Below are 72,089 nucleotides of genomic sequence, written 5' to 3' on the forward strand. Positions count from 1 at the left end.
TTCACAGGAATCAGTGTTGCTTGTTACTGGATCAACCAGCCTGCGGGTGATGCCTTTATTTTGGGTCAGTTATGCCCCGATGCATTTCCGTAAATGGCCACCTCTTCAGCCAAATCCAAAGCTCTTTCATTAATTAGAGACTCTAATCGAGTCCTGTACCCATTGTGTAAGCCGCCATTGTACTCCTTATGTGGAGCCCATTCACCGCGTCATCGTTGCAGAGTCTATATCGACATCAGCCTGGCGACAGATGTGTTGTCATGTGTCTTAGAAATTTCGTACCGTAGAAAGATGCATGCTGGCGGCACTTCTTCCAATGGGCCACGTGGGTGCTGACGCGGTGCCAAGCGTCGACTGTGCCTTATTCTCAGAAAAAATTCAAACGGAGCCTATGCATCCTTTCATCGCCCTCGAGAACAACATGTACGGCAACACTTGAGATCGACAGTAGGGTTACGAGAAAAAAAAACCTAAAACAATTTTCTTATAATGAATGTTCTGCAAAAAGCTGCAGCAGTTTTCTGGCTAATTGTTGTGGACTTTCTATACATGGTATAGCCACTCGACCTACCACATATAAATGCATCCATATTCTATTTGAGCACCCAAATGTTTGCAGATCGTACTGCACTTTGATTTTAGGGAACTATTGCTAAATTTGCAATTCAAGTTTTTAGTTCATATTATTAAAGCTTCGACTATTGTTTGTGCGGGCAAAGTGTTTGTCTCCTACAATGAGTGATAACGTGCCTATGAAAGGAATTGCTACACTGAAATAAGTGTCACAGGATCACGACGTACAAGGTAAATGTAATTAACACGATGCTTCTATTGAATCCGAAAAATATCCGGAAAATTAGGCAGATCTATAGAACGTCTCGTTCTATCTATAGATCTCGATCGTTACGTAAAAGTCTTCCTTTTCTGTACATACATATTTGGATATTAGTGTACATTTATATAAAAAGAAAAATAGGGAAAAATCCGCTAAAGATGATCTGAGAACCGAAACTAACTCCGCGAGGCTGTGGTTAAGGCCTAGGGCAGAAATTGTCATAAACTATATCTTTTTTTGCATTTCTTCTATATATTTTCTCTAACAAAAATTAAGAAGGACGGCTGCATAATTAACATTTAACTAAAATGTTTTAGCATAAACGTGACATTTTTTAATGGACCATCTACTTAAAGAACTGCAACCTGTTTGCTTAAGTTTTTTGTAAAGCTTACGCTAATACTTGCATTAAGCATAGAGTTGCCTAGAATGTATGCATGTATTATAAGAAATCACCCAATTGTATAAAGATTAGAAAACTTTGTGCCGCTCTCGATAGGGTCGGGTAAACCTCTGAGTGCTTTAAAAAGAATAGGCGCTTGCTGAAAAGTCTCCGAACCCTTCCTATGCTGTCCCGATAGCAATGTACAGCTGAGTTACTTATTCCTTACGGTTGTAATTTACCTTTATTTAAAAAAAAAAATAATTTAAAAGATTTACCTACTCTTATACCACTAATACACTTAGCCATAGCTTATCGCCATTTGAACAGGCGTGCGAAAATTTCGAAGCTCTTTATTTATGTCGTAGTATATTTGTTTTAGCTTACCAGCTGGTGAAAGTCTTCGTTACCAGGTAAAAAAAGTTAGCTAATATAGGTTATTAAAGAAAATTATGTCCTTCGATCAGAGTATATAAATTAAACGAAGAAATAGCGCCCGTGCTGTCTACAAACTTTTTGCAATTTTCAGTTTCACAACTTCTACAACACGCTTTCGAAGTGGCAAATCTTCACGCTGTTCGCCTACCTTTTACTGTTGCCGCCGGCAATCTGCATGGATTCGCATGTACCAAAAACTATGTCTTCTTTGCCATCCGAGCCACACTTGCTAAGTGTGGTGTTGCGTAGTAACGTCTTCTAAGCTTATGCAGCTATACAGGCGTCTTAAACCTGTTTGTTTTAGCCAAATAAGGTTATTGGTAATTGTTTTGTTCTGGGAAGGCAAAATCCAATTTCGAAATGAAGTTCAAATTGGCATGAACAAGAAACTGATATGGCATTAAAAATAAATTAACTTGTTTTTGTATAACGTTATTTTTAACAATTCCTATTATGAATTGTTAAAAAAAATGTATATATATATATATATATATAATAATAAATAGATAAATCATTTATATATATAAATATATATCTTTTCAAAACAAGTCGACGATTAATATTCTTCACGGGCGATAATGTATGACGACTGTCTTTTTATTTACGAAAAGCTCAACAAAAACTCTCATACCTATTGTTCACTTGTACAATAATGTTAGAGGCGTTAAATAGCAGTACGCAATCTAAAGTATACTGTGAATTGATATCCAGTGAGGTGGATTTGAACGTATTATCCTGCAAGCGTTGGCTCAACGTGGCTGCCATGACTCTACAGGGTAATTAGAGCGTTAAGCAAATATATGAGAAATTCGAGAAAGTACGATTTAGAGTGTATGAAATAATGCTATGCCAGATTTGCTGAGTAATCAGAAATTGTCTGACTTCTCCCGTCACATCTGTGGCTTATAATAAGTATTTCTTTGAAGATTAGATATCGCATCCATATGTTCTTCCCTGCATTGTAGAATCTTGACGTTGTCTCAAATTCTTCATGTATAGGAGAAACGGAAAGGCAGTTGCTCTAATCCGCGAATAAATACTGTTTATACAACAGAGCTCGGCTTAACTGTGAAGCTGTTAATTACGGCGGTTTAGGAAAGGAAGGCAGACTATTGTCTTCATCGCGGGGTCGCCTCCTGTGTACATGAAAAGTCTTCCTTACCTTCAGGCTACTCCTCTATTTCAGCAGCAGAAACCTTCTGTCACAAAGTGGTGAAAAACGCCAATGGTAAAGATGTCTCCCATCTGAAATCCCCTGAAAATTTTCTCAGTCTGCATGGTTCTCCGTCTATTCGACCTTAGAATATTCCCAGCGACTGCTTATGGCATAGAGATCATATGGGAAAACTTCCTTTGTGCTAACTTAGAGTTTTTTATTGCAAAGAACTTGTTCTTAAATGTTACGGCACTAAATCGACTAATTATTCAACGATATGTTGCAGCTAGGTACGCGACGTGTGCCTCTACTGTAGAATATGTGCCATTTCAAAATGAAAAAAATATCAGATGCGAGGAACAATGTAACAGATTCACACGCCTCTCAGTGTGGCTCTGTTTTGACTACCTGCAGGAAACGTTGTTGTTGTTGATTTTTCCAGAGTTGTCTACAAGAACATGCTCGTATGAAAAATTGTTGCTTTGCGACCATACCATCTAGTTCTTGCTATCAACAAACATTTCGAGCTAATGGCAGCTCATTTTCGTCGCAATCGTTTTTTAAATTTGGTTTAACACGATGTTGTACATTGGTCAAGGGCCAAGCCTTTCAGGCATTAAAATTTTTTTCTGGGAAATTTATTATTATTGTTATTTTTTATAAGTTCATTTCATGCCCGAAACGCCAAGTAGCCTGGTAATAGCTTCAATATACATCGTACAATATAATCACTTATGTTACGCGTATTTAAGAGAGGTATAGATTCTTTTAAATTATGGTGAAAACATATGATCGTACCGCGATCGATGTTTTTGTGTGGAAACGTTCGTTTGATTGAACCGAAATATGCCTTTGAGACACCCGAAGATCTCCAACCGACATCCGCCCAAGGATACACCGATGGAGTTCATTCCCCCTAGAAATGACCGCCAGCATGCGCTAGAACACGTCAATACGTTTTTCGCGCTCTCTTGCTTAACCGAACTTCTTTTCCCTTCATAAGTGAATACACGCATTTTTACTGGTGCCCACTTATTTCCTGCCTTGCTCTCCCTGATCGCTTTTCCTTATATGAAACACTTGGAGGCGAGTAGGAAAACAGAGGAGACGGTGGTCATCATTAGTGACGGTCGATTAACAATGCATTGACAATGCTACCGCCAATTCATTCGACTGACTGACTGACTGACTGTGCTTTTCCTAGGCTTTTTATAGAGGGCCGAATTTCGTAACTTGCATACATCAGCGATAAGAACTAAAGTTATTACAGATTAATGTAGACGAAGCCATATCCGCAGGAAAGTTCGACACGTCGAAAGAAAGGCACCATTTGAATATCTTTGGGATCACTGTGTGTACCTAGCAAAACATAGGCTCTTCTAGATACAGTTGGCGTGCACTTGATCAGAAAAGCGCACAAGAATCTGATCGCATTTCAGACGGATAGGAAAATGTTCAAATCAGTCAGGGATCAGTGCATTACCATCGGCGCTGGCTGGTATTATCATGAATTGCGCAGAACACTATCTGCCAAGTTTGGTTAAAGGCTATGGCTATACAATTCTGATCTATTAACACGGACCGTCCATTCGGACTGCCTGACTATTCACCAGCATATACTTGGACAAGCGGGCATAATTGAAGCAAATGGCTACCGCGTTGTTACTACCCTCCGAAGTCAGCACGGTATATGTACGCATACATATATATATATATTTTCTCGTCTACTCCCATGTGGTCGATGCCAACACTCGAAGGGAATCCAGGAATGTAGTTCGACTTGTCTGAAATTCTGGTGATACAAGTTCAGATTAATATGACCAGTGATCCAGAAGCCGTTTCGAGATGACTTTGGGCTTCTTTTTGTACCTATTACCCGGACCGAGCATATAGAGAGTTCTCTCATCATCAGGCTACTTGACAATTTCTCACCACCAATTATCCTGCAATAGTGCGTACGGTTATTTTGAAGCCGATATTTAAATATCACTTGCCAGATTCAAGGATCAGTCTGTCGTGCGTTCTTTCTTATGCTCCTCTTTACCCCTTTAGAAATTTTAGCATTTTCATTTGTTTCAGGTACCTTTCTCTGTGAATAAGCAGACATTTTCAGGACTCTATAATATAACACTAAAACGAGCAAAACACACGTATACGCAAGTGCGCGTATGCGGACACCGAAACAAAGCAGAAATTTAAGAGGCAGCCAAAGACAACCTGTTGTACAACAGAAAAACGATTGATATCAGACGTCCGTGCAGACAGCTGATGCTATGTCTATATAGCTAGTAGATCTAACTCAAAACGGAGCATAATCATACGGGCGAAGATAGTAGTTCACTGAGCACTTTTTACAGAGACTCCAACTGCAATCGATAGCGGCCGCTATTTATATCAAGTATCCATAGCGCTAGTAAAGCCGAAGCAAATCGCGTTGACGAGCGCCAGGGTCAGAGATACACGAAGCGTATAGCAGGTAACTGCCGAGATGCATGGAGCGTACCGAGGCAAGCACAGCCAACAATGATTACCGCAAAATGATCATATCATTCAGTTTACTTGTAACCAGATTATACTGTCAACGCCAAACTAAAATGATGTTGTAGCCCACGCTGTTTCGTCAGTTGATGAATGGCCATCTTGGCCTGCGCACCGATCCAAGTTCCAGTGTTATTTAGCGATATGGTCGACATTACAAATATCATAATGCTTGTCAAGCCTTATGCTCTATATCGTATATACGAGAAGATTAAGGTCCGCGCGGTCCCCCGGGCCGGTCGTATCTTATCTTAAGTTCGTTATTCAAGTCTCCCGTAATATATAAAGAGATACAGTAGATACGAGGGCGTAAACGCCGGTCATGTGTTAGACAACGAACAGTTAGAGAACTGCTCATGAATATATATATATATATATATATATATATATATATATATATACATATATATAGAAAGGTACAAATAGTATGAATGATTATAAAGTCAGTCTTTGTTCACATGAAATTCGTATTTAAATTGCAACAGAATCCGTACAAAATATCTAACTTTTCCGTCTACCAGATTATTAGTACTTTGGTCAATACACTGATGATAACACAGAATACTCAATTCACCTACTTCAGCCAATACTTTATTTTTTTTGTGGAGCATTCATCCTCAATCGAGGTTTTTAAACCTTTCGATATCGTTAGTATTCTGGCACAGAACTTATCTTTAAGGTATAAACATAAGAAAAAATCCGTTGGCTTAAGGTTTACGTAACGGGCTGCATATTCTAGAAAATCTTTTGTTCAACTTACCGTTTTGAAAAGATATGCCTTTAAATCACGAGGATAATGTCCAAATAGCCTGTCCTGTTGAAAACAGAATTTACTATCTTCACTGCACGAAGGCCCTGCTAAGTTCCTGCATAGCAGTGCAGTTATGTCTTTTAACTGCGATTTTTATTTGAACGTAGCTTCATCATTTTAGAAAAGCCTACCCAAAAAACTGTGTATTCTTCCAAGTACGATTCTGTAAATGTGTTTACTTGGTACGGACCATTTTCATTGGTGGCATGTAGTGCTATTGACGTAAAATCTACTTATGTTTATAACGTCTTAAAACGTATTGGATACTTGATCTGCCGATGATAGGTTCACAAGTCGATGATCTTATAGATTTTTAGGATGTTTCTTTCCAGTGCTGTCTATTGGCTTGAAGATCGTTAACGTCCTTGGTCGTTCGGGGTGCTGTCCAAACAACCCCACCCGTTTCCAACTTATTATCCGACTGCATACCTTTGTGACATTTTAACACAGCCAACAGTATCTTAATGTATATATATTTAATCGAGCATTAATGACCTTCACAGAAATGTGTTCGCCAAGTGTTATTTGAACACTCTTATTATGTTACAGTGTTCCTTAGGCCTTTTTTTTTATCAACCGGTTTGTATCGTAGACCACAGCGAACATTTACCTACAGTGACTCCAATTTTAATCATCTAATGGCTCAGTGAAAATTTAGTAGATGTAAAAACATAAGCAAGCTAATAACCTTGAGGTATTTCAATGCTGGTTTGTTCAATCTGTTTTTGAATACGTGTTGGAGTTAAGATAGCTATTGCTTGACATCTAACTGTGTGAAGGACTTTGTGCTCCCTTATAGGAACTAGTCCAGCAAGACGTTCTTCGTCAAGGACTATCTTCGAAAGTAGTCGCCACACCCGTTATTTCCAATGCACTTCTGTGCACGTATATATATAGAAAAGCTAGCAATACCCTAATTCTTGCACTTTAATTATAGGCGAAATAGCAAGAGCTTTGCCTGTTCTGTTTGAGCCGTCAAAACGAAAAACAGCAAATGCATGACAACGACCAACGATGAACTCCATAAATTACGATGAAAAATACACGGAGTATGACATCCAAAAAACTTTCTTATTCAAGAATGATAAATAATAGAAACGTACCTGAAAGTAGCCATGTAGGAACAATCCATCTCATCGTAGAGTATAGTGTCATTATTATTAGAGCACTGTAGAACAATCATGTCGCATATAAGGCAAAGTTTACCTTGTTTTGTATTAAAATGCCGAGGTGATTTTATCTAGGTAATTTATACAACGAGTGTCGGTAAACATTCATGATAACAGCTTAACGGTATACATGGAACGAATGTCTTCTCAGCATGATTTAGGTGTCTTTGGCTTTTTACTCAGCCGGACTTCTTAACTGCCTCGTAAAGGTCATACGAGCAATGAGTAGCTGTTACCGAGTAGAAATAATGAATAACAAAATCTAAGAGGCACACACATTCTGTCGACACGGGTCGGGAGTCTGCAGGAATTTGCGGGAGAATTCTGTAGAAGGAACCAACAAAGATGTCAGCACCGTTCGAAACGGATGCTGATAGTTGCATCGAGGACATTAGCTCGTTCCAGAGGTGATGGCTATAGCAAACAATTCGTCAGCTGTGTCAAGTACGTTTTGGAGGATCAAGTACCTTCTTCCACTAGAAGAAAGAGCTTTTACCGATACGGATAGGCAGTATCCTTGGAGGTCTCAATAGACTCGATCGGCTATTACGAAGCTGGCGCAGCCGTTTTAAAAAACACAAGTAAACATTTCTTTTGTCCGTCCTAAAATACACCGAAAAACGAATACGATTTGCTGAGTCACGATCAAATTGATCAAACGTCAAGTATTCCGTAAATATTAGTATTCATTGTAATATTTCTGTTATATGGGAATTGTTCTCTGTCAATTAGGACTCCGATTACTGTCTGTGTTACGTTTTTCAAAACACGCCGATACTATGCAGCCGTGTTGATATTTAGCTCCGAGATATCTCTCTATGTAATCCAGCCTTAAAGCACGTTAAATTAGAATGTAATTAAAAGAACAGACACCTTCCAGCTGATTGGCGTGCGTCACGTGTTCGCATGTTTTTTCCCGTCCATTTGTTTTCCCATCGAGTGCGTTTCGCCTCGAAGCTTTCGGCGCTCATGTTCAACGACATCAAGAAGAAGAAAGTTTCCTAATGCCACTCAAGCATTGCACAGTAAGTGCTATGACGATATTTTGGCGGGGGCACGGCTGGTGTGGAAAGGGAGGGGACATATAGCAGAAGCAGAAAAGCGAGACAAGGAGAAGAGAATGAATGCGCTGCTACTTTAATATACTGCAGCATAGCAACACTTCCAACAGTTGATCAGAGCATAGCCTGTTGCACCTTCTATGGACGCTGCAGGACACAACCTAATGCAGCTAAAATTACCCTTACAAACAGTTGATGTATGTGAGAACCGTCAGCTATAGCAGCCATTATAGGGTTGGTTCCGGATACGTCCAGCTTCACCCCTATAGTGTACACACTAGGCGGGAATCGTCGGCGCTCCGAGACGCATTGTTACTGCCGTAGCCTGTGCCAAATCTGATTTTAATTGTGCCGCCTCAAGATGCAAGCTATTGTCGCGTCGGTAAGTTGATTGGAGTCTTACTCTGCATGGGACATTTCATTGTGACAAAGAATAGATAAAATGTCGCTACCTGAATGGAGGATATTTTGCTTAGATAAACGCTTGCGTCCATTTTTGCGCAACGGGGTTCTGCTTGTTTCCGAAAGTGTCGAAGTCGGGTTTTATTTCCCGTATGTTCGCTATGTGTATTAGAATATAGCACGCATCGGTCGATTCTACGGATCTTATTTAGATGTGAAGGCTTCAATTTGCCTGTCAGCTAATTTGGGACACGCGTAATGTTTTTGCTGAGATAGGTAACCCTACCTTAGTTATGTGTGCAGGCGGCAGCTGTCAGAAGCAATATTTAACAGCAATAAAAGTTGACCTAAAACTTTTAACGAATACCTTGTTGTAGGTATCTTCGTCTGTTTCCAGAGAGAACGTTAAGGTGCGCTCCGGCGTTGTCCCCTAAACTCCTCAACGGAAGCAAAGTGGACGTCTTTGCCCCAAAATACAAAATTCTATTACAAGTAATGGAAATATGTGATACAGTCTGGAAGCCGGAGTTTCCTGTATAACAATAGTAATACGACGAGGTCGATTAGAGGCAAGGCATTTTTTGCTAAAATTTCAGACATTTAAAAGGCCGTAGAGGTTTGTGCGACATGATAAGTACGTTGCCAGAAGCTAATTATACAAGTATTTAATTGTGTGTCCGGGAAACATTAACACACATTTTTGCGAGCTCAAGAAATTATGTCAGGAGACCAATACGTTGGCCGTCCATGGCAGAGTTTTCTGGGCTGCTACATATATATATCTATACACACACGCCTATATAAGAACATTTTAAATAACGGCTATCTGAATTTGATCTTCACTCGGAGGTTGAATCTTGAATAGACGCTGACACGACCTCGAATCTTGAACGAGTCAGTTTTTTTTTACCATCCAGAACCCGCCCTCTGGCGCCATTATTCGGGTTCTGTAAAAAGTGTTGTGTACATAAAACAGGATGGGGTATGTGGAAATAGACCGTCCATGAAATGTGTTAAAGTAGCCTTCAAGAGCTCGCTTATATTAACATTAGCACACATCTAAAGGGCTCCTCGTTTATGTAGCCTAGCCCTAGCTCTAAATTTGATTTATTATACGGTAGGAGAACTAGACGGATCACTGGGCACCCTTTTTCAAAACAATGTGCTTTTACGAGCGAATCATCACAGCTTCTCCCATAGCTACAATGTCCATCTTATGGAGTGTCGATATGTAAACATTTATGATCGATGTACCACATTGCGCATCCCATATAATTGGAGTTACGAGAAAATTATACATTTACTTTTACGTTTCGATGATGAAATGTAACATTTCATAATGAAACTAAATTTACAGATTTGTCGACGAAGGTGCTAGGGCCGGCTCCTTTGATATTTGTTATTGTTGTTCTACATCTAGCTAGCGCCTGTGGATTAATCGTGAGGCTAAAAGTCACAAGTGACATTGAAAATAGTTACCTATTAGAGGATCCGTAAGTTAAGTGAGATCTGTTTAGATACTGTTTCAATTAACCGGGACGACTTCACTGACGGGAGATCTGTAGGTCTTTAACATTCAAGAATATTTTAATCGTATAAGTGCATATACTCGAAACAAATTAGGATTAATATTAACTAACCAGTAGCGCCTACTACAATCCGAATCACGATCAGCTAAATCTCAATCGAGAAGACCTCTAACAATAGTATTAGGTGAACTGCGTCACAACGTCATCGTGTCCCTCTCTCTGGCCCTTCATCTTCCTTAACTGATCACAGCGTTACAGCTGCTCCAAACGCTCTAGGTACTCTAATTATTGACATCACATAATCGCACATTACTATCCACACCGATATATTATTGTATAGACACCCGTCCGTCCCAATCTTCAATTAAGTTGATCTGTGTCAGACCATTTCTGCTAACCTGTTACTCGACGGTTGGTATTCATCCGTTGTCTAAAGCGGTTCGAAGGTCAGCGCCTTCCGATAACGATAGCCAATACCTTTGTTCTAGTCGAATTCGCGTGTCTGAATTTTTCCAGAGCAAATTTTGAATGTTGCTGATCTGTCTCGGTTAGATAGTGTCTCAACAACTAGGATTGACGATGGCGTACGTACATCGTTCAATTCAGTCATTGTTCATTGGTGATGGGTAATTTTTGCTCTGTACACATCTAATGGACAATCGACTTTGGCGGGGACGTCGTCACTATCATTTGTTACTGGAAATTGTTGTTGTTGTTGTTGATGATCTTCTGCTACTTGTCGTTCTCTGTTCGTCTTCTTTTAATGGATCTCATCTCTGTTTAAAATTGTTGTAAATCTGTTTCAAGTCACGTTCGTTCGTACCTTTTGACCTACTACGACAGGTGCTGCCGTTGCCGATGTGCACGCGTTCTGTTTACGATATTGTAAATATGTACAAATAATCGTCTTACGACACTAGCGCTCTAATGATCAGCGGGAGCCGTCAGTTGACAACAGACGAGCAAAGACATGCGGCGCGTACTTTCTTACAATTAAATGACGATCACTGTAATTTTACAAACGGATTATTGTGGTACCGTCAGTGCTGAGGGATCGTCAAGATCAGCGGACGATTATCACAGATGCTACTTGAATTGGGGTAGAGCAAGTTACGATAATTAGCGGCATTATGTTGATCGTACGATTTTTCCACTGACTGAGCTACATAGAGATTTATGGGAAGAGGAATATTTACTGCCAATACAGGCCTCGTCCGGACTAGAGTAATGAGACTGGTCGATATGCGTCTATCATTTAATGTATACACTTGTATGAGCGCAACTAACTATACGCCGCAGTATAGTCGCCGGCGTCCCTATAGTCGACGTCCACCGGTAGCCGGTACCTGTAACTTTGTCTGGATTTACGTAAATGCCGTTTTATTGCTGATTCTCGGGGGTGGTCATTGTTCATACTGGATGTGAAACGACGTTTGTGGGGAGAGCTCAGAATCCCGAAGAGGAGACAAACGTCGGGGCGTTATTTTCATTTGGCCTGCCGCCGCCGCCGCCGCCACCGCCGCCGCGGCTGCCTGTCATAGTTGCATCTGTTGTTACTGCCGCTGCAAAGATCTCGTGTAGTTCTGCTGTGTATTAAATATGAACGTCTGTTTGGTTGTGTGTCAAAATCCTCCTCATTCGTCGTGGCGTCTTTAATCGGCTCGCAGTTCGCTTGTGTATCTTTTCGCCTCTGTGTGAAGCACGGCGTCGCCCTGTCCGTGTGTTGTAGTTGCCGTTGCTGCGTATGGTGGTAGATCCGGCGAGCACCGGACAAGTGCAAACAACGCGAAACCGACTACGGCCGCAGTACGTGGGCCGCCCCAGGGTTGACGGTTGTAGAGCGAAGAGGCCGCTATAATAATCATTTTTATCGCCATGAGAACGACCCGCGCGCGCCGTGCTTACTATGATACAGCCAATGTACAAATCAAACGTATGGCATGTGCACAATACAGCACATCGTAGTACTACTATGTGTGAGCCCATACGAACATTTCTATAATATTAATCATGATACTAAGACAGGGGAAGCATAGTCTTTCTTCACATCCTGTCTCTTACCAAATATCCCCTTTCTGTTTTCTCACCCCTCTGCTTCCGTGCCATCCTATCCTGCTCCACGTACAGGGGGCAGTAATCATGCACGGCACATAAGGCGTTCGCTTACTCACTCGCAGCTTCGTTGCTCTGCGAGTAGAACACAAACCCATACAAACGGACCTTTTAGGATTCACGCTTGCCACTACAAACACATATACGGACACACTGCAAATGCGTATACAGACAGCCACTTAGATAACGACACGAGCGGTGATACACACGCTCGCTGCTTGCGGGCGAAATCCGTCGGCCGCTTCGGAAACGTGAACAAGGCGGATCGGATCGGTGGTAACAGAAGTTCGCCAAAAATATTAACGGCAGTCAGCAACGCGACAGAACTTGGATAGATACCAAACTGAAGACTGACAAAGGCCCGTCGATCGATCCCCAAAGGCGGACATAACGTAACAACAATAGCGTAGACAATGGTTGTGTACCAACTCGTGTCTAGCGACGATAAAGAATTAGAAAAAAAAGAAGAGCACAAAACGGTATAGACAGACAGAGAAACAGAAATGGCGAGGATACGGAACGAACGAAAACGGATGGACTGAAACCAATCAAAGCTTGTTAAACCTCGACCGCAGGTAGAGAGTAGACCGTCGTGCGGAGTGATATGCGCTGCGACAGCGAAGCTTTTTCTTCTAGTGTTTGTCTCTCAGGAGGTAACGATAATAATAGTTGTAATCACCACCTGAGAATCATTAGCTTGAGCTAGAGAGAGCTTACAGGCTCGGAAAAATTATTTGGATTTCGATGAACAAGGATAGTCATTCTTCGCTTTAGTGCTTGGAAATGGTGAACGACAGTCGCTATTACGTTGGTACGGTGGCGCAACAGTTCACGTGGTCGTATGAGGTGCATTGTTAGCTCACAACTTTTAAGTTGAAGAAAACGAATAGAAAAAAGCAAAAATTAATCAAGTGCTAGGCAACTTTCGCTTCGTCCTTTGCTGTCGAGGCGCTTTTTGAGGGTCGATTTCTGCCGTGCCACGATGAGATCAGCAACGTGATTGATGTTAACTCTCGACAGAGCTTTTCCGGTTGTCCACGAATGGAAGCTATAGTGGCCTTACTCACGCACACGGAGACTGTTTGATATGCTCTAGTGACGACGAAGGGATACTCGTAGCAGTGAAAAGCTTCCTCGTAAGCAGTTGCCTCACCGTATCTTATCGTGTTGATGGTAGAAGTGAAGGAGGTGGTATCCAGTTGTGCACCGAAGTGAAGTGATGGACAACCCGTCGCTTGCCGATTTACAATATATTATCAACAATGCGGATTACACACAAACTCTGGCCACTGGTTCGTTTTCATGTAATCGCTAGGCTTTACTATTAGGCGCGTGTGCTAAGTGTTCCTTATGCGATAAAACCATCACAAACATTAAAGATAAGCACATATGAAAGACATATGTATTTTTCTAGTTTGGCTACAACAGAAAGCAATTTTTGTTACACTATACGACAACATTACAGATCTCACGTCAAAGAAGCTTATTATGTTTCATGTTATTGGGTTCAGCATCGCCGTCAGGCGTTCCATCAGACTGCTGATTGACTCCCAACCATCACACACTGAGTCGATCCGAACGTGTCCGTGAGATTAGCAGGCACTGAGCTATCACGGAGACACATCGAAGAAGCTAAATTCCTGTAAACGGTGATTCTATACAAAATAACAAGATACCAAAAAACAGGCGGTTATGATTCATAATGATCACAATGGGAATAGACACATAAAGAGGCATCGCATGTATTCTCCCCATCGTGCCGTCCATTGCGGCACATCGGAGACAGAAGATGGCAGTTCCCATAGAAAAAAAAAACAAAAAAGGCATCGAAACATGATCTGAAATGGAAAAAAAAACAATAAAAAGCGAACGATGTTGTTGAGCTAGTGACCTTCGCGAATACCCAGATAAACAGTTTCAAGAAATGACTTTACTAATAATATAATATTCCATCTGTTGAGCGCCCATTGGCAATGTTTTGACCAGAACTTCAATTATTATGAAATCTATTGACATTCTGGTTGATTTTCCGCTCGAGCATATTCTACGAGTACGTGTCCTAATTTGAGGCTCGGTTTTATAGATGTCTGCATTTTCGTAGCATATCACGGGAAGCATTTGCTTGACTGACCTCTACAAATCTGAGCGTTACGAATTACAATAGATGTGATATCTTTTTGAGTAAAACAAGTACTTTGCCACGTCACCAACACCACAAAGCTTGAAATCTCATTGATCTTCCTGAAAGACTGAGGGGTCCCCGCAGATACGGACACGATTGCATATACATGCATGCACGTATAACTATAGTCGATCAGCGGGACACCAACTACCATACGCGTAACAATGGCCGTCGTCGTCGTCGTCGTCATCATTACTTTACGCTGCTGCGGTTGCTGTTGCTTTTGCTGTTCCTATTTGTAATGATCGTTGTCACCGAGAAACGGTCATTGCTTAGTTCATTGTTGACCGTTGAGGCCTTTGGGGAAGCTGCGGATGACTCGGAGTCGAGTAGCAACAGGATTAGCAGTGCTATCGAAGCGCCGACGGCTGCCAGTCTTTAGAAGCAGTGTATGAAACCAACATAACGTCGGAAAGCTTTTTGACGATTGTGTCTCGGAGTGAGCAGCATCAAGCAAACTTCACGTCGGCTATCGCCGGGCAGTGACTGAAGGTTGGACGTTTATGAATTCGTTGACCTTTACGTGACGTGTTCCGATCGTCACAACGGCTAACTAGCGTGGTTACATTAGCAGTCTGATCAAATAAATCGGCCCTTCAGATCATTCGAACGCGATATTTGATTCAACTCCACAATCCGTATCGGTACTGTAAACGAATGACGTTTTACAATTAAATAAAAATTTACGATTCATTAACGTACACATGCGTCCATCAGACGGCCATCTGTGATTGTAGTAATAGCCTGTCAGCATGTGAGCGTCACGATCTGTTGATCAAGGGTAGTCAGTTATTAAAAAATGCATTTGTTTGCGCTTTCATAATTTGGAACCGAGCTACTTTATGATGAAGTGACCACACTGGGAAAAGCAGCTAACGATAAATTCGATCAAGTCTGGAAAATAGACTGATCTGGCTTGTCTCGAACAGCATGACCATATTGCCTTGACTCACCGGGTTGCGATTACCCCGGACTGTTTTCATCCCATCATCTGTGGGGGATGTCCGCCCGTATGGTAGCAAGGTCGACGCAGAATTTTCCGCTATCGCTAGCTCCACCACCACCACCATCAGTAGTGGCTGTACGACGTGTTATTATGCCGCGTTATATACGTGGGATGTTCTTGTTGAATCGAGGTCCCAGAAACCGAACAAGACAACAATCCGCGTGGTGACTCATTTCGATTCTTTGATGTGTTCGATCAGTTAAATGAGCGTTTTTTCACGTCTAGATTAGATCATACTAGTACGTGCGAGTTAGAGAATATGTTTGCTGGAAAATAAAATAAGAAAAGGAATCTCTAGGAGAAACAAAGTGAGTCCGACGTTTTTACTACGTTTTTTTTTTTTTACTACTACACGTTTATCTTATTTCGTAAAAAGTACGTGATGTAATGCTAATCGGTATGATGTGTTCATAGTGCACTGATCAAGTCTATACATGCGAAGTAACCACTATGAAAGAGCGTTCGCTGATCATACCAAGTGGACGTGTTGTCACAGACCATCATTTTACAGAACGGTAGAATAGGTTAAATGTACTTTATACTATACAACTTCGATGGTTTGTGTACCCTGCGAAGCGACAGGGTAAATAGTAGTAACACACGCTCGTTATTATAATTTACGTTGTAAACATTACGTTGGTCCGAAGATTCGCAGCAGTCACAGTGATTTGTAAAGCGTCAGCTTGGTCGGCAGGCCATGCAAACTGCACTTTGTTTTTGTTGAATAACGCTCACTTTCGTAGCGACTATGTGTGTCGTGTTATGTATTGTCAGCGCATCGTTACTCGATTCCTTTCCCCTATAGTATAATATACATATAAAATCATAAAGCTGTACTAAACCGCTTCAGTTTAGCCGCGCTATATAAGATTCTGCCGATTCAGAAGGCTCTGTTTGAGAACAGTGCGGCACCTCTTTCAGCATCCTCTTAAGGTAATGGAAGTTTTTTTTGGCGGTCGTATTCCCTCCAAATGCCGTACCTCCTGCCACTCGTGGCCTTTTTTTGCTGACTCTTAAAAATCTCTGCCGATTGATACGACTCGTTAGCTTACGATACGCGTCGTATATTCCAGTCGCCCACTCCATGACGTGCGCCTTTAGCCTGCCGCTGTTAACTTCCTTCGTCGAATACACATCAGCAGAGCGTAACCGCTACACTGATAACACTTGCGCTTAACTCGCGTGCTATAGTACTTAGGCAGCAAACCAACCAGGCGTCTATGAAGAATTCGTATCACTTCTACGATTGGTTTTACCTCAGAACGGAGGGCTAAGATATACGCGAAGCGGGGAACGCGCAAATAACGTATTGGATCAAACAGAAGTGGGAAATCCATTCGAGAATCAGGGAGCGACTCAGACGAACAAACAGCGGAAACGAAGAGCGGCCAGAGCATCAGACCACTTACTCAAATTTGTTACATAGAGCGGCGACTGTTATGCGTGATTCACTTCATTGGAGGCCTCCACTTCATGTGGAAATCGTCTTTATCTTCTTGGGGCTTTTGCACTAGCTTCGGCCAGCGCAACAGAAGCTAGCTAGCTAGCTAGCTAGCTAGATGGGTCATTCTGATTAGAAGACACTAGAGCTAAGCTCTGCTGGCTAAGCGGGAAGTGTTACATATTGTGACAAAGGCCATTAGGCAGCCTTATTTTTATAAATCGATATTCCAGAGCTATGTTAGACGAACTGATGGGTTAGATCTATATATATATATATATATATATATATATATATATATGTTGCGTATACCGGATATACATAGAACTATACCTCATTATGTAGGGTGCGTGTTTTGCGCATATTTGTAGAACCTCAATCGTCATGAACTCATGCATCGGACCGTGAATACCAAAAACGTGATATCATACATTCACAAATCAAAAAGCATCGATTGGTTTACTCCAGTAAATTAAACTAAATAATTGCTAATGAAGAGTGGAAACAAGCTTCCACTAAAGTCTAAGAAAAAAATTTAAACTATTTTAATTCGTCAAGATCTAGGTGTCTTAGGCGTCGCATAGGTGTATTTCTATGGTATTGTCAAGGATACCTATTCATAGGGAAACTGATGGAAGAAGCTTAAATTGCGGTTTCGACAGTTGTTCCGGTATGGCAAGATATCGTTAAGCCAGTTTCAAGTTTTTCGGATACGATGATTCGACTAACGTACCTGAATTCAAAGCGGGGCGTACATACATTGCGTTTCATGTCGGTATAGAACAATACTCGGCAGCATTACTGCTAGCTCTTCTTAACGTTCAATAACAGTGGCCATATTCAGAAGACAGCCGTCAGGAACAAAATATGAATATAAACATAATGATTACTACTTAACGTCGTGTGAATTAATGGTGACACATTTATACACTAAATTGGCTGGTTTAAATGGCAATTTTTCTTTTCATAATTTTCGACTAAATGGAGCCTGTTTGCTAAGGATCCGGACGTGTTGACGTGCGTTACGGACCAGAATTCGGTAGTCATTAGAGTGTCACCATGATACATAGTACCTTATGTCTTGTGACAAACTCGTATAGAGAACAGTTGTCGCCAATTCTACCGAATCGGCCTCAGACCAGCTGTTATTATTAGAGCGCTGCAAAGAAACCTCTACTGTAACCGGTCAGTGAGAATGAGCCCGTCTCCTGCCAGAACAAATCCACCGGAATATATTCACGACAAAAGAACAGTTGCACGGTGAGTACTAGCGGCAACGTAAAAGCAGCTCAAGCGCCTGTGCAGAAATCAATAAAAGACGATACTGTGTATACATGTACATATACATGTAACGAACAAACGGATCGATTACACAGTGCGGAACCAACCTTTGATGGCTGGCGTAGTTATAATTACAAAGAGGAACTAATAGAATGCGAGAGTTCTCTCTAAGGAATACTGTGTTTATAGACAACGAATACAGACTTCGCTAAACGGTTAGAACTGAAAAGCTACAAAGGCTGTCGGACGGGGCTTATTTTAGTGTCTAGATATCATCTCTGCGATATTATTAAGTGTCATTAAAGACCATCAGGAGAAAGTTACTGGTCCGTCGTCGATTCGCCAGCGGCCGATGTTGTTGACATGACGATTGTTTGATAAAAAAAAAACGTCTGGCGAAGGGGATGGATGACAGCCGTTGCATGACCGAAAAAAGAAGCGAAGAAAATAACTCTACAGATTGAATTTGTGGTACTTGCATGTCAACAGTTTATATAGTCGATAGATGCAGTAGATAGATGATGACGAAATTCATGATAGACGAAAATTGAAGAAAGACTCGATCTAGCTGAACGAAGAGATGACACTTGCACAACAAGACTTCTATATGTAAATTCGGCTACTGACACCAGAAGATGCATTTGGTAGTGGTTTACGGGCTTTAATTATACTTGTAATAGGCCATAGAAGGGCAAAAACGAGCTTCAGCAAATCGGTGGTGTGATCTTTTTGATCATTTACAGAAAGCTTAGCTAAACTTTCCCACGTTACCTTCTACAACGGCTGTTAGGAACGTTGTACTTGGCCGCTCTGGCCTTTTACTTCTCACCCGCCACCCCCCTCCCCCCTTCCAGATACAAAAAGGGGAAAAAATTTGAAATGGGAAGCTATAAGGCCGACAGACGATTAGGTGTGCCGATTACAAAAGGCTAAGCCAATCACACCTTCAGCGGCTTTTCTTTGAATATGTTATGAAAATGTGAAAGAAAAAATCATAGATAGTATACCTTCATTAGGGCAAATCCATTTCATCGCTATTAGTGAGTATGACACAGAGTGCGCTAGCGGCAAGCGTCATTTGTATCATATTTACTTCGGCTTCACCAAAACGCTGCATTTTTCAACCTATGACTACTATAAAAAATATATAGCCCCGAAAATCACAATAAAACTCACACGATAAAATTATTCGGTTACGTAGCCCCCTGACTGATGAAACAATCCTGTGTAAAAACAAGACACCTTACTACAGTTAATGATTAGCTTGCGGAAGTCCTACGGACTTTCTTCTACCTAATTCTAGTGCTTACGCCTTAGATATTATACCATATGGAACCTGCAGCGCGTTTATGGGAAAGGTTGTTTACACGTCAACGTTACCGTTTGATACTACTACAATTGTTATTTTAGGGAATTACACGACCTATGTAAAGAATTTAGCCTATTCACCAATCCTCTATTAGATTAGAGACTTTGCCCCCATCAAAGAAGCCTAGAGAATCCGTTGTGCTGAAGGCCCATGAACAGCCCATAAATTTGAGTCAATTCGTTGCCAGTAATAATCGTAATGGCTGGATTACGATTACAGCTGTTGGTATCTCTGCTTGAAGACTTTGCTGAAGAAAATGGTAGTTCTATGAATAGTTACCAATCAATGTGTTTCATTGACACCTTTCACTATCGACTCTGATTGTCTATCGCTCATTACAGACCTGAGAACAAAAGATGCCACTCGATCCCCTTCAGGGAATCAAACTCGTACTCGATTAATCGATCATTTCTCGAACTCCATGGCCAGTCTGGCCGTGTATTTAATTGTTTGAATTGTTTAAAACGGTTGCATTGGATGTCCTTTATAAATACATAGGATACTACCTAGTTATAATAGGCTGGAATAAAATTGATCTATTAAATTATCACAGCCACCCTGTAATGATTACGCCATTAGACGAGTATTTTCCCTGTATATGAGTTCGATACCCGAAGTTCGCGTGAACATTTTTAATATGGCCGAGCGTGTCGAATGAAGTATCTTGACGTTGCTTGGCCTTGAAACAGACGCTACGCCAGACGTAAATTTAATAAGTAAGTGCCTTATGTGTCGAGAAGGACTGTAAAACAACCGCAAGCACTGCGTAGGATCGTTTGGGGGTGGAGAGATTTTGATACAGAAATAAAATGTCTTGAAATGAAACGAAGTAACGCAGATGTCTGCTTTTGTCTCGTTAAGGAATATTTGAAGTTGCAAACATAATTGGGAAACATACTTGGTGATCTAACTAAGAGTTTTATACTTGACTGGACAGCCTTTACACAGCCATGGCAGCTAGATTTGTTGACATATATGCCAAAATATGCAATCAATTTTACTTCTAACTTTGACGGGATCAAGCCATTAACTACACAGTTAGTAAGCTCATAGAGATAGGCGATGAACGATACGAAAATTGCAACACTGCTGTGCCATTGATACGCAGAGACGTTACATCGAACATTCTAATGATCTGGTCCAGTAACCCTCTAATGGCTATACACTGCGCAGGAAAAAGTAATTTGACATCCGCCTACCAAGTCAGTATCTTGTACCAAGCATTCTACCATATTAAAGCTAACGAGCTCTCGTATAGGAAGCGTCTTGGCAAAAAATACCTATTTAGGTTGATTATTAGTTATTACACGATCTGCTCACTACTCCTCGTCGTTTTTTGACCACATCAAACATCAACGGTCATAGCACACCGACCACGAAAGCTTTTGCCACTGCACGGACTGACCGACTGAAGGGCCTTTCTCAGTCCGATGTAAAGGCTGAAGATGAGCACGATATTGTTTTGTCTCTCTGTGGTAAAAACTGTTTCTATATATAATGCATTAGAATCGCGTCTATAGATGTATATAGTGTTTATGTTTAGTACGCCGGCCGCCTTATCGTTATTGCCCTTTTATGATAGCCGCCTACATATGTAGAAGACGTTAAACAGGACTGACGACCACTGCTGGAGCCCTAATAATGACGTAGATACAATATGTTGTTGTCTACTGATTAGTCGGTTAACATACTTTGCATAGTAACAGCGTTACCTCAATATTTTAAGTTTTACGTCACGTATCACTGTTAGGCATCCCATTGGACTATTGGCTCCCAGCACGAAACAAGGTCTCTGTCTATGCCCGAGTTCGAATTTGTGTGCCTCTAAAATTAGGGGACAAATACGTTATCCACAAAGCTATCATGGAGATGACATAGTAACCCAGCGCACAGCTTTCCCAAGTTATATATATAATTATATAAATCAAATTACGAAATGTTAGTTTCTCAGACGTAGTGCATGTATCATACGTATACAAATAATAGCTATCATGCTAGGACGCAACAAGTTCCTGCGTAGAAAATAACACTGTACGATTATGTGCCATGTACATAGGGCGATCAGTGGCATAGCAGAGCAGTCACTAAAGGCAGCTTCAGCCTGACAGTGCAGTTCCCAATGCGGGATTCTGCAGAAGGACAGGCCGAATGAACGGCGTCATAGGCGGCAATTCCTACCGCGATCGCCTCTGTTACCCTCAGTATTTCCACTATCATCATCAGTGCTACTGATGCTAAATCTCGAAGGGCGTTTCGTGGACGTAAACGGTAGATTTGCGGCCAAAAGGTTGGCAGGCTCAACCGCCGCTGTTGCATGACGAAACGCAGTATTATGAATTGAGGGCGGCGTACTGCACCGAACGCATGAAACAGTCGACGGCCGTGGCAGAATGCAGGAAGACAATTAAAGACAAAGCACAAACTACGAAATATTCGAAACGCAGAAATTCGTTCAGGTGTTTTTTGGTGTCTGGCGGAGGTGCGCCATTGCCGCATCATTTCGGATAAAATTTACTGTTTACATGCGTAGTAGCCAGAAGTGTGTGAGTAAACGTATCGAACATCTGTTGCTTCTGCTTCTGCTGGATAAGACTCTGAAATACCGCTAACGACCTCAAAGTTTCCTTCGATTGCGAATTGCATTGGAACTATTACCGCCGTTTATATAGTTACTAGGCCATCAGGCCTTGTTTGTAGAACGAGACCAACAAAAACAATAATATGCATATGTAAATTATTACTACAGTACTAATCGTTTCTGTAAAACGAAATTGTATAGGGTGCCTGTGGAGCATTTTGCGTCGTGCTTACGATATACTAGAATTCTATTAACAGCAAACATTTTTTTTACGTGCATATAACGCTAGAACGCTATTGAAGGATATTTTGCATTATGACAGACACTCAGCTGAATTAATACCAAGCGGTCTCGCTTTGAAACGTAGACTAGTTAGTTTCCGTCGCCCCAGGTCGATGTCATGGGCGGCATGACGATCACTGCCAAACCGCTTCTCGTTATAGAGCGTGCATATTTGTTGATAGATCTATACGTTTAAGTGAAATGACTGAATAACTTGCTTATAACGCACCAAGAGAACCTAAATTATGTACCACGCTGATCTTCGAGTATATTGGGGAAAGACACCCTTTTAGTAATGACCACCCTCGAAACATATTCGCAATGATAGCGTGCGTTCCTAACTCATGCACGCGCGTGCCCGTGCTGTTCCAGTCTATCTTTTTACGGAAGTGTTTAATAGACGTTAGCAGGGGGCACAATATTATAAGATCCTTAATAATAGAGTAGCAATTAGAGAGGCTTTTAATCTTCTTGCTACATCTATAGCTTTTTCCCTCTGGATTGTCTTCGCGATTGTCGACTAAGCTGAACATTATAAACACGTATATTTATCATTTATAGTTCTCTGTATGTACATGATGATAATTTCCTACGCATGCAATAAGTAGCAGCTTAAACAGCAATTGAAACTACGCTTTGTAACTGTATTTCGAAAAATTCCGACAAGGACGGCCTGTGATGTCCTTTATCATTTACTTCACGAAGTGCTGTATTTGGAAATTCGGAAAAAAACTGTTGATTTTTTACGTATTCGGTTCTGACGACAATCCCAAACATCCAATGTTTTCAAGCCAAAAAATTAATGAATGGATCGATCTGAGACCCCATGCACGCAAGAATCTGTGATCGCCATCTAGCATCAGCAATAATAGTGATACTGTTCTTTTTTTATTTCAGCTCTCGGCAGCAGTGAGCGGCCCAAGAGAAAACAGGTGATCCAGCTGCTGTCCGCACTTTGCGTCTACAACAAAGAAAAAGGCTACCGACGAGTACTCGAGACCCTCGACCACTTTAAGGTTCCCACATTAATATGGATCAATATGAAAACCATATGCAGCACACCAGTGCGGTTTTGTATGTCACAATAAATTTATGGATGGCGCTCGTCCTATATATTTTTTTCTATTCTTTAGCTTTTATGATAATTCTGTATTTATATATAATGAAAATAGGGAACTGCTCAGTCTCTACCGAGGTCAGCGAGAATCATACACGTATAGCGGAGGAACTTTGCAGGAACTAAATAAGTATACGCGTCGACTCATTGTTGCTAAACACAATATTCGTTCTTTGAGTCTCAGTCCATAGCTTGTTACTACCGTTACTATGCATTGCTTTTTATATGAATGTGCACATCCTAGAATTTAGAATTTAAGACTTGTCAATTTAGCCCGGTATTCATTCAGTGATGATTTACAATGGGAACGTGGGAAACCTTTCGTGCCAGTCTATTTAGTTAAACAACCTAATAGGATATAGATATACTGTTCTGTAGTCTTAGGGAGACAGGGATAACGATACTTACCAGTGTACTAGGGAGAAAAGACACGGTGGATTGTGTTATCCGGTTTAACCTGATAAACGGGTTTATAAAGTGAGTGTTTGTTGAATAAATTTCAGACTAATCAGGGCGCCCGCTACCGGCTCGCCTTTATTGTTGAGGAGCTTCGAGATTGTTCGATACAGGTGAGCAAACTTCATTTGTCCCTTAAGAGTAAAAGTACACACCCCCTGTTTAATCAACATCTGGTAGATGTCCTATAAGCCAGCGACATTTTTTTCGGGCGTAAGGATAGCAATTGAGGCAGTTTCTGATCTCGACTTCGTCTTCCCCACTTTCAGACGAGCGATGGATTCCGTTCGGAATACTCAGCAACGCTGCTGGCACTTGTTAACTGTCTTCTCGTCAGTGCACCTTCTCTCACGGAAAGGGTGGCTATCCGCAACCAGCTGCTTGGCCTACGACTCTACGACGTCTTAGAACTAATCAAGTACTGAGACGTTTTTCTTAAGCCTGACATTTAATTGGTCGAGAACGTTCCGTTCCTTCCATAGAATCGTGCTCAACAGAAAGCCATATATGAGGACTTTAAGAAGTCATACAAACGTATCCACTTTGCAGGGCTTAAGTCGACTGACTAAACCAAATTCATCTGTTTTTTTTTTTGAAAAACACAAAAACAGAATTTTTTGCCTAAGCCTATATGCGTATTGGTCCTACCAAAAACTTTTTTTATTTATATTTTATCGATTCATACAAAACTCATTAATTCACTACAGTCCCACCTGTTCAAAACAACTGTGGTGTGTGAGTGTCCCTGTGTGTGTTTAGGCTTATAGATGAGCCGGTAAAACTGGGGTAAGGTTTCATGAAAAATTGAGGTATAGCTACTGACTACAGATAGCCCTTTGGGCACCTTTGCACTCGAACGCTAACGTCGATCGTTAACCGTATCTATTGTTAGTGAGTCGTATATGACAAACAATGGTCTGAACATAGATGTAATACTAGAAAAACAAACATCGAAAAGTTGTGCAGATTCGCTAACGGTAAATATTTCGATGGCCCTCGTGCGTCCTTTAAAATTTCCTAGTGCTGGGCGTTATATGGTTTAGCTGCGCTCGACTAACGTACAAATGTATCTTTTGGATGAGATAACATTCAATATATGTTTAATGAGTAGAGAGCCTTAGATGTGTTAGAGTAAGCATGATCAGTGGTGTGTGACCTTGCAACGACTATAGAACTCTGCGATATTTGATTTTTGAACTTCTTTTGATCACATTCTATTGCACAAATATCCCATATGTGTCCGTACAGGTCTAACTTTTGGAATGACTCGGTAATCACCGTTCTGGTTCGAAACATCATTGATGCTCCTGTTGAAGTCGTAGTTGTATTTCAAAATTTCTCCCGACAACATTAGCTCGAATCAATTCGTTTCGTTCTCCTCTCATGAATAACAGATTCTGCAATCAACTAACACAAACCTAGAAGCAGGCCCACATCATTAAACAGTCTGGTCGGTGTGAAGGACTGGACGGATGCCTTTTATCACACTATTGGCAAATCCAAGATATGATGTGCTTTTGACTTTTTTTTACAATGTTTCTCAAGTAGTGATGGGCATTTGCCGCTGATTGAATAATGAAACAACATTTGAATATTGTGAGAGCAATTAATTTGTTCGATCCTCCTTCTTCTTTTTATTATTATTATTCCTTAATCGGTTTTTTTTTTTTTTTTTTTTTCGAAGACTACGACGAGAAGCCGGTCACTTTACAAACGATATGACGGTGCAGCTTGAGGCATTCGAAGCTCAAAGGTATACTGACGAGGGACAAATCAACGGACCGGATGGCGTAGACCTCAATTCACACCTGGAGGTAATAATTTTTGGACAATAAAAAGAATAGGGTAGAATTGTGCATTTTGTTATCTTGTAATGAGTTCTAGACATCTTAGAAATGCAGTCAGGCTGTGGACAACTTCTGTTGAGAAGGCAAGAGTCGGACATACAGGACGACCTTAATCAGTAACTAGCAGTCTACGAATTACTCTGATTTCGTACAAATAAAGTAGGAATAAGCGGCTGACAGCAGGAGTGTACCTGATTTAGTGAGTGTGTCATCTTGTAATTCGTATAGTTACATACTACGACATTGGTATGGTTATATACTATTACAGAACACAAGATCGTAATTCCTTATTAGATTCATTTTATTTGTTTATTTATTGCGATCAAAATTACAGGTGTTTTACGCGATACTTCGACAGGTGTCATTAACTCCACAGCAAGCACCATTTCTCGCTATTCTTCAAAATCTTCTTCGCGTCGATTATACACTGGTAAGCAAAAAAAGAAAGAACTCTTCCATACTTGAGTGTACATTCCATTTTTATACTATTTATTTGAAGATGCGAAGTTAGACTTATTTTTCGCTTAAATTTAGGCCGGCACATGTTTATTTTTTTTTTTAGGAACCTATATTTGGGCTCTCGATTCAAATATTTAGTTATATGCTTAGGTTTATTAACTGATTTTAATCAACGTAATTCAATCACCGTTGATCTCTTACAAAAATAACTGGCATTACTTATCTTGTAGCTGCGAACCAAAAGATGAATAGTTGTTATTTTTATTTACGTCATTTTTGTATTTGAAATCAGGTAAACACAATTGTGTAATATTGAGGTATTTTTTAAATCAACTACCGCGCAATTAATATTATTCCAATTAAAGGCGGGTAAATGGTTTTACCCTGTATATTTTCTTTGTCCGGGGACTACGTCGGAAGGCTTTAGAATATATCTCGTTCTTGAAGAGCAGATGACTTTGCCTTTCAGTCGTTGGGTTGTCTTTCTGTAAGAAAGTAGTAGTCTTAGTAGAATAACTGTTCCATTAGAGCTTTGTCAAGGCTAACTTGTGTGCCACGGGGGGGAAGAGGGGCCCGCCTCCCTTACTTTGATTACCTTAATTCTGCTAGCGAATGTTAGAATATTGAAACTAAGGATATTTACAAGGAAGCAATAAATCTTTTATTTTATTCGTCGGATACAGACACACTAAATCTATTCGACGCGCGAATTCATTATCTAATTCATAGTAGGCGCTGATACTTCTTTTGTCGATCCGACCACTTCGGATCGTGCTCTCTATTGGGTATACCTAAAAGTCAATTTGACCATTTAGATTTCGAGCTTCTGGCGATAATCATATCTGTTATGCCTGAACAAGTATCTCAGGGATGAGGCATTACATGCAAATATGTATTACGAAATCGGAGACTTATAGCTTAAAGATGCACCTGTCTTTGGCCAGTAAGGTTGTGTGTCACGTATGGCGCGTCGATAATAGATTATAGGCTACTGCTTACTTACGATTAATGCGCGCTACCTAGTTCCAGTCACACGTTAAATACGTACTTCTGCAGTACTTACGAAACTACGAGTACTTATGAAGAGGGCAAACCGAACACTTACGCTCCGAAGAATCGTCAAATATTGAAAGAGCTGAACCGTATTACTGTGTGGTGCTTAGATAGGTTGATGTTTATTTCTAGCCGTGTATACATACGTTGGTTAACTTATTCGTCCAGATCAGTGTTTTAATCAGTGTTTTAAAATTTGCAGGGTATTATCACAGTTACCTGGAGTCGTTTTAAGAACTATTTACCCACTTTGTACATGTAACGTGGTTATGAACACGTGAATCGCACGCCCTTTTGCTTGATAGAGCTTTGAAGACAATGCATATAAATTTGCTTGAATTTCTTCAAAATATAGATGCATCTGCCGAAGCTGACTAATGTATTAGCGGAAGTGCCTTCCGATCCTAAACAAAGTGGAGTTCCTGCCCAAGCCAATGCTGTGTCGTATCTCGTATTGTTGTACATAGACATACACAAACATCGACTGAAAACTAAGAACGCCGGTTTTTAAACACCAAAAAAATAGCAGAAATGCAGGGCAGCACATGATTGTCTTTTAGGTAAATACATGGGATTAGTTTTGAATATAATACAAAGCGAGAGATCCTCAAACGGAGGTCTAATCTGAAAAAAAAATAATTGCCACACATACGTTGCAAATTTAGTTAATTCATTAATAATTTAAACACCTCAAAATCCAGCTAGTGCGAAAGTATTTGGACTTGGCCAAAAAAACGTATACAGATTTACATATAGCCTTACACCTGTTTCGTAATAACTCCGTAATTGCTATCATCATTATGTCTTATTATTATCATTATTATTATTATTAGTGATTAATATCATCTGTCTGTTCCATGCAGCCAATTGCGGACGTGATCTGGAGTACGGCGTCCAAGTTGGTCGAGAGAGTCACTTCTATCGAGAAGCCACAGGACGCCGAACGACTTCTATTGCGATGTCGGTGCGGCGGATCCGCTGGAAGCGGGGGGGACCGTTCTTCGTTAGCATTGGGAGCATCCCCTAGAGGTTTGTCCCCACAGCCGCCGCAATCACCCGCCCCGTTACCGTCATCAACATCGCCGCTGCCGCCTAAACATACAATGGTGTCTCCTGCTTCACCAGTAGCAACGGCAGTCCCACCGCCACCCCCACCGCCGCCACTTGCGGTACGTAGCACCTCATCACACGCAACATTTTTGGTTATTTATACAGTATATTATATAGCCTATTTCGATGAACGCTAAGTATCAGACAGCTAGTATGGCCTCCTCAACACAAAGAGCGCGTATTTGACCGTACTACACGCGAATATTGTGGCCCAACTTTTGTATGTCTTCATTTCACAGTCACAGAACTATAGAGCCAACATATCAAGCGGTAAAGCAATACACGAATGTCTCGTAGATGCTGAGTTGAAATATGTAAGCAAAACATGCGAGGGGTTTATGAACAAAGAACAAACAGTTAAATGAAGAAAATGAATCGGCTACTATGCTTGAAGGTCTTATCGACTTACTATAACTTTCTGTATTTGCGCAAATTGTGCGGCACCCACTAATTATATGCGTTTCCTAAGGATGTTTAATGTGTCGGATGGGCCAAAGCTTGAGGAGTAGTTACCGAAGCCAGAGAAGGATCAGCAACCCATTTTAGTGGTTTCAGGTGGGTCTGAATAGCGGACCAGCACCGCCGCCTCCACCGCCACCGCCGTTGGCGAACAGTCCTATTGCCCGTCCCGGAACTGCCACCGTCCTCGGTGCTGGAGGTGTCCGGATGCCAAACGCTGCAGCAGTTGCTCCGGCGCAACTTTTACCCCAGCAATGGACGCCGAAACCTCGAAGCAAAATGAAAACGCTCAACTGGTGCAAAATTCCGGCGGGGCGCGTGCTCGCTGGCGGAAGCGGTGGCGACAACTTATGGGCCCGTGTGGCGGCATCACATAATGGTACCAATGAATCCCTATTAGACTTTGAAGGAATGGAAGAACTCTTCTGTCAGCAACAATCACAACCGTCCACGCCACAAATGCAGAGGAGGCAACGCACCAGCCAGCGAAAAGCACAAGAGGTCAGTCAGCGTCGTCAGTCTGTTAGACTAATTAATAATGGAGCCATCGTCCTTCTAGAATATGTACAGTAAACAATTTTGGTTATTTATACAGTATATTATATAGCCTATTTCGATGAACGCTAAGTATCAGACAGCTAGTATTCGGAAAAAAGCGGGTGGAAATCAATATCGCTAGCTTATGAACTGCATCGAGATGATGTTAGGTATTTACGTGTATTTTTTTTCTACGTATTGACGGAGACAACTTCGAGAGATGAGCTATAATACTATAGTGAAGGATGAACTATAATTCATTTCGATCCCGGCTTTTACTTTGGACCAAGGCCGCAACAGTATACTCACATACTTACTATGACTATTAATTTGTTAGGCCCTCAATCAATCATAGTCACAATACAAATAATCTAACGGATTAGAATCTACGTTAGATACGTAGATAGATCTACGATAGAGCGCTGTAGTCATAATGCTATACTGTAGGTCTATTCACTTTCACCCGGCAAACCGTGTACTATTTTCGCGCATGACGGAAAGCGTCATCTTCTTTCCGAAAAAGCGATGGCCTACTAGTCGGCATAGCAACCATCTGCGGTTTCATTACAATTTTTGAAACTCCCAATTACGCCTTTTTTGTTACGGGTATGTTTTTATGGGTGGGGCGGGTATGTGGGGGTCCATGGTGGGCTCAAACGTAAATAATCTCATTTCAGTGACGATGACCGGACACTTTTTAATTGAAAGTGAATTTTCGGTTGTCTCGGCTATCAATTTTTGTATTCACATTGAATATGTTTTCATCTAATCAAGGACCGCCTGCTGCTCCGGAAATTGCATCTGCCCCTTTGGCAGCTGTATGCACCGTAGAATACGGTAACCTGCTGATTTCGAGTAACTAAGAACGTCTATGATCCCGATTGGGGTTCATTCAACGCGAAGACATTAGGAAACGATGGGCTTCGCTCAAACTGAAGACGAACTCTCATCCCCCGCCATATTCAGTTTGATTCGAAAGTATTAGCTTTATCCGAGTATTAAGAACAGTGGATGGTAAACAAACAGCCCTCCACATCACTTTCCAATTTATCTTGTGCATTTATTCATTTCACATAGTTTATGTAAAGTAGTAGGGGCTGAAAATGATAAATATACAACATCTGTTATGAGTTATGATTCAGTTAATTTAGGAAAACGTTTAACTACATATTAAGATTCACAGGTAGGTTAGCTGATTTAGTTGGACTGCACTGAGCGGAAAGATACCTAGGACATATAGCTCTCATTGGGTTTGTGGTATCCTTGCGCTTCGCAAAGAGGATTATGGAACCCGTGCACTGTGAATCGTTTTGATTTTTCTTCTTTTTTTTACTTCTGTTTACTTGTTTCCAGTTGTTAAAATAATAGAGGATCTACATTGGCCAATTTTAATTTTTTGTCGAGAGTTGATCGATTTTTCTTGCTCTTTGATAAATATCGGGTGTCGATCGATAGATACATTAAGCGGCTACGTGCAGATTTGGTCTGCCATACACATATATATATATGGCTTTATATATAAATGGCTTCATATATATGGGAATATTGAGTTTTCCCTGACCAAATTTAGTAAATCCTAGCTTTTATTGAAATTTTATCCGTGGCAGACGACACAATTCTCCTACTAAATATCTTGACTGCTATCTTATCCGTTGTGACCGTGTGCTTCAACGCGGTCAGCAGAGGTTTCCCAGCAAGTGTCAAGCCGAGTTACGTAAAAGAATTGACAGTTTTTAGGGGTTATCCTGTTCAGATAACGCAAATCACTGTTGATAAATTTTTATCCTCTTCTGAATATCATAGCCCTTGTGTTGATCTCATATTAATGAGATCAACACAAGGGCTATGAACGCCCAGCTCGACAGCGTAGTCATTTTCATTCATCATCAATGTTTGTTGCAGGGGCAACCTACTTATGCTGTATATGGCAAAGTCGTCCACGTATAGGTTCACTCTTTACGAGAGAGTGTTTTGCTTGATGCCAAAAGGAAACTCGTTGATGGAAAACATGAAGGAAATATGGAACTGAGGTTATCGCTTTGTGCGAATCCAGTTGACTGTTTGACTTTATTCCTCTTTGCGATGTATCATCATCAACTTTGCAGGATATCCTTCAGTATACATGGCACCTCTGAAGACACCCTCAGTTATGCTAGGTTTCCCTATACGATGGTTCTCAAACTCGAGTCGACTTAACTTGTCTGTCCGGCTTGTTTATGTACTCCCATTCACTGTGTATTTAATGTGTACGTGATTTCAATATAATAATAGAACTTCCAGGTAGATAGATATGTATGTAAAACGCACTAACATCACCGATAACGGTGACTTCATGCCAATTTACAGGTGACTCTTCTAGAAGGAAAACGCTCATTAAACATTTCGATATTCCTTAAACAATTCCGCTTTCCCACAGTTCAGCAGGAGAGTATTGCTTCGATGATCCGAAAGGGAATGCATCAGGAAATCGGTACGAGATACAATGTTAAAGTTTTGTTATGAATAAGGAATGAATGTGAGCCGCCGATTTCATATAGTGGAATTCGGTAATGGGTACAGCAATGAATATTCAGTACCTCATATTCTTTTGTGAAGGGACAGAACATTCACATTCAGCCATCGACTTCCTATATTTCAGGTGCGGAACGCCTTCGGGGCCTATTGAAGATCCTTCCGGAACCTGAGGAGATTGAGTTGTTGAATAACTTTGATGGGGACATAGCTAAACTCGGACCGGCAGAGCAGTTTCTTCTTCAACTGATCCACATACCCGATTATAAGCTACGCATTGAGTGTGAGGCCCCTGATCGCTTCATCTTTCCTAAAATGTCATGACTGGAGTACGGGAAACATATCCCGTAAACCGGATCTAGACATGTGCGCAACATGCACACAATGCAGTCTTCTGCTAAAACGGCTGGCACACAATTAGCCCTAGTGCTACGTTATGTGCTGGTCCAGTGCGTGATACAATATTGTATTCTTGAGAACAAAACATATCATGTGAGACATCTCGGTTAAGTGGGTGATACATGTAGGTTTATGGAAAGTGGAGAACTAGCACAGTTCTCTCCGTGCATGAGGTTATTGATTTAACGATAGTAGTAACGATTGTCATCACTGTCGTCACCAAAAGCAGGTACTAGACACTTTTTGCGTTTTATTTCTTTAGGCCAATTGTTGAAGGAGGAGTTCACAGCGACGATCGGCCTGCTCGAGCCCTGCATCAAATCGATTCGTTGTGCGGCGCACGAGATCGAGGATGCCACAAAATTACATGAAATCCTCTATATGATTTTAGTAGCGGGTAACTTTTTGAATTCGGGTGGGTACGCGGGAAACGCCGCTGGGTTCCGCATGATGTCGTTACTGAAAGTCACCGATATGCGCGCAAATCGTCCCGGCATGAATCTCATTCATTATGTTGCTATGGTAAGCAGATATAGTATGTAAACAACATACCTACTTACATTTGACAAATACTTCGGATAAAGCCAAACTGCATATGAAGGTTATGCGAAACGCTGTACTGCTCACACGCAACTTCAACAGACTACTCGAAATATCCTGAGAATAAAGAGCGCATCAGAGGCTGAGGTTTGTTAACTTGTACTACTATCCTCAATCACAGGAAGCGGAACGTAAACAGCTTCTCGATTTCGGGAATCAACTGACATCTCTCGAAGAAGCTGCTCGACTGTCGATCGACACTTTGAAGAGTGATGCTGACACCCTAAGTACCCGTGTCGCGAATGTATCAAATATGGTAGCTTCTGCGCATACGTCAGACCTCCAAGGTCAGATGAATGATTTTCTCTTGTCCGCCCAACAACGAATTGAAGATACGAAACAACAAATCGAATGGTTGGAGCAGGTTCGAACTAAACTGGGGACCTTTCTCTGTGAGGATCTCGATTCTTTCAAGCTGGAAGAATGTTTCAAGTAGGTGGACCATTGAAAAAGTGTTTCTAGAGGAGAGCGTTGACGTGTTCCCATTTTGATCTATCTATAATTCACTATCTACAATGTTTGAATCCGGGTTGTCTTGGCCAAAAAAAAATGCTATGGACCCAATGGGAGCAGATAACTGAACCATGGTAACATCACAGACGTAAATCCATCTATGCAATTGCTTTGTTCTTCAGAGTCTTTTGGAATTTCTGCACGAAGTTTCGGAAAGCCGTCGAAGAAAACGAAAAACGTGCGGAACAGGAACGGAAAGCTGAGGCACGCAGGAGACTTCGAGAAGACCAAGCAAAACGGTAAATTTCGTATAAACGGTCCAGTATAATTAATTTGGATGCTTGTAATTTAGCGTTAAATTAATTTCCATTAAAATTTCTAATCACCCAAATTTGCATCCAGTTGGTCCTAGTACGTAACCGTTACTAATTTTGATTGGACATTGGATTTTTGCCTTAAAATGTTTTTTTTTTTTATTATTTCGATTTACCAATCAATTGCTCACTTTAGATTGCTCAGTCGAGGCTATACCTAGACGTATCATCCGCGAATGTAATGAAAACAGTATCGATTTTAGATGCTAAAATGAATATCTGTACAGATATACATTGTATAGTATAGAGATCAATTGGGTATAATAGTAAATGAATCCTGGAAAATGCGCGTCTTTATGTAGGCTTAGCGTCGAGTTTTCGGGGAGTGAATCGGACGTTATGGATATGCTCCTTGGAGATATTAAATCTGGATTCCCACAACTCTTTAGCAAACTTCGCAGAAACCGCAGGTACGGAATTGCCGAGCGCAGTCAATTTTTCTGAATATAACTGAGTTAGTAGTAGTCGCCGTGGCCCCTGAATACAACTTACTGAAAACGTTACGACAGTGTCAATAATTAATTACTAAATATCGTTATCAACATTAAAAAGTAATTTTTTTAAAATATTCGTCTTTATTCGCAGAAGTGACAATAACTCCGAGGACGATTCCGTATCGCTTGGGCTGGCCAATTCCCCACGCCTTATGAGGAGATCCCATTTTGGCTCATCTCTTGCGTCCATGGCTGACAATGAGGTAGGTAGGGTTGGGCACGACGACAGCATATAAGCTCCTATAAGTTGTTATTCAAACGAGTCAGCTAATGGGAAAAGCCTCCAGAATGGTGCCTTTCTTTTCCTGTTTCAGACGGATTAATATCTCATTTGCAATCGTTGCCAGATTTCATGTTGAAGATTGTTCATATAGTACATAGTACTGTTCACTTTTTGGATTGGTAATGGAGACATCGTTGGATTCGTGTTCTGCTATCCAACGTGCGTCCAATCTGCGATGTTCGTTATTTCTTTTTAAACCAGACATCTGCTAGAACTTCTACCGATGAAGATGTTGAAGGGAAATGCAAGATGTTCTAGTGCAAAATATCTGATAACTAAGTGTACCGAATTAGTCATTATTGAACTAGTTAAACCGTTGAATTCTGTGGGTACATACTGGAAAGCTTCTAAGCAACTCGCAACCTATATCTTATATTATTTTCAATATAAAAGCCCGGTAATTAATATGAAAAATTTCTGCTGCGTCACAGAGTCCCGATGTCACTCCAACAGGTTCCCTACGAAAACGCCGGAACCGTTCATCCTCGGAGTTTGACGATAATGCAGATCTTCTAGATTATCTTAAGCAGGCAGAGCAAGCTCAGCAACAAGGTATGAATAGCAGGGTGCTCCCGAGATCATTTGAGGTACGCCAATCTTGACCAAACAATATTCATTTTTTCTCGTTCGTTTCAAAAATCCAAACACGTAACGTTTCATATAGTAATTAGCGCCTAATTTTACCTGCGAGTAGTCTGTCTAACTGGGTTTTTGTCACAGTTCCTTTACATAGCCATACTTGTATCATATCTCAGCAGGCTGGCATCGACGATCGTCCCGGCGCCTGAAAACCGAAAACTCGGAGAATCCGAACCTTGAGACGTTGCACGAGCGACCAAAGCATCTCGATGAGCTTCATCAACAAAAGCAACAGTTGGTGCACAAGAAGTCGAAGTCACCGGAACCCCAGCCACCAACGCCGACTGGCGTTCGGGGGAGCACTTCTGCTCAGACCAAACATGAAGCAATTAGCAATAGTCATGGAACGCCATCTGGAAGTGCCACTGCCGTTGCTGCTAATATCAGCGGGTTACCGGAAGTCCACACGGAACGACGAGCATCCCTAACGAATGTCGTCCGCCCAATGGTACCACAGCAACAGCAGCAATCGCCATTGCCGTCTCAACAGCAACAAATGACGCCAGTCGGAACCTCCGCTCTCGTCGGCGTAGTCCCCGATTGTGCGATGCCGGCTGTGTATTCGACGTCGAGGCCAATGTCAACGCTGAGGTCATCGCAGGTCGAGGACACCGACACGTCAACCGGTGGGGAAAGTCCCGTTTTAATGCGTCGCAAAACTTACCACAGTCTAAAAGAGCCAACTGGAAGTAACAAGACAAGACACTCAACGCCTGTCAGGAGCGGTGGGAACTTCTTTTGTTCCGTTCGGTGGAATTGATTTAACGACATTTATTTGACTCTTGATATGCAAACATTAATCAAAATTTAGATATGAACGCTGCTCGTAACAGCCATACGAATTGGGACACGTTCCGTGCCAGGGATGGGGTGGGCTACCTCGAGTCCCCATTTTGATAATAACATCCGCTTTTTGACTAATAACATGAATAGTGTTAGAAATTTTAGAAGGGAGTAGTGCCGCGTATGCAACGTCAGCAGCTATTCAGAAGTGTGCAAACTGTCTTGCAACCTGTATAATAAAACGCACTTCTTTTACTTGTACAACTAGAACTTTAAGTTCAATATTGTGCAGATCTACGATGGCGGCACTGTAAGGCCGTTATTAGGCCTTATATATATTCAATGCTAAAGGTTGTTTAACTAAATATCAGTTTATTTCGTCCAATCGCAACGCATGTTCTTCCTCATTCTAGCTACAGATGAATTAGCTATCGGAAGCCCAGGAGGAAACATGGGACAGTCCCATAGCCTTCGATCTGGTCGATCATCAATTAACGGAACATCAGATGAACGCCGTTCCCTCCGCCAGCTGCGTGCAAAACATGAGGGAAACGGTAGCCGGCGAAGTAAAAAAGAAGATCAGCCACACAAAGACAGTGATAGTCCAACAATCAGATCTGTAATTTCATCACCAATCGGAGTTAACTCAGGCGTTAATAAGAACGATGAGGAAGACGACTTCGACTCAGAGAGCTCCTTTGATAGGTTAGATATCACCATAGATAATACGACTGTTATCGTTATTAGCTAGCTTGAAGCGCTGGTTAACGACTCATTTACTAATGACTGATCATTGAACAATAACGGATGCTCAATACATGAGAAGCGCATTCATTGTGAAAGTAAAATATTTCTACAATATTAATTACATACTGCTTACCATTTTATACGATCATTACATTACGAACTTTGATAGAAGGCAAAAACGGGTTCCAAAGAAACTCGCCCTAAATGTTCAGCAGAAAGGGGACAGTCGAACTAATCAATCGCACTCTCTGCACTATTCCGATATTTTCCTTCTTACATAAATATACTATGAAATATTATTACAATGTTTGCTACTAGATTGTATCAACTACTAGATTGTTACAACTTGGAAAAATACTGCAATATAAAATAATGTACGGTTTCTATAGCCTTTTAATTGTATTTTGGGTGTTGCACTTGTCGAAGCAAAAAGAAACAAGGTATTTTTATTGAGGTGTGCAATAATAGTAGACTGCGGCTTGATGCAGGTTCTCGCCCGTTCGCAAGACTACACGAAGGACCTCGGCTCGGTCACTGATGGCATTGCCTTCAAAGGTGAGTTAACTTGCGCGTTGCAGCCAGCTCCATGAGTAGTTCTGAACGTTAATTTTTGCCGCTTTTTTTTAACGATAAATGTGTTTTTACCGTTACATTAATCTCGGTAGCCAAAAAAAAAGAGCATATATAAGGCAGTGCTGTTTCGCGTAAATAGACTTTTGTTACACGGCCCTTTTGGATGTACCAGTGACCTCCTATGTACCAGTAAATCCTGCTTCCACGTGCCCTCGACGTCATCGAGCAGGCTTGCAAAAGCTGGGCATTTCATCAGCTCCTTTCTGAGCCCAAATCAAGGGTTTCTGGTTGGCTATTTGTAAGGCGTACTAAAACAGGTAGGGTCTCTTCGTCACATTCTCGAACCACGCGATCCTTTTTCTATGAAACTCTTCAACGAACCCCCGCCCACCGCCTTAGTCCTAGTGCAAATGACGGTCCATTGCAGGTATATTTCAGCATTTGTTTCGGGATAATTAATGGCGTTGTCCTTTGTCTCTTCATTCTGTTCCTTCTTTATTAGACAAAAAAAGTTAAGCTTCTTTCAACGCTTTGTTCATCTCCTTGGCGCTACACTTCCTGCCAGCTTGACACCGGTCGACTTGGTAGTCATACTGCTACCGTACAGTGACCTTGCAGATCCTAATCAGCCTTCTGACTTAGTCCACTATGTAGAAAAAGCAACGACTAACTAGGCATATGAAATGTCATATTTAGGCGTTGCCCACAAGCAGGTACTAACCTGCATTAAGCATTCATTTACTTTACTGGACTGAACGCATATAATTGAGCTCATTGTTACATTGAAACTATGATACGGATAACGAGCTTTACTGGGCCAGAGTACTACGGGTGATTTAGTGAATCTCAGATTCGAATGTTCAGCAAACGAACACTTCCGTAAACATTTGTTCTATCCTTAGAAGATTGATAGTACGATTCTTCCCTAAAGAACACATTGCATTGTTGTATTGATGTTGATTTCTACTAGAAATAAAGCTCGTGTTTCATGTGTGCCACTTTAATAGCTTATTGTAACAAATAATAACAACTAACAGGCGACACCGTCCTTCCAAATTTAATCGTCATACAAAAACATTTTGCCAGATAGGTAAGCCTCTACGAGGGAAAACATGAGCATGTATGGACCGCATTCACACATGGAACAAATAGGCGTCTCGGGTATCCAACCGTTCACTCGCTTGTCCTTGCACTGGATTTCTCGATTCTTCTGTTGTGCACCTTATCGAACTGAGGGAAAATTTTCATACAGAACGGCTTGGAGATGTTCCTTTGTGAACGCTCGCATAGGTGCTCGAAGCAACACTTGCTTGTTTTGAATTTAAAACTTCCATAAACAACTACCACCATATCATATTCTCGCCATTTTCGTCAAAAAACAAAGACTCTTCTGCGGCGTAGCATAAACATATTTAACCTTTTTTTTTATGAGGCACAGCCTCCCTACGTTCATTCGACTGCACGTTCATTTGAACACATTACAGGCCAAAATATCCGGTCTGTTATATTTGACAGTGCTTTCCACACATACATTAACAAGCATGAAGGAAAATCGGCTCATAGCCATTAGAAAATTTGCCTTTCACCTTATACAAGTGAATATAATAATAATAATAATAATAATAATAATAATAAATGTAGAGATTAATTAATATAGCCACCCTTAGAGGTACAACGTTTATGCTAGATTAATATTAAAATATTAAACGATATAAGTCTTTAGAATCTGAAGTGTATTGAAGGACATACTCAATAGTGGACCATTAAAATACTTAGAACTGTCCCGATTGCCCGAACAGCTCTGAAGCCTGCTATATTTAGACGCTTCGAATATTCTCGCTTGGAGTACTTATCAAATCATATTCACAGACACAGACACAGAACGTATAGATAGCATTGGCATGTCTCATAGAAGACTGAGCGTAGGGGATAGCAAGTTTCCATAGGCCACGCAACTGGATTAAAAAACTGGCCGAAAAAACGGACAAGGAAGGCAATTTATTTACATCTTCTGACAGATGAAAAGCAAATGCAAAACTCACCAGTCTTTGTTCGTTCGTTTGTCAGACCGAAACATGTCATAACAAAACTAGCTAACCGTTTACAATTAACTTTACATGCATGTTGGGGTTCCATGTCGACGACTGGTTAGATGTGTTGATCTTGTAACAAAATTGCCCCCTATACCCACGAAATCACAGTGGGTGCTATCTAAAACATCTAGTGTATATTACGTAGACGCCATATTCGATGACTAGAAAAGCTGTCCTAGAATACGCGTTCAAGACGTGATTCAGCCTGAGATCACCCTAAAATGTCTTATCTTCTTTTCGTATTGTTACTCGTCAGATTACGTAATTTTCCTATATTTGATAAAGCTTATTACGTTTTATGGTATGAATTCTCTCATTATTGTGTTATTATCAGTCCCACGTTGAGGACCAACGTATTATCAATTGACTTCATTGAAATACATGAAAACTTTACCAAGATTCCTTTTTCTCTATGCTATTCTTAGGAAAAAGCTGGGGCTGAGTTTACTTTGGGCGAAAAATCATCCAGATCCCAGGAAGAATTATTGACGAAAACTAAAGACAAAGATGACAAATCATTAAGAGCCAGGCTTGCTAGGAAGATCCATTCCATCACCGACAATATCAAGGGTGAGCTAGAACCAAATACGTGAATTAGCAGTTGGAGCGTTCCTGAACATTAGGAGCATATAGTAATGCACCTAACCTAACCTAACCTACGAACATAGAACCCTTCTAAGTTTTCTTCCAGTCAAGCGGCAATCCGAAAAAAATAATCATTTATTTGTTGGACAGCGTCTAATGTTAATAGAATTGAGTTACTTAAGTGGTATTATCCAATCACACATTCAACAATTGTATACTAAGCAGAAATAACCTTTCTACCCGTAAAAGACCAAACTGAACATAAGTTATAGCTAAAGGGATAATGCGCTACCTTTCTTTCTTTTCGTTTAGCTGTATCAGAGCGTAAATCATCTGACGAGGATAAGGAAAAAAGTGGTGTGTCTTTGGCATCGACGAAAGCAAACAGCATCGGTTGTACCCGTGTATCAGGAATACCCGTAAAGCGAGGCATTCCCATACTAACTGGTTAGTTCAATACGATTCTAAAAGATCATGAGGTTGTCACGATTTCCTTCGGAGATGTATACTGGGACCTTTAAATCCAAAGGCGTAGTGGTTAACTATCGTTCTATGTAAAACATTCACCTTTCGGACCATACTTTTGCCTGGAACTGTGTTCTATGGCGAATCTTTTCCACAATGTTTAACAGTTGGCCTTGGCTTACTTTGGCTATACAAACAAATGCTGCTTTTATTAATGAACGAATCAACTATGCTCTTACTTCATTTTAAAGCGTACCAGAAGAAACAACGTTGGTAAGTCTCACAATAGAGAGCTGATGGCACTGATGTGGTTTCGTGCAAAGGTCCGACTATTAGATCGTCCTCGTCAGAAAATCTAATATATTAATGTCATAAACGTTGTCGATCAGTAGCCGGTACGGGTCCTAAAAAACAAAAACATTCGCAGGTTCGACGCAACGTGCTACACCTTCGCCAGTGCTTGATTCGAAGATCGCGAAATCCGCTGCAGTCGTTAACCAACCGGAAGCTAGACAAAGGGGGAAAACCGCGGAAAGTCTGCAGGTCCGTAAAGAATAAGCATAGCTGAAAGTACATTTTGAATATCATTAACAAGAAACGCTTGCGTATCGCTTCAGATCCTACTAATTTTGTTCAACCAACGAAAACAACCTTTACCTATTACTTCGGTGAGTGCAAAGGCGATACACATATACACTCCTCGATTCATCAATGGGCCACTACATAGTATTACGCGCTACTTTTCTAGACTTTAAAAGTCACCTTTATAAGAGAAACGCTTCATACTTGACAGGCATTTTCAAACTTGCGCATGTAAATGTTACAGATCGGCACCGATCCGCGATTTGCGGCCTCAGCAGCCGCTGCTCCACCGCAGGCTACCATAATACCTACCATTAATTCTAATGTTGCACTCACGCCATCTTGCGCTCTTCAAGGCTCGGCATCTACGCTCCTCCCTCCCGACGGCACGATTCCACCATCGTTGCCAAAAACGACTGCTACTTTGCTAGTGGGACCTCAAAGGACAACTTTCTCATTGCAACCTCAACGTGCTTCATTCCATGGTGCAGGTAGCAGTACTTCATCATTGACCAACGGATCTGCCGTCGGGAGTTCATTGTCAGGGGCACAGATTTCGCATCGCCATTCGGTTGCGCTAGGAGAACAAGAAAATCGCAGACCACCGGCAGGATCCATTCGAAGAACCGGTTAGCCTTGAAGTCGTTTGAGATTAATTGATAGGCTTTATTTTCAAGTTTTATTATTGAACTTATGTTTGAAATTCACTTCTATTTGTATTTTTAGCAGTGTATGAAAGTAATCATTATTTCGGCACTTTCACTGCAATGATTGGTGCCGTTGTTAAAAAGAATGTTCGATGTAAAAATAATCATATTCTTTCAAATAATGTGTTCTGGATTAATATTAAGATTTAAACTCGGACCACTGCTGGATAGTTTACATTATACACCCCAAGGAATCTATCATGAAAACAAAGCTCGTGGTAAGTAATAGTACCAACCGCTCAAAACGTCTGTATATTGTTAGGTGAATATCGTAGATCTTTGGCAGCGGCTTTTCCTCTTAGCTAACCATTTGATTCTGCCATTTACTTTCCAGGTATTCCAACTCGCTCGAATAACCGGGTACTTAGCGCCATACCGAAATCGACGACAAACTACCTGACTTCGGGGGCAGCCTCGCCGACCCGACTAACAATGAACGCTGAGACCCTTCAGAGAACCCGATCATCGCTCAGGTTTGCTCCTGCTACTGCTTTTTGCGATACAATGTGGATACAATATCTAGGCAATTTACACCTCTAATCGATGATACACCTAATTTACGAAAAACTTGATTAATTACGAGAAAGCGTAAGATTATAGCATCCCAGCCATGTGCTACTCAAAAAACGCTAGGCGTGGTCTGCGTATTCTTACGCAGAGAGACAACTAAGGATTTAAAACCCCATTATAAAGACCAAATCTAATTTGCTATGTATGGGTATGCATGCTATGTAGGAAGGTCAAGGAAACGGTTACCTTTTCTGATCGTAGCTAGATTGTATAGCGAAAGAACTCAACCACAATTGAAAAACAGCTCACATCTTCCTTATACTGTCTCTTGAAGATCGACAGTGGTTCCTGCTCGCGCCGAAGACGTGAAACCATTTATGCGAGCCACTTCAGCTTCAATCGCGCGTGTCGCCCCGTCGAAAAGCTCTACAATTTTAGCACCCTCGATTCCCGCCCCCACCGGACCCTTCGCTCGAGGTCCCGCAGCCCATCAACGGCGAACTATCCCCGGATACAGATGAAACACACAAAGTGCTTCATAGGACCATACAGAACTCTGGCACCTGCAAGACATTATGCTTAATGCATTGAGCAAGCATTGTAGCACTAACGTAATTTAACTTGGTGATAAAGCGGTAATCTGATTTTGGTATAAGCTTAGAAACGGGGAAATTACTTTAGACAGTTTTTCGGGATATTACCTAACGTTGGTTTTTACCTTGCTTATATCGCACGTAAATAATCTACTGCTGTAACAATCTCGTCAGTTTCCGTAGTACTCATGGTCGTTGTCAGTTGCCAGGAATATAATCAATCAGAAATTCTTATGACGTGACATTGATTAAAGGTCATAAATAGATCATATATTTTGCGAATTTTCATTAAATATGCATCTCTCGTTTTCTTAAGGTCTTCTGGCTGTCATCAACATCGATTCTTTTCCTTCTTCAAGTAAGGCCAAATATTTATACCCGTCCTAGTGGTTTGTTATTCAAATCGGGAGGCTCTAGCGAATCGTCAATTAAATCAGGTCAACGTGCACCGTTTCGTTTATAATAACTCTGTATTAAAAGATTGGCTCGTGAACATTGTTACGATTTGACCAGGTGGCCTTCTCAACAAATACACCCAGTGTTTAAATTCAGTCAGACTAAAGACATGCCTCGAGTGCTACTCATAGGGCGATGATGCCATCTTCAGACGCTTTAAGTACGAACGAGAAGTGCACATCTTTAAATACTAAATGAGGGTAGGCGTGTGTTGTTACAAACAGTCAACCTCAACAAATCTCTAAAAACATAGCAATGATTTCATAAAGTACATATGATGCATTTAATGCGAGGCATACACAAGAAGACGAAACCTGATCATCGCGAATCAGGTAAAAATTCAACACATCGGAAAAAATGGTGGCTAGCGATTCAAGCGTTTCCTATCTATTAACGAGAAATTTAAAGATATTTAGCACACCGATTCCAGCTTTATTACTACTTACAATATGAAAAATGGACAGACGCTCGTGAAACGTCGTCGCTTATTCAGCCTCACTTGCGACATTTAGCCACGATTTGATGGGACACGATTTGTTTTTTTCCATCATTGTGCTTCCTACAAGGGGCTCAGAAGTTCACTAATGCTAGTACCACTTTAACTTCATTCATAATGGTTTTACGAAGTAGTACCAATAATATGGCAATTTCTCAATTAGCTAGGTATTACCTTGGGCCTAGACAATACAGGTATGAATTTTGTAGGAACAATAACAATAAATAGACGTAATGTGTGACACCACAGCTTACATGTTTGCTAAAATAAACATCGGCCCAGAATATAGTCTTGTCATTTAGAAACAGTAATGATTATAGAATTAGGCTATATATGCTGCAGTTATTTTCGCTCTTTTTTCGTGCAATGTGTTTTGGCGACATGCGGCGTCGAGCCCTGCTTTAACAGACACACATATAATAGACCATGCAAAGTTGTAATTGATTTTAAGACGACGCTACATGTGAGCTTCTAAACCAACTGGAAGTATCACTTTGCTTTATCTTTCATCTCAACTTTGTCTTTAGATCTTTGCCTGGCAAATTTTCGCACTTGTCTCATTAACATAGCGCTCACGAATACAAGTTGTCATTATTAGCTGAAGAGTAACGCTCACTTAAATACAATTGTCTGAGTGACTTGGCGCGCCATTTTGAAAGAGACCATTCTAGTATTTAGGTGGTTCTAAAAAAAGTCAACTTCTATTCATGTTAACTTCGATAACTGACAATTATATTTTCGTTTGTCTTGTTAGGTTATTATGCGCCACATATAATTAGTCATTTTTCGACTGCATAACTATTTCTGCCATTTCTACCAGTAACCGTATGGGTTGCATTTCATGGGTTTCATCCAGGAACTCCTTTTTGTGGTCGAACTAGACTTCTCAGTGTAGTATCCTAACAGCGGACTGTATTTTCACTAGGGTAAACGTACGTCGCACGTAAAAACGGCCAAAGTTGACATCGCAAGGTTGCTACAACGTTGTAATATCAGTGTGTAGTCTTAGCCCACGGTAAATAGCAACAACAACAACAACAACAGCGAACATCACAGTTTACTTGATTGTATAATTACGTTCTGTATAAATGCTTTCAGCAATAGTTTATCTAGCTATATTTGTTTTAATAATAGCTAACTTATTAATAGTGCCGTGCGACCTTTGGGTTAGGGGGTGACCGTCACCGAGAGAACAGATGAACTGGGTTTACTGCTCATTGTTAACGTATTTATCTACCAAGCTGGGTATATAAAAAATGAAAACAGCAAATAAACAATGAATTAGATTTAACGGTCTTCACAACGATGGATTACGTCCCTTTTATATATTTTATATAAGGTAATTTGATTTTGATTGGTTCAAAGTAGTAGCAATTACTGCACGATCCAACGTGTAGTCGTGCCCTTACACACGGAACGTAAAAACTTACCATCAATAAACTAAGATAATCAATGTACGTTTTTACAGTGTAATTCGTCATATAAAAGGCCCCAATAGAATTAGAATTCAATTTTATTGATACTATATGCGAAAAGCACCCTAGAAAAGTATTAACATCCACCAAAACATTCGAATTTCAGAATTTTCTTTGCTTGCATGCGTTGTCAATTGTGAGAAAGCGAAACAAAGCCCCTAAATAACCAGGTCATTTTTTTTACAGCAGCCATGTATATTGGCCAGCATAAGAACAAAAAACGAAATCGATCAGCTACTGAGTTTTGAGCAGCTGAACCTCATTTAATGCGACACATTTGACTACTATTTATTATATGAATCGTTTCAAAGATACAAAGTGACCAGACTTAAGCCCGCTATACATTTGGCATCGAGCTATGCCAGTGTTAAACTAGTTTTTTTTCTGAAAAAAGCTGTACAAGCTTAGATTTTTTTGTCTGTGGATGGCGAATACCAACAAATTTATAGCTTAAAACCTACTCATCTAAACCTTTTACATCAATTAAATTGAGAGTTCCATAAATGCATCAATGTCGTTCGATTTACCCTCACTTTGTGTTCCTGTTAGCTTATGATGCTTGAATTTCAGTTAACATTACGTTCGTTCAAGATTGTTTTCCTTATGAAACTTCATCATAGGCGATTATTCATAACGTATATACATAGTACTCTCGCAAGTTAGCCATCTAAGCGGCACGAGTTTTCTATGTCACTCTAAAATTCAAAAATGACACCTGCTCTGCCTGATCTGATTTCTGCTCTGTCTCAGAGCCATTCGTGCTCTCCGAGCTTGTACTGACCACCCGCAAGACCGTAACGGATTAATAGTTCGGGGGGGGGGGGGGGGTGATAGCGACAAAGGGAAACAAAATAACGGCATTTTTTCAGAGTTACACTTCTAGTAATCGGACCTTCTACTATTCAGGAACATGAGCAGCGATGATTGGCCAAACTAAGCGGATGCTTGCCCATCCTACCAAAATCGAGGAAAGATATGAAAGAGGTAAGCCATAGCCTTGGCAGTCTCTCTCCTCAACGTTTCTCTGTAGCTTCACCTTGCCCCCTTTTAAGTGAACACCAAATAGCGTATCTTCTCCCGATTGACACTCTCACTGTTCCGGCATTTGTCTCTTCGTTTCGAAGTTATCCGTGTCTGAGCTAGCGACTGACTAAAGAAGGGGTTTTCATCTAGCTCTGTTTGTCCGCTACGGGAGACGAAGGAACGCGACAGTGAGGATATCAGTGTCAAGAAACGAGGCGAAAACGAATGGCCCAGTTGTTTAGAGTCACGTTCAGAACCTCTGCTTCTGTGTGTGCGTGTGGAAACCTGATAGCGAATTAGGCCGTGAATGTTTCGCTCACAAATGCAAATATGCTAATTCAAGTTTAAAAGAGGAAAGCCAACAACGAAACCTTACTAACATATCTCAACGATTGAGTTCTAGTATGAGATATGCATATATAGATATATACCTTTTCATGTCTCAACAAATCTATAACGAGTTCACACGGATGAACTATGAGGTCTCAACAAGTCCATAGTCCAGGAACTCAACGTACATATCGAAATTGGTCATGAGCTATAGTCAAACCGTGCATTGTTTACGAATCTCGCACACCTCTGAGACTTGCAATTACAAATATAGCATTAGAAAAAAACGAAGATAGTTTCCTCAACAGATACGATTTCCCAATACTATCCAGACGTTTCCATTGTTGCAGGTATGTGTAATAGTGTCCAGAGTAACTTTCGTGGAATGTTCCAGAGAATTATCCTGGTCAAAGATCGCGGCTTTCTTTGCTAGGAGAAAATAAGGTTGCTTATTATTCCGGATACTTGCCTTGCTTTTTAGCTATGCAGAGCGGACCTTTCTGCTGATAAACTCGCCAGACTTTATCGTGCTGACCCACCACAACCATGACTGGCGGTTTTTAGTTTTTTTTTTATCTGAAGAAATCCATGTTTTAGAAATAGTTGTTTTTTTCTTTTATTTAAACAATTGTATTTTTCTCCAGTATGAGCAGCCCACCTGACGATGTGTACTAACCCACTCGAAAATACTCAAACACCCTTCCACTTTGAGATTTTTTTAGTAATGTGTTTCTGAAAGGGACGCGCGTTTTTCATCCATTGTCTTAGCCTCGCAATAACAAAATATACTAAAGCAAATTCGAATACAAGCCTGTTTAATAGTAAAGCAAATAATGTTCAACTTCAGAAATCCTTTCAGCTTAGAGCGGTGTAGGCGACGTTTCCAAGGGTACAAAGCATATAAAAATTTTCTGTACTATACCTTATTACTCTTAACAAACAAATTTGATCTTTTGTTGGTGTGAACTTGGGCGCAAGAGATTCAATCACAACGAGACATGGCATTTTTTTTCCGGCCGACGTTGGGCCGATCCGCCAAGGAGCAATTTGAAAAGATACAAAGTTTCTGTGAAACCTATGTAAGGTTCATTACTTTGTTTGTAGGCATTTAGTCGCATGTTTGTAAAAATATTTCATGAAATGAGCTTCCTTGCTATCTGGCTTCTACGAAAACCACATTTCAGTTACGGTAAAATAGATAGCCTCTTAATGACTGTTCTTATAACACTGTAAAAGTCACATATGTATATGTATATGACGTAAATATATGACAGTGTGTGAAAGTTAATAAGACTGCCGGTAGCTAACATACCAAAGACCGGAAATAAACTCGGTGTATAAGGGAGTAAAACCAACGAATAAGCACACAACATCTGCACAATGGTGACCCAGAAGCCCCTTTGCAGCTTCGTCTGCTAAGGCATTGCATCCACTTCTGTCGAAACTTATTGCTAAAGCGAGCAAAAAAACACCATGTAAAAAAATACGCTTATCTTCACGCGAATGTAAAGACCGACGCGCTGCTATAGTTTCTATTTATCTTGTTTTTCAGCATCAGCTAGTTCAATGATGTTTTTTTTTTATATTGAATGTAACGTATTGAACGACCTTGTGTTGTTCATTGTGATCGTCTTCTGTTTGTTATTGTTTTGATGAGCTGCTATGGAAGTAAACATTTCTCTATACATACAGTAATCAAAACTGGAAGGTAACTAAATATCTTTATATATAAGCTTTCGTTTGCCTTTCTTTGTGCTTAGAACGCTGAGCTTCTGTTGTGTCGTTAATAATGACTGTAGAATGCCGGAAACGGGTTTGTAACAAGGAATAAATAAAAACCTTGTTAGAAACATAGGTTTTTCATTCGATGTTTAGTATCACGTTATTTACCTTAAATAAAAGACTTTGGCTTTATTGGACATAAAAATAATATGCGACAATGACACCTGCAAATACCGACACACAAACATTCATTTTTGTATAGATGCGTTGAATTCGCATTTTAGGCCTGTTTTTTTTTTCGTGTTCTACTCAAGCTATACAGGTGAAACATAATATTAGCTTATTTAATTGTTTGACTATCTTTTTTCACGGCGCAACATTGCTTCTTTTCACGTTTTGAAGATCTAAATGGCAAATTGCGTAAGGAAACGGGAAAAAATCATGAGATAACTTCAATTCATAATCAGTGTGATTGGACTTTTCACTACCACGAAACAGACAAATATATATGTGATTTTTCGATCATATTAACTGTTAATAACAATAATAATCAAAGCGACTCAGTCACATGAGAGACAAAGGTCAAAATTCGTTTTAATTTAAGTAGATTGGCAAGTAATATGTTAGGTCCCAACGTATTTTTAACTGCATCCCATATTCCTGTCACATTAAGTTACTATGTTATGTGTACCATGTTACTGATAACAGCTGCCAGGCAATTTATTTACTTTTTCTTACCAGCAGTTGTCGCGTTTGGTGTTGCAAACCCGTTCAGCCAGGTTTTAGGACATTCTTTACTGTCAAATGTGCCGTTTTCCTTTGCCAAAATTTAAACAAGACCTCTTATGAAAGTAGTGGGATGGACGATGTTTGTCGTGTGCGGCCTCACTTTATCATGAAACAGTATGACCTGACCTTGTCTGTCAAGTCTTCTCTCTTAAATAGCTTGGTCATTTCGATGCAGGTGAGTCAAATGAACGCGCCGATTAACTGTCTGGTTTATGGAAACAATGTTCAGTGAATCGAGCCCTTGCAAACCTAGCAACCGTAAAACTTTTTTTAGATGATGATAATCCCGTTAGATTCTTTTTTGGCTTTTCTTTTTTGGCCACCCGTTCCAATCAGTGGTTGACGTTGGCGCTTGAGGTGGCTTACCACAGTCGTGTGACTGCAGCCGATATCTTTGGTAAATTTCCGTATTCTTTGTTGACCGTTTCTCTTAGAAAATGCCATCAGGTGGTTTTTGTCAAACTTAGACGGTCGATCAGAACGGAAATCATGTTCCTGGTTCTAAATGTCATTTTTAAGCTTGCCAAATTAATTTTGGACAGTTGTTTTGGCAATAGCGTCGTTACCGTCCATAAAATATAGTCGTATATAAGGTGTTATTACTACTGAGCTTTTCTAATCGCAAGAATGCGTATGTTTGTGTTAGCAGTTGAGATAAGATGATATGACTTAGACCTACTCATTCATATATTTAAGTTTTTTGGAGTTATCTATGGTATAGCTTATTTAAGCTCCTCGTACTGGTTACGATGATATAGCTCATAAACACTTAAGGCATTTTAAGTTTTAAGGCCATGTGTGAAAAGGTTAAAAGGAATTTTGCTAGCTTAAAGGGAAAATGTTGGTCGGGTAAAATACCTACCCAGTTTTACGTCAGCGCAAAAGCTTTTAAGGAGGCTATGGTAATAGGGATAGCGGGTCCGACTATCGCAGAAACATTTCAGTAGATTGTAAATTTTGTTTAGTTAAGAAAAGGAAACGAGCTTTTCAGGTCTTAAAAAAATAAGATGGTAATAATAATGAAGTTGTACTTAAAAATTTACTAAAGTATAATAGACAATAACTTGCCTTATCTACACAAGTGATATTATATGCTTTACTAGCGGAGCTTCAAAGAGCGATCTTTGGTTTCCGTCATCAAGAGCTTCGACAGTTCAAGCCCCTGCGTCAACTAAGGTATAACTTGAGACAGCTGTTTGTCTAGCAAAAATTCAACCCCACTCTTTGCCACGAGCGATGTTTAAATTATTGCTTGATTTGAGTATAAATAGACGTGACTGTAAAGCACGTTAAACACAAAACCAAAGGACGTCAAATGACTATTGGTGATGATTCGAAACGTTCTTGCTTTTACGCTTTTCTTCTTTGTTTTGATTTTCGTGGCTATAGGAGCGAGAAAGATCCAGTGTTAAGTAGCTAAAAAAATGCGAAAAGATTACCACGAGAGAAAACAAATATGTGCTTATAACGAGCTGCGATCCGAGTATCGAGTACATTATGCCTAAGCATTTACAGCACACTCTTAGCCGGCCGAAAATCCATGCGAGCATGTCCGTCCTCCGACCCGAGAGTAGTCCTTCTACCAAACTGGGTGCTAGATAAGTACAAATGCTTCAGTTAAATTTTAAAACAGAGGACGTCAGAGAATTCTGTTTAAGGGTTGACGATATATAAAGGGCGAATTTCCATGATGTGGTTTATAGCACATCACGGAAATTCGCCCTTCAAGCTTTGGCCGGAGCTGGACCGCCTTGGTGTACACGCGATTGAAGTTCCGGCTGGGCGACTTTGTTGGAATTATTGGAGCTACTCTTTCTGGCCTGCTACAAGGCGCAGAAGATATGTCGGCTGGTTTCTCGACAGCTAAACGCGGGATTATTTTCACAACGATCATCAAGCGGCCGCGGCGGCGTTACAGTGTGGTCGACGAAGTGTATTAGCAAATCGTTACTCTGCTGTGAGAACACGCCGTTGACCGTTAGGCCGACGTCGCTGTACACGACCAGTGAGCTCCTGTTATCACCACTTCATATATAGGGAAATCTACGAAACCGCCTAATCGCTTTGGTTTTCGAAAAAAGCGTGGAAGAACGAGGTGTAAAGAAACCTGTTCGAAGATTCTTACTCGCAGAAAGATAAGTTAAAGTTTGAATTTGACACTGATCGCACACAGGACTAATGGCAAATATATAAGTTGACCACAGAACATTGTCGCATAGAAGCTGGTGCCATTGGACAATGATCTCACATTTGTAAAATTGCATAGAGCTGCATTGTCCAGGTGATCGAAGTTTAGTAAACCGATAAGGCATTAGCAATTAATTTCTTAAACTTTTTGTCGGCATCAGTTATTATTCCAAATGCGCATTGAACCAATAATCCATTTCTTACATAGAGGATGATTTATTTCTTTGACGTAGAATAACTCCTCATCCTGTCGCAACGTAAAGCCGTCAACTACAAGTCTGGCAGGGTACGTACATAACTTTATACTCCAATTATATATAATTATATATATATATATAATATATAATGCGTACAAATAATGAACCTCAATATAATTCGGTCTCTGTTTGAGTATTTCAAATCATGTTGATAATAAATGGTTATTATTTACCTTCTGCACATTGTGAGATATTGCCAACTGTGTGTGACCGTCTTCGTCGATAGAAATGCTCTTAAATTGTTTCAGTTGATCGTGTGGTACGCTGAAGGCAGCCGTTGTCATTGAAAGAACTAGTTTTCTCCGAAGCGCCAAACGGACCCGCCGTAAAGTTCGGGTAAGTAATGAACACCACAAGCAATGAAAAAGTAATGAACACCGAGAAAGCGTGTCAAAGGGCTGCTCCCACTCGATGTTTCATCAGTAACAATTAGTTCTGCTACTAATCGTAAATCTTCACATTATTGCCACAATTGCCATCTAAACGAAAGCCTGTTACGAAAAGCCTGTATTAATATATTTTAAATAATGAAAAGGTTCAAAGGTAAAAACCACCAATAAGAAAGACGACTTCAAACCTATTTATGAAATATTTGCTTTTTCAGTTATCGTATGTCGCTTTCAGTTTTCTTAGTCGTCTACGTGCTTAATACCAGTATCTCTGTCATGTTTTTAAAGCATTTTAGATAATTTGAAACTCTAGAGTTAGTATACTGATAAAGCTATGTAAAGTAGCTGACTTACATAATGCAGACGATCCAACCTTTCCTTTATTCAATTGTTTATGTATTTGTTTAAGCAAAACCTTGCTACTTGTCTCAATAAATCGATACAAAATTAATCCATAGCAAAAATACTAATTCATAATAAATAACAATAACACCTCCACCCACAATCTAATTCTACGTTATTGAGCTAAATGCCCTGAATTATATATAAACTATACAAGTAAAGGCGGCGTAATGGTATGAAGAGAAGTTAAATCACAATCGCCTAATCTACAGAATTAGGCATATTACTATAAAGTCTATTACCATGGCTTATATAGAATACATATGGTTTTTCTTAAACATGCATGCAATACAAACGTGGCAGAAAGAGATCTTTATGATGTAACATTGCAAAAAAAAAGCAATGGAAATAGGATTTTTCAGAGAATTTTCAGGTAACACATACGAGCTTGATCAAATGTTATGAAGTAATACTGGAACGCCTATTTTGCCCCCGGGAAAATCACTTCCATCACCCCTGTTGCCAGATGATCCCGTCAGTGAAGGTCACTATTGCTGTCTTTTCAATGGGGTGCGCTATCCGTACACGGGAGGGACTAAGAACATCTCTTGGAGGACGTCATTTGAATTTTAAGAAAATGATTTACTTTGTTTCAATAGGAGGCATCAGAGATGGAATATGTAAACGTAATAATTGTGAGTCCTTCTATTTAAATAATGAAAGTGTGTTTGATTAATGAACAAATCGATCGACCGCGTAACTTATCTGCATAGTTAGGGCAAACAAGAATATAGCATCTTTTAAACTTTTAACGTGCTAACATTAAATACACAGATATTTTAGACATAAATGTAACATGATGATAAAAGTTGAATAATTTCTCGAAAATTTCCGATAATAGTTCGCGTCGACCCTAATGCACGATAGGGCTAGGCAATTTTTCGTGCAGGTCATGTCGATGTAATTCGTGTGCAAAATTATATGTAAATTTATTTTAGGCTCCCTTTGTGCTTCTTACTAAAATGCTACATAATTTTTACGCGTAAATTAGTGACATTTAGCCAATTTTTTTGCTCATTATTATTGTTACTATCATCATCACCATCGAGTCACTATCTATAGCCATATTTGCTGGTGGATCTCAGCCAAAAAAGGATCCTTATCAGACTACCATCGTGATATCAGTCGGCGATAATACCAATGGAAGCGATTAAATTCGAAGACGCTGAATGTGGATCACGCGAGTGGCGCCCTCTGTTGGCGACCGACTGAACGGTAACCCTTGTAGAATGGTTCTGTTCTTGTGTGAAAGCTACTCGCGTCAACAAATAGGTGGGCAACCGGCAACTCAGATGAATAGTGCTTGTTCGAAGAGCTTTCTGCTGAAAAGAGCTTGAATTGTGCATTCTATAAGCTGTATGAGCTTCCTTTGGGAATATCCTAAACTAATCGTAGAGCTGTTAGCTTCTCAGCACAGCAGGTAACGAACGAAAGTTGTCCGAATTGAACTAAATGCTCCCAGGTGATGCACTGGCAACAGAGAACGACTGGCTTTCTGTAGTCAAAAGCATCTACGTTTGCAGAAAGTTGCACGTGCAACAATAGCTAACATAATTTACTTTTTGCTTATATATATATATATATATATATATATATCTAAAAAGTAATATATACAGGATACTGTAGCACTCGCATGCATGTATATCATTTAATTCAAGACAAATGGTTCATAGCTATAGCTAACAATAAACAACTGTAAAACCAGTTTCCAGATGTCGCTGATATTTTTGCTTGTATGCGTTGCAACTCTAGCTGTCGTTCTCTGGTTAGTAACTCGAGAGGAAACTGTAACGTTAGATGGCTCCGAATACGTTTTGATCACCGGATGCGATTCCGGAATCGGCTATATGTTGGCGAATCACCTACAAAAAGGAAATGGTCGCAATGGCGTATTTCAAGTTATCGCAACCTGTGTTCATCCTTACGGAAAATCCGCTTCCCAGCTGAAATCAGTGGGAATTAAGGTCGTTGGATTGGACTTCACGAAGGACAATATAAAGTCATTCTGTGAGCAGGTAGATGAACTTGTGGGATCTGCAAAGCTTCACGCAGTCGTGAATAACGCAGGAGTCTGTATAATGGGCGAGTTCGACTGGTTTACCGACGATCAGATTGACTACATCTTCACAGTTAACACTGGAGCAATTCGACTAGTGAAGTGTCTGATGGCTAGAATTATGAGCAACCGAACGCGGGTGATAAACCTGACTAGTGTGAATGGAACGCTCGCTTATCCAGGCCTAGCAATATACTGCTCGTCGAAATACGCACTAGAAGGGTTCTCGGATGCGCTTGCCATGGAGCTGGCTAAGTTTGGTGTGCACGTCATTAAATTTCGACTCGGTGACTTTTCTAATATTACATCAATAATGGCCAATCAAAAATTGCACGCTGACCTTATGTGGCATAATTTTAATGAAGAGCAACGCGCACAGTATGACGCTTATTTCCATGCTTATCAGCGAGTGGTCATGGCCCAGGCTGGTGGACTGAGTGTGACTAAGTTCAATGATCTGATGTATTGTTTCGACAAAGCACTGCTATCTGTCCGACCTCGGGCACTGTACATATCTGGAAATGCCATTTATCTAAGCATACTTTGGTTACTGACTTGGATCCCGGAAGTATGGCGAAATGGTTTTGTTGCTTGGACGTTTCAGAAGGCAATGCAGTCCCATGGAGTAATCCCGCCAGTAACGTTCAATTACACAGAACATAATAGTACTACAAATATGAATAACTCGAAAAAACGGCACGTTCACCGTGTAATACCTTAAATACATTTAAGCCTGGAAGAAGTAACACTGACCAGCACGAACAACGAAGCTGTGTTTGATAGTGAGCTAGGATGTAAACGAGAGAGAATTACGAAAAATCTCCATATTAATTAACGGATTAAGGTGTGTTTTTCTATTAGTTACTCGATTGAAATAGTTATGTTGTCGTAAAGCAAGTAGCCGAATTTATTCCGCGATATTGTCAACAACTGGCCGGATTGAACGAATAACACGTTACGACTTTTCCTCTGTCCCAATTTATTCATTAGAAACGAAAGCTACCACTTCCAAGCTGTACGGTACCAGTAATACTCAGCCATTTATCGTTTCCCATGCATTATAGAACAATTGTTAAAGAGTTTATTGCCCGCAGCTCCGAAAGCCATGGAAATTATTAGCCTATTCTCTTCTGAAGAAACGGTTTTTTTTTACTGGAAAATTAGTGTAGCAAAATTATTAATGGACTGTCCCTCTAAATAGTGGACAAAATGTACTGATGGGGTGGATGTGGGTTGGGAACAACTCAGAGAAACATTTACGGCTTTTCCTCTTTACATCAACGTGTCATACTTGGTGTAGGTAATGAAAATGGAGGGAAGCCATCGTAGCGACTAGCTACGAACCTAATACAATGGTTCAGGCATAAAAGGGCTTTTCCGGCTCGAAATCAATTTGCGTGGCTGTGTATTGAATTCAATATGCAGCGCAACAGAAAAATTCGTCCTGAGCGTAGTAGTTGTTATGAGTTGAGCCAAAAAATACGCTATAGCTAAATCATTTTTATGGCGTCCAATAGACTTGGTAGATGATACACAAGTAAACGGTGGCAATGGTGTTAGTGATGATAACAGGGTCCTGCAGGCTCATCCACGTAGCGGCTGTGCGCAGTGGGAGGTGTCCGCGTAAAAGATGTTGCAAGGATAAGTAACTGAATGGAGGCCGAAAGATGCTAAGAACGTCTCTGCACTTTTTGCTTTGCCCCTTAACGCCTTTAATGATAGAAATTATACCACAGTAATATTGCAACTTACTGCAAGAATAGCTCTGGCTTTTTAGAACTATTAGAACGAAACATTTATGTATTAGTTCTATTTAAGCCAAACAACAATTTGAAAGCTAGGTGTCTGCATATCTGACGTATCATACTGAATTTACTTGCAAGGTTTCATAACTCCTCTAGCGGTTTTTGACGAATGTTACGATCTGTAGATATGCCATTTTGTCACACATTGTTTACATGCATGAATACATGCAATCTTCATCCTACAAAGTGGTCAAGCGTTAAATTACATGTCTAAAAAGGACTTACAGTTTTACGCGGAAGTGTAATATAAATACGTGCATTAATAGACGTCTGTATTAAAACAAAAAGCATGGACATCATCTGTGACGTGTGTGATCATGTATTTATGACGTGAATGACATCTTTGTTAATAATTGTCGCATAGTTATTTTTAGATGGGCTGCAAACGGTACTGAGCCTCCTCATATTATTGGTCTTTTGACACACTTTGCTCATGTGTGTAACTGTTATGCCCTACTCATTACCTGAAACTCTTCATCGTACTATGCAGCAACGATACATGAGTACACGCGTAACATTGACACATGAGGATAACACGTTCTGACATGTTCGTCATATTGGGTTCTTTCGTGCCCCCAGATATCATTTTCTTTTTGTCTGTTTTCCGCTCGGTCGCACCTGAAGAACGTTAATCGTATTTTATGTCCGCTACTTAGACCACCAGACATTACTTCAGATGGCTGGCCTTCAGCATGAGCGCCCTTGTTAGAGCTTATATCACCATATAGTCCTAGGTTAAGCACGCAAGCACGTTGCTCACTGCGCTATAATGGGAACCTGTACGAGTCATCTTTCACAGTAAACAGCTCCTCTTGCTGGAAAATTATCTCCGTTAACTTCTCACCTGTAAGTAACTATTATGTATATTGTAATGGCTCTAGACTTTGTCGTTGGGGGACGTAGGTCAAAACCTAAAGCAGTGGCTCAGGATTGAATGTGTTCAGGGAAGTGGGAAATTTGGCGCTATTTCTATTAGTGTCACAAGCGGGCCATTATAGTCGTCTACTATCATTAGAAACGGATCGCTATTCAACACAACGGTGTATTCCTATAACGTTGGAGAAAATCTGGCTATGACCATTCGGCAATAGCTTCTTCCTATCTTTGGTAGACCAAAGCTTGTTCTGGATACAGAAGCTGCGAAAAGAATAATCGAAGAGACTGGGTATGTTAGTAACGTTAAAGCATCGATATGGGCCCGACCGGGTCACTCAACAAAAAATATTACGACGGTTTACCAGACTATGACTTCAGATAAAAGGACATCCACGCGATATCGTGATGTATAATTTAAAATTTCAATAAGCACTACGCTACTATGCAGTATACTCTCACACAGGATTTCTATTTTTATATCCACCCGACTCAACAACTGAAACGCACAGGAAAAAATGTGAAATGAATAAAAACAACAATCGAGCGCGAAAAATTACTTGGCCTTTTATAGATTTACGTCGTACACGCGTTTCATCAAATATGCATCACTTTAACCTTTTCCTTAATACAAATACCGTTTATCTACATCGGAATATTTCGCCAGTGTTTAATACCTGTGCCTGATCTGAATACTCGTTCTTATTCCTTACTCGTAATTACACTCGTGAACGAAATTATACTATGCTATTACGTAGTATCTTTATTGCTTTTACTTATTTACAAATATGTTCCCTTTAAGAACTGTAGTATATGCTGTTCCTTATTCAAATACTAGTGTACTTAAGCAATTATATACATTTTATATATCTTTTATGCTCAATCCAACTCTGCTGAGTTTTTCGTTATGAACTCATTTTTGCTTTGCAAATTCGGTGCCGAAAGGTTTGCCTTGGCGAATCTATGGCACACGCTACGTATATATGTTTCAGCTTTGGTCTATTCAAGTGAAACTTCCGAGCCGTGGCATACAGAGCAGCGCTCCTTAATCGGTGTACTAGAAATCAAGCCTCATAAACAGGTCTGTCGTTACGGGAAGACCTAGTTGTTGCCATCAGCGGGAACCTCAACCCATAAAAACTGCTTGTTTTATATTGAATGCAAAATAGTCGCATCTCTAAGGCGACTGCTGAGGCGACTAAGGTCTGCGGACCACTTAAGGTAGAGGCCTGTAGCCACTTTGCCAATAGTTAGCCCACCTAGAACTACCTACCCAATGACTGGTTTCAAGCAACATATGAGATAAAAATATCCTGCGTCAGTTGGAAATTTATACAGATTAGCAGCGCCATGTAGTAGAAAGCACTACACCCTCCGTGTCTGCTTGATAAAACTAAAGGTAATTCATGCACATTGTCTTATTGGTGTACATGATATTATACTGATAAACTAATCGCAGTTTTAAAAATCAATACTTTCATTATGTATTTCTTCTTTAAAAAATTACCCTCATAACTACTATAGCACTAGATTGTGCATGAATATACACCAATTCTCGATGGGACGGATTATGCGCCAAGGGCAAAAAACGATTAGGTACCGCTCGCTAGAAGCTGACTTTGTGTTTACGCTAATGGCCTTTTGCATATTGCACACATATATATGTATATGTATATATATATATATATATATATATATATATATATATATATATATATAAGCTAAATTAGGTTAGCAGACAGAGAGAACGGGTATATTATAAACACTGCCACAGTATGTGACATTCAGCATCATTCGAAGCGACCCCGTATCGAACGCACCCTGCACCCAAAAGATGACGAAAAAAATGTTTGACTCTCATCGTGAATGCCTTCAATAGTAAGTTATCAATGGGTTGCAGCTCTTGTTTGAAGCCCATATTGCTTATTGCAATGGTTCATTCATCAGTTCCAGCTAAGCATCTATATTCCAAACGACATGGCGTTTGTCGCAAAAATATTACCTTTAACCTTTAGGTGCGAGATGTTAATTGTGAAACCAACTGTGTGGGTCGGCACAAAAGTAAGCATTGACTTCCTCTATTTAATGCAGTTGCACGGATATTTGGGAGCTTACTTCATATCAAGCGAAGGGAAAGAAATATGGACAAGACTGATGATATACGTAGACCTAACTTGAGAACTATGAGAAACATTGGCATGCATGACTTTGTAAATCTAGCCCGATAAACAGTTCGGCTCTTTCTTTATAGATTTTTATTAACCTCAGCGAATACCACTGTCTCGTGGGAGCGTGTCGACTTGACGTAGCGCACAAGCGGGCCTATGGTCGCAATGGTGGAAAACGTTTAACTTCTGCCTGCCTCTTCGTCCAAGTTCGTTATCGACTAGTGCAGCCAAGAAGACTGCAGTTAAAACTAGGCTGAAAAAAAGCCATATCATAAAAGGTTCAACAGAACTATTGCTTGAGTGGAGATTTCATTGGGTTCTCAACTATCCATGGGCTTCACGTATCCAATTGAGGGTTTGGAAAAGTTGTTTATTAGCAATAGACCTATATCTATTGTGTAGCACATCCCATTTACACCTAGAATCAGTTAATAAGAATAGCTAAAATTGTATTACTGAACCAAACAGACTTGCACAGCCAGTATGGTACACTGAATAACAAGAATAAAAGACTTTCCCATATTTGTTACATTGGAACTGTGGATTCACGTGTCTAAAAAAGAAATCAGTATTGTTTCTTGCGAACACCAATACCATAATGAATACTAAACGCATAATAATGAAGAGAGACACGGGTTTTTACATTATCGAGCTGAACATCAAGCGGGCGTGAGTAGAAAATATTGCATGGCCAATTGTACGGTGAGGAATGTTTTCACTGCGCGTAGAACTCTGTCTTTTGTCAAAATCAATTACCTCCCCATGCCCGAATCGTTAATGCATTTCCCGCACTTATATAAAGCGTATTGTGAAACGCGAACCGTTACCCGATAAATTATCTGTTCTTCCGATGCTTTTTCCGTCAAGACTTCACACAAGTTTCAGTTTTCAATAGATGTTTAATGTTATGATAAGTTGACCCTATCTGTCATTCTTCGATGAGAGGTCAGTGGAAGACTAATAAATCATGGGACGCTACCGACTTCATAAGAGAAACCCAGAAGTTCAGACTTTTGAACTTTCTCTATCTTCGCTTCAACTGCAAAGAGGCCAATATCTGAAACGGCTCCACAATAAGATGCCCTCTGTGAATATATTTTTTGGTCGATTTCGTATCTTCTCACGTTTGCCGGCCCCTTTCCAATATCTTGTGCCGTATGATAGCGAGAAAAAAGCACTGGACTTTTATTGACCGCCAGTTTCTGTGATACGTTCAATTTAAGAACTAAACCTGACGTCGAGTCTTTCAAGTAACGTTGACTTATGGCTGATAAATAATATTGATAGGAGCTGAAAAGAGGTTATGGCTCAGCAGGAGAGTCGACTGTGGAAAATACAGACGACACTGAGCGTTTCCGCAAAAGACGAATCATTGCCAACAGGCGCAACCATTTCAAATTATAGGAACGATGAATTAGTTATCTAAGAAATAACTGCACGATTGAACCTCTGATAAATTAACCAAATATAGGACACGTAAAGAGTAGCCGGCCGATTTTGTCGCTCTCCCCCTGTTTTCGTAAACGAGCAAGGTTTAGCCGACAGTCGAGCGATAAACACAGCAGCGTTTGCGAAGATGGAAAGCTCCAATTCGGAACAGCGTTTGGTTTTCGTAAAAAGTTATTATCGAAACAGCGTTTGAATCATTACGGTGACACTCCGCAAGTGCCGTACGGCATATGCGTTGACGTTGAAGGTACCGCTGAAGCAATTAATCAAGAGATTCGAAGAAAGTGACTCACCCGAAAATAGAGTGAAATCAGGGGATCGCGAAGCGCCCGAGTCACAACATCGCTGCAGTATAAAGCACTACGTATGCCGATCCAACGGTTTTAATACAATACCGCGCGCAACTTGGGCCATCAACAAGCACTCTGAGATTCATTTTGAAGCAAGAGCTGTATCTTCATTTCTGGGTACGGTCGACTCAACTAGCAACTATCCAGGATAATTATGAATGTCATTTGCCCGCTGACGCATAATGTGCGCAATAGCGACTTCTCACTTTTCTCTGATGAAGCTCATTTCGAATTGGATGGTTAGGGCAATGCACACAATGGTCCCATTTGGAACTTAGAGAAGTTTTTAGTAACCACCTCACTCACAAAACGTTATTGTGTGTACGGCTACGGGTGCAAGAGTGTCATTAGAATCTTTTTCTTCAAAAATAACGATGGAGCGGCAATAATCGTCGATGTGTAGCTCTATCATAAAATGGTCTAAGACTTCTTGCGGTCTGAAGTAAGGATATCGGATGCCAGTAAACTTTTGTTTCAATTATTTATTTCTTCTTATCTATTTCTTATCTAAAACAGTGTTCGTCGGTCGGCTGATTTCGAAGAGCGGCGGCTGAATTAAGTGGCCACACAATTTCATGATTTAATTCGTCTAGATTTCTTCCTGTGAGCCTATGTAAAAGGTACAGTATATAAAATAATGCCGAAAGTGATCCACAACTTGAAACACAGTATGTGCAAAGTGATTGGTAGAATTATGCAGGGCAATAATTCAAAATTACTCGGAAAGAACGGAATTATACAAGTGGTTTCTGACATGAACTTCGGCTGGCGTCTTAAATCTCCTGGTATTTGTCGTTGTTATTTCAATAACACTTTACGCACCTTAAATATACGCTTCGTCTTATTCCAAAGAGGTACCTCGAAAATTTACCAATAGTTTTAATTGGCTAAAAAAAATTTCACAAGGTCACGATAGTAGTGTTCTGTTGTTCACATCTATTAATTTAGGATGGATTTATGTAAAAAAAAAAATACATTATCTAAGAATGCCATTGATATTAGTATCTATGCGGTACATAAAAAAGCCAAATAAAGCAATCATTGAGCATAAATAAACATTCAAGCTTGGACCATGTTCATATATAGATGATAAAGTAAATTTTCCTAGATGGTGGTCATATAAGGACACCTGAGACATTTTTCATAATTTGAACACTTCATATTATCGTTAATTATTAATATTGATAAGGCATTTGATCAAGTTTGCGAATTGGATGTTCCGTTCTTATGTGTTCTTCCGCATAGCCCTGCAGCCGTGTCCCGCGCATGCATGTCCGTCCAAGAAGACAATATAGACGACGGTTTTCCTATATGGTATACTTTTTTTTTGTTTTATATAATACTAGACTAGATGTTTAGAAAATCATCATTCCTTCTCATTATCAACCTCTATATTATGGCTAAGAACGGTCAGACGGAAAAAGCCTATGAAACATTAGAGGTCTTTGCATCATTGAACATATGAGGCAATCATACAATAACATCACGCTTGCACTTTGTTGCGTGCCAGGCCATCACCACTTTTCACTGCCTCAAATTCTACTGAGACCTCTAAACCTTTTCTCTCTGTACTTGCCATTTTAGTAAATAGGCATCAGCTGTCTGTCGACGTGAGCCGCTTCTGATACCGAAAATACTACGCGACCGGAACACACGAACGACAATGACGGGACAGGGCATAGCTATCACACACATAGTGCACTGAGGGCCACAATAACATTAAGGGGCATATGATTTCAGATGTATATCTTGCGCCGTAATGTGTGGCGCCCTTCGATACAATATTGTTGCATCGTCCAGGCACTGACGTGGGTCTTGTAGATACATGACGGGCACACGTTAGTCTATCGGGCTCATTTGTTGGCTATAGTAAGAGTCGGCTAACGTTTGCCCATGGGCGTCTGCTAGATGAGCTGTCAGCCTGGTTTAGAAGGAGTCGGCAGGGTTACTGGGCTGTGTGTGCATGTTTATGGGATAAGCACCTAACATCCGACAATAAACTGAGCAAAGAACTATGAATTACCTCATCACTTGAAACATAGTGTTTTTTTTGCCACAAGAAATAATGCTCAAGTTTTGAGGTCATGGCGGTCATACTTAAACGTAATTTCAAGTAAGAAAGACTGAATCTAATATTTCTGTGTAATATAAAATATAAAAACGGGAAATGAGTATAGACTAATGAGTTGAAAAAACATTATTACGAATGTACTTTCAGCAACACATACAAAAAGTAGTTTCTTATCCAACGTAAAACCATTGCAGTTCCTTTTTGTCACCATTTAAGCAAATCAGCTTCGGTAGCTGGAGTGTCTCACAAAAGCGCGCCGCCTTTTGCAAATATTGTTACAGGTTTGATAGATATGGTAACGTCTTCCGAATATATATCAATATATGTGTATGCAAAGCTATATATATATGATTGGGCTCAAAGATAGATGTTGCTATAATGAATGTATTTGCGATTTCGGCCGGCTGGGGGATACACAGTACCGCTGAGCAGGCCAACTAGTCGCCAATGGTCGACTCTTGTCATAGTTGAAAATTGGCTAGCCGCTTGGTGGGGTCGCGGAAGGGGAGAGAATAGATGATCTGGGTCGCCGCCTTTTGAGGAGTCTACAACAGGCTGCAGAAGAGTTCTCGACGTTGACAGAAGCTGGCAGGGCACTATATATGATGCTGCAGTGATTGGCATTGTATAGCATAATGAAATTTAAACACGATGAACGCATTATTGATTCGCCTAGATTTGACGAGAAAGAAGTGGTTCGACATCTTGGGTGTCTCCTTAGAAATACTTAATATAGCGAGCGTGATTCGCTTGTCATGATTTGAGCAGGTAGCATCTGTTTATGAAAGCTGTAAGGTATAGCTTCAATGATTGCCGACAACAACAAGCACAGACGTTACAAACACTGACGTTACGCAATGTGCGTAACAACCCGTGTCGTAAACAAACATTTCGCACTTCTGATAGATTATAGTCGCATATGATAATGGGTGCTAGAATTCTGCGTCTATATACCTATATTGATGACCGAACATAGGACCTTGACTGCGAGTTCCCTTGAAACAACAGAGAAATAGACTTAAGTAAATAAGAAGGCCACACTTCTATAGCAAAAGACTTACTGAAAGAGTATCCATTGCAGATAAACAAGGGCTTATCAATTCATTGTATCCAATTATCAACCTGGAGTGTGACACGGGTCAGTGATGTTATTGGCCATAGGCCGGGTCTAAAGTTTACCTAGTGTCAAGGACACATACCTGATTTTCCTTAAATGTAACAGTTACATGTGCCGATTTGACCGAGGTAGGCCTTGAAAGGCCCTATTGAAAAAAATGAAAAACAGTTTACTGGAAGCAGCAGGACTATTATTCGTACGACTGAATGCCGTCACAGAAAAATTGCCGGAGTTTTATAGCTATTATAACAACATATAGTATTTAATGTCGTTTTTAAGAATATATTTAATAGCGATGATGGATCGAAGTTCAATTCTGCTTGAGGCGAACGATAGAAACGAGAAGATATATCTGTAGACAGCCTGCGTGAGACCATCGAATTCTCTGTCTAGAGTGCCTCGTCTCTATCTACTGACGAGAGCATCTCGCCGTATTTGCCGGCTATTACTGCTAGCGGCGAGATTCGATTGCATTATAAGCTATGCCCAACAGATGGCACTGTCGGCATCTTGCTTCAGGGGAGGGCAGCTCTCTCTAGTGCCGTTCTTCACACTAGAGGCGCTGCTCTCGCTGTTAGGATAATGCCTTCGTCTCTATAAGATGAAATTCTTCGTCTTGTAATAGAAACTGATAGGAAGCTAACGTTTCGTCCACTTTGGCAATCTGCATGATGCGCCAGCTGCATAGGGCTGGCGCTCCTAAAAACAGCGTCTGTTGCAACCCCTGGCGGTCGCAAACTGCACATCCTCACTTCAGAGGTGATGTGTACATTCGTTCACACGCCATCGAAAAGTCCAAGCTTGTTGCTCGACCCACCCATTTTACACATTGAATTCGAAGCACAGTGACGCAGACAAGCATAAAGCGGCTTATTGTTATATAGCGCCCCCTGCTTTTAACACGCCAGATTCGTCGGCGTCGCCAAGTAGGCACTATATCATACAGAAAATAGCGCTCCTGTAGAAATCTGCTGTCAATTCAGCGGCTAACGAGTGTACAGACGGTAGTCAAATTAGCAAGACGAAAGTTACATAATTGAGATAACATACTAGAAAAAAACTTTAAGGAACTTCTTTACTGTAAGAAGTGAACTTTCGCGCGGCTAGAGCAACTTTACAGCAGGAATATGTTCGCATTGATGAAGACTAGTGTACCCGTATGTTGTGTCGCGGCAGTGATCGCTACGTTCTGCCACATCACCATAACGATAGCGGAACTAGCAGACTCAGCTAACAACAACACGTCGAGCGTATCGAGTATCACTGCTCCTCAGACGTCAAATGAAGCGCTTTCCACTACAACTGGCGTCCCAAAACCACGTTGTCCAGGTACCTGTCACGGAAGTGTGATGAGTCTATTCTGTGAGCACGTCGACACTATGTTCGGCTGTCCTGAAGGTTAGTACAAATAAACAGAGTTAAAGAGACTATTACGTACGGCGCAGATGCCTTAAGCTGACGCTGAATACGGCACAACAAACATCACCTATCTACCTTAACGCGTTCATATGGAGAGCGCAGAAGCAAGTTATAATGGAAAAGTACGTACTTGCATTTCTTGCGACAACATGGGGCTTTTGGTAACAACCAGAAATCAATTCATCTAATAGGCAATCAGAAACAGGTACCACAACAATACTTAGCGAAAGTACGCTAATGCAATACCTTGTTTCGCCTCTCACCAACAAAGACCTTAACATCCTGCTTTTCCCTAGGCCCTGCTGACTACGTAAAAAATAGTACTAGCCCACTACATTGTATTACTTAATGTAATGGCCAGTTCGTTTAATTTGAAAAAGGTGGCCTGCCAGAAGTCAAATTTCATTTGCTCACCTTAGTTGGCGGTAGTAATAAAATTTACCAAAGCTTGATAACTCCATGTCAACAGTGCAACATCGCGACGTCATAGAGGGTATATTTGCGTCAGACGGGTTAGGCAAATTTTGTTGAGTTTATAAAACTTGATCTGAAAGATTCGCTACGAGATTTAAAAACAGTATTAGGTAACAACGAGCGGCACTAGATTTATAACAACTTCCCCGTGTTTGGACATCTGTCGTGAAACCTATGCGCGATGATATATCTGGTTAGCTACTTCGTTTCTTTCCATTCGTTTTTCCCTCTTGCATCCAAAGCAAAAACAATCCCTATCAGTTTCTAAGGTTTGTTTTGAGGGCTTTCGTTGCTTGACGTTTGAAGCGACGACGTAGATTCTCGGACACCACTGACAAGTTGGCTAGAATGTACGCGAGGCTTCATCGCTTCTTTAGAGGAAGCAGTTTTGACCTGATTTAAGTATTCAACATTTTTTACTACAAGATATTCCTGTATGATGCACATCCCATACAGCACAATCAGGACTATTTTCAGGTCGAACAGGCCGAGAGTGACTGTTCGCGATGAAGCGATACGATTATTCACGTAGCAGCACTGTTTCACTGCATCTTTCGATGGCGTACAAAGAACAGCAGTTCCAAATTTGCTTTTCATGGATAGGAGACGATCTGGCAAAGCACAAACAGCCAGTACCCGCTGTCCTGCTTCCCCTGCCAATTTCTTTGCGAGTTGATGAGTTGGATACTTGGATGAGTTGGACAGAACAAAGCTTGAAAAATATTTAAATCTGACAGAGCGATTCCGAAAGCAGCAAAATGCACGATGGTGCACGCCACGTCGTCCATGATCGCTGTTTTATAAATAATATATCTATAATTAAAGGATTGACTAGAACGCCTTTGGCAACATTAGACATCAAATCGTGAACACTCTATCATATTTCAAGAAACAAAAATCTCTAGAAAACTTAATGTGGATTTGTCAATGATTCAAAGCTTGTTCTACATGGTAACAATAAAATTTATGTATTCGGCGCGCATTTGTTCATGGCGTATGTATGATAAAATATTTGCTAGTTTCCATTTAGTAGTATTGCATAGTCTCAGGGTGTTTTCGCGCAGCCATTTGCATCTAGAATCTACCACCATTAATTCAGAAATTTTTAAGCAACAAAACGTGATTTTTCGAGCGCTTAAACTTCTGACGCGCGGTTACTTCGGCAGCCGTCTTCCTAATAATAGTCGTTTCAAAAAAAAAGTTGTACTTGCCTGCCTTTGTTTAAGGCGGCTCCAATCGAAGCTATTTTCGATAATTCAATGCAAAAGAGATCGGCACATATGCTTATCACGGGTATGTCTGAACTAGCCGAAGCAGAGTCCCGGTTAGGAAGGAAGATGGAATTATAGATTTAGTATCTCTTACGCAATTCATAATTGTGAACTACGAGGCTTTGCGCCTGTCAGAAGGCCAATACACTCTGAGAACAACACTAAGCATTAAAAAAATTGAAAATATCTTCTATGTGTTGGCTTAAATAACTGGCATTTTTGCATTGATGCTAGTAGAGTTAGCATTTTCGAAACGTTTCGTTACTTGTGTTATGTAAAATAAACTGGACGCGCAGATGATTTCAAGAACCATTTTCAGACAACACTCAAGGAATCAGATAATACATTTGAAGTTTTTTTTTTTTCTAATTTCTGCTGTGTAGCGGCTTGCTTTCAATACCTCTGAGTGACTCAGATACGATGCACGTGACCGTTGTGTTTTTTGAAGGCAAACGGGACGTAAGGAATAAACTGAGGGCTTTTGGTGTCTCTATAATCCTCGACTTCACAGTTAACGCAGGTTGCGGAGGTGCCCACTCGGCTTCGCAGCCGTCCAATGTTCTGATATTATTGCCGCGTAGGCATCGTTTCCTTCTGGCTAGAGACATTAGTTCTTACTTCAGCAGATCTCTGAGTATCTGAAAATTTGAATGATTTTTCTTCGAAGTGCATGTCCTGCATGGCGTTAGCGTCTGTGGCATTCGTTCATTTACTATGTCATAATAGAATAGCACAGAAAATCACATTGAACCGAGAAATACGTACATATTGTTTCAATTCGAATGTTACTTTTCTTAGAATTTAATATCTAGCTTAGCATACGTATTTATTTTTTTGTTTGTTTACTCGTTGGCGATTGGACATTAGGAATGCTAGACAACGGTCACGACATCAACATTGGTTAACATCGTCATTTTTTTTATGTAATTTACGTATGATCGAAGCGTAAATGACCAGACGTATTTCCACTTCAGTTGTGCTCATTGCTTTAGCTAACTAATTTACGTATGAGTCATAATGTGATTGCCTTATTTGGCCTGGGTCAAGCAAGAGTTTTTTGACGCATGCGAATATATAGAAGTCGTTCAGTACGAAATATGACAGAGTGAACTTAACTTTTTTAAAGCATTTTGCTGTTTTACTTACAATCGCAATATGCACTGTATCATTCGAGTGATAACTTATTTATTCGGTTGCTATAAAAGTTTGGGTGCGGTAAGTCCTGAAGGGCATTTTTGCGTCATTCTGAAATTTAAACAATTTGCCTATTAAGAAGCTATCGATGTTTTGAAAAAAGTGGTAATCTGCGACAGCAGTGCCTGGAAAATCTGGTAGGTTACAGAAAACCTCCAATTGTATTTTCATCACCGTCATTTTTCTGGTCTGATATCGAACGTTGTCGGAGAACAGGGGCCATTCCTTTTTGCCCACTGGCTTTGGTAGCTTAATGCACAGCTCGTTCATCATCCCTAATTGTTGCCGATACATTCGGCCGTAATCGACTAATCGGGAGTCATGAAGCTGTAAAAGATAACACCGGCCCAAACAGACACCGTAAGTTGTTGACCGTTGCTTTATTGCGATATTGCACTGATCCATTGACGTAGCCGCCTGTGGCTACCACATACGGCCTATTTTTTGTCTCAATTCGATGAACGAATGGTTACTCTTATAAGATGAAGAGGAACAAAACGGCTAAGCAGTTCTCCTCACGCCTTCGTTTCGCATACATCGACTCTGGATGTTACCACCCGTACACGTTATATGAATTAAGTTCCGTCACATTTATTGACGTTTTGACTTTCGCCTTCATAGGAAGCCTGTCACAGTACTTATTTTCGAGTTCAAAAAGGTCCCTTTTTAGGATTTCTGACATCAACAGCTCACGCTGCTTCCAGTAGTTCATCACTACGATTCATCAAATACGAAGTATCCATACAACAAGCTGTCCTCGCTGCTGTGGTTCCAAAGTGGAACTGAAAGGAACAAGTGGGTTTTGAGAGCCAGAAAAAGTCGAAAAATATCTGATCTCTACAACGTAGCGCCACCATGAAATACTAAAGAAACGTTTTTTTGCTGCACGAATATATTTACATATTTCAATATATATATATATATATATATATATATATATATATATTATTAAACTCAACTCGTTCATCTGTTTTCAATACTAGGTGAATTCTGCTGCATTCGGAGGCCCACTACGCCGACTCCGCCTACCACCGAAGCTGAGATACCTGAATGCAAGGGTTTTTGTATACCATATTTTCTATCCGGCCTCTGCTATAGACCTGCTCGACTTATTCTACGAACAATCAATTGTGAACAGGAAACGCTCTGCTGTGATAATACGCCTGCTTCGCTCTTACCAATACTTCCTGATGACTCAGAAAATGAGATGCGCCGATCACGTTTTTGGTGATCTGAGCTATATCTGTATACGTGCTTAGCATTGCAGCACGGAAATCTAATATTCAAAAATAGCTTTGATCATAATACGGAGGTCTTAATAAATAACGTAATCTTTAGAAACTGGCGCGTAGGGCACACTTGTACACTACACAGTGTATACACAGTGTGTTATGACATCGTTAAGAAATACCACGTATTTCTTTATGATAAAACAGTAACAAAAAGCGTCCGAATAGCTTTAGTAGCTCTGCAAAAAAACGAGAAGATGATCTAGAAGTAAGCGAGTCCCCGTTGTCGTCTGCTGTTTAGCGTTTGTCTAATCTGACCTTGCAGATCGTCGTCAAATGACACAGGAATACACTGACTAATACGACAAACGCGTCGTACAAAGAGGAAACACGCATCTTCTTAAGCGCCCGTCTAAGCTCTCGCTTCACTAACACCATAATGAGTGTGATTAAATTTTTAAAAATACATAAAAGTATGCAAATGATGATGATAGTAGTAGCGACGCTTCGTTCAGACTGCAGAATAACAACGCGCCATTTTTCAAACAAGAATTTTGACTAGCAAATTAATTATGTACTTCATATACGATGCAGTGCTCTACTAGTTCTAATCTATATTATGTATAAGGTTAGAGCCTCATCTATAATGTATCCCTATTTCGAAATGGCGAAATAAACATTTTTCACTATAAATATATGCACTATTATATATCGGTCAGCATGTTTATTTAAGCATCAGTCTAGCAAAGATCGTTATAATAAGATACATGTTTTCATGTATATTTAATATAATATATATAATTTAGTTCGAACATTTATGAAATATTAATGCCAATGGGTTTCCTACATAAAGCAAGTCGTTGTGTGTAGCCCTAGTCATATTTAATTAGTAATAATAGCAATTATTCTGACGCGACGGTGCTCGAAAATGTACCCCACACTTCAATTCAAACGGAAGCTACTATACGGTAGTGTGAAAATATCTTGCATGGACAGAGTACATAAAGGAATGGGATTGTCTGGTCACATTTGTTGTACATACCTTCATCTAAAGCAGCGCTGTCAAACCTAGAGGTCTGGGTCGGTATGTTTAACATGCTGGGTTAGTGTCTTTGAGTGGGGTTACTGAATAATCACCAGAATCTATAGACGGCAATCGAGTAGCGTCCTAATGACTCGCAACGGCTATCAGAGAGCTTAGCGGCACTCTGTGTTGGTAAGTGTCACTGAGTATTTTTTTTTGCCTTTATTATGCTCTCAAACGCTTGACGACGTTACGGGCCCATTCTAACGTCGCAATATTCTACATAACATCAGCGTCAATGTATAACTATAAACCATAATACCTTAACAAGTCTGAGTATATGGCTTAAGAAACGCCTACATGTGCCAGTTCAAAAACGAATGACTTGCTTGTTTAAGACTGATATCCTAATTCAAATTCTGCGCTTCGAAGTAATACCCGCAAGATGCAGCACACTTCAACACCTTTTTTAGCTCTCAAAACACTTCGGTAGTTAGAACTGTCCTAGTAGACCTTCTGACGCCTAATCGGCAGGCCAAAATGGCGTGACATTGTGATCTCCACTCGCTTTTTTCGAGTGATTCGCCGAGTGGCAGCGATAAGTTGTTTCATCCTGCCCATGTGTTGGCTATCACAGGCTTTCTAGGATGAAGATCATCTTCGATGGATACCTGTCCGTCGCTATTTGAGCCTTACGTAGTGTGTGATCTTCATGCGCCGAGTGTATGTGCGGTCAAAATTTGTCTTAACATAAAACCTAGGGAAGAACAGACAAAACTCTTAATACATACGACTAATACGTGTAGAGATTACAAGCCATGGCATATGTTCCATGATTGCACCAGCTAGAAGTCATCGTTGTCGTAAATTTCAGCCAGAGACAAAGGAGGGGTCGTTGCTTTGAGAGCGACGCTTGTCCTCAATGTGTCTTGATAACGAATAAGCTGAACGGAATGGACTGACCGACCGACCGACCGCCCGATTAACGAAAGAGCCTGAGCGCGACTAGTCCACTGTGTAAATGAAGAGGTTAAGTGTAGAGTATCCATGTAGCTTCCCGTA

The 72,089-nt window shown here is 40.5% G+C and overlaps 3 protein-coding genes and 2 long non-coding RNA genes across 11 annotated transcripts in view; 4 read left to right on the plus strand and 1 right to left on the minus strand.

Annotated features, from left to right (window-relative positions):
• LOC147758233 (uncharacterized) overlaps window positions 1-7,890 on the minus strand; it is a 15,718-nt gene extending 7,828 nt beyond the window's left edge. The window contains exons 1-2 of one of the 2 annotated variants that reach the window (XR_015319049.1): window positions 7,264-7,890; window positions 6,110-6,589 (exon numbers count right to left, since the gene is read on the minus strand). This is a non-coding gene — a long non-coding RNA (uncharacterized LOC147758233). The remainder of the gene's footprint in view (window positions 1-6,109; window positions 6,590-7,263) is intronic. The other variant, XR_015319048.1, reaches the window with a different exon arrangement.
• Window positions 7,891-12,465: 4,575 nt separating this feature from the next.
• On the plus strand, window positions 12,466-44,237 carry form3 (FH2 domain-containing protein formin 3). Of its 5 annotated transcripts, none has more exons than XM_086977280.1 (25): window positions 12,466-13,725; window positions 23,470-23,588; window positions 24,193-24,258; window positions 24,415-24,563; window positions 25,830-25,959; window positions 26,327-26,422; window positions 28,368-28,673; window positions 29,161-29,574; window positions 31,957-32,080; window positions 32,249-32,404; window positions 32,783-33,042; window positions 33,242-33,552; window positions 33,756-33,872; window positions 34,250-34,357; window positions 34,533-34,644; window positions 35,156-35,276; window positions 35,480-36,088; window positions 36,560-36,851; window positions 37,382-37,448; window positions 39,985-40,129; window positions 40,457-40,591; window positions 41,037-41,152; window positions 41,436-41,820; window positions 42,233-42,371; window positions 42,743-44,237. In XM_086977280.1, the coding sequence occupies exons 1-25, from the start codon at window positions 13,653-13,655 to the stop codon at window positions 42,927-42,929; spliced, it is 4,737 nt and encodes a 1,578-aa protein (XP_086833406.1). In that variant the 5' UTR covers window positions 12,466-13,652; the 3' UTR covers window positions 42,930-44,237. The 5 variants fall into 5 exon arrangements, with proteins under 5 accessions (XP_086833406.1, XP_086833408.1, XP_086833407.1 ...); XM_086977282.1 differs by having other exon boundaries at window positions 36,566-36,851; XM_086977281.1 differs by having other exon boundaries at window positions 35,483-36,088.
• Window positions 44,238-48,441: 4,204 nt separating this feature from the next.
• Window positions 48,442-53,465, plus strand: LOC147758234 (uncharacterized). The gene is made up of 3 exons (XR_015319045.1): window positions 48,442-51,765; window positions 51,985-52,072; window positions 52,890-53,465. It is a non-coding gene; the product is annotated as an uncharacterized LOC147758234 (long non-coding RNA).
• A 170-nt stretch (window positions 53,466-53,635) lies between these two features.
• Window positions 53,636-55,422, plus strand: LOC111244084 (retinol dehydrogenase 5-like). 2 transcript variants are annotated; one of them, XM_022790699.2, is made up of 2 exons: window positions 53,636-53,947; window positions 54,233-55,422. In XM_022790699.2, exons 1-2 carry the CDS (start codon window positions 53,886-53,888, stop codon window positions 55,302-55,304), a joined length of 1,134 nt encoding a protein of 377 aa, XP_022646434.1. In that variant the 5' UTR covers window positions 53,636-53,885; the 3' UTR covers window positions 55,305-55,422. The 2 variants fall into 2 exon arrangements, with proteins under 2 accessions (XP_022646434.1, XP_086833410.1); XM_086977284.1 differs by having other exon boundaries at window positions 53,718-53,799.
• Window positions 55,423-64,989: 9,567 nt separating this feature from the next.
• LOC111244089 (uncharacterized) lies at window positions 64,990-70,712 on the plus strand. The gene is made up of 2 exons (XM_022790712.2): window positions 64,990-65,814; window positions 69,758-70,712. Exons 1-2 carry the CDS (start codon window positions 65,544-65,546, stop codon window positions 70,003-70,005), a joined length of 519 nt encoding a protein of 172 aa, XP_022646447.1. The 5' UTR covers window positions 64,990-65,543; the 3' UTR covers window positions 70,006-70,712.
• The last annotated feature ends 1,377 nt before the right edge of the window (window positions 70,713-72,089 follow it).

Source organism: Varroa destructor, unplaced genomic scaffold (genome assembly GCF_002443255.2).
Source record: "Varroa destructor unplaced genomic scaffold, Vdes_3.0 BEIS01000001.1, whole genome shotgun sequence".
NCBI classification, from domain to species: domain Eukaryota; kingdom Metazoa; phylum Arthropoda; class Arachnida; order Mesostigmata; family Varroidae; genus Varroa; species Varroa destructor.

Excerpts from the sequence above, each read along its gene's own strand:
- form3 (XM_086977280.1), top strand. The coding sequence starts at position 13,653 with ATGGACAACCCGTCGCTTGCCGATTTACAATATATTATCAACAATGCG. Across the intron at positions 37,449-39,984 it reads TGATGGCATTGCCTTCAAAG|GAAAAAGCTGGGGCTGAGTT; the intron begins GTGAGTTAACTT and ends TGCTATTCTTAG. Across the intron at positions 41,153-41,435 it reads AAACCGCGGAAAGTCTGCAG|ATCGGCACCGATCCGCGATT; the intron begins GTCCGTAAAGAA and ends TAAATGTTACAG.
- LOC111244084 (XM_022790699.2), top strand. The coding sequence starts at position 53,886 with ATGAGCTTCCTTTGGGAATATCCTAAACTAATCGTAGAGCTGTTAGCT. Across the intron at positions 53,948-54,232 it reads TTAGCTTCTCAGCACAGCAG|TTTCCAGATGTCGCTGATAT; the intron begins GTAACGAACGAA and ends CTGTAAAACCAG.
- LOC111244089 (XM_022790712.2), top strand. The coding sequence starts at position 65,544 with ATGTTCGCATTGATGAAGACTAGTGTACCCGTATGTTGTGTCGCGGCA. Across the intron at positions 65,815-69,757 it reads TATGTTCGGCTGTCCTGAAG|GTGAATTCTGCTGCATTCGG; the intron begins GTTAGTACAAAT and ends TTTCAATACTAG.